Source organism: Symsagittifera roscoffensis, chromosome 1 (genome assembly GCF_963678635.1).
Source record: "Symsagittifera roscoffensis chromosome 1, txSymRosc1.1, whole genome shotgun sequence".
NCBI classification, from domain to species: domain Eukaryota; kingdom Metazoa; phylum Xenacoelomorpha; order Acoela; family Convolutidae; genus Symsagittifera; species Symsagittifera roscoffensis.
The window spans coordinates 97629594-97692223 of NC_087062.1; the positions used below are offsets into that span (position 1 = coordinate 97629594).

Here is a 62630-nt window from a genome sequence, read left to right on the forward strand (position 1 = left end):
TGGTTTCGGTTGTTTGAATAACTTCTATACCGATTATTGGAGTAGTTTCTATTTCTATTGTATGATGAATTTCGTGATTGATTGTTTGGATACTAATTATTTCTTGATTGGGAATTAGATCTAGAAACAAATCGTGTTGTATTTGAATTTGATCTGGAGTAGTTATTTCTACTATTTTGTCTATTGTAGTGATTTTGTGACGAATTTTGTGTATTTCTTCGTTCTGGCGATCTTCCTCTATAACTTGAGTTATGTGGTGATTGATTTCTCGTGTAGTTGATATTGCTCGGTAGTGGTTTTCCTGGACTGTTGTTGCTGTATACATTTTTGTTTGGTAGATTTTGATCTTTCTTCATGTATTGATAGAATGATTTATTTGGTTCTTTATATTTTTGAGGTTTATTTTGATTGTCTTGCTGTTTTTGTCTACATTCAGAAATACTATGTCCGTATCGTCGGCAATAATTACACCATTTTTTGAAAGATGGTTTGCCTTTAAAGTTTGGGTGTTTTTCGTAAATATTGAGTATTTCAGTGATTTTTTCAACGAGGTCTGTATCTGATTCCTGTATATTGTTGATACTTGTGGTATTTGTTTCGATTCGGTTAACGTATTGTAATTTCAGATTTTCTGTTTCTTCGAGTTTCATTGTGATTTCTGCTTGTTCTAGTTGGTCTACTAGTTTTCGAAAATCTAAATCGGGCTCTCGAATTGAGGAGGGATGGGATGCTCTCTTTTTTATTGCTATTTTCCTTAATTGAGGTGTTAAGGTCATCATTAAGATTTCTGTCATTTTTGTGTTTTTATAATCGTGTGTATTTAATGAATATGCTTTTTGAACTAGTGTTTCGATGCGTACTGCTAATTGTTTGATGGTTTCATTTGGTAATCTGCGAATTTCATTACATAAAACTCTTTGTTGTTGTTTGTTTCTTTCGGAGTCAAACATTTTTGAAAATTCTTGTGTAAATCTCTTCCAATTTGATTTTATTTCTAGAGGCAATACTGAAAACCATTTTTGGGCTGCGCCGTCTAAAGTTGTTTGTATCAACGCTGTGCGTCGATGTATCCAGTTTTGATGTAGTGGCGTATTAATTGGTTCAGGTCCTATATTTAAAATCAAATTTGCTGTTACTGCATTTAAATAGTCTTCTACAGAATATTCAGGGTCTGTTCCTGTGAATACCATTAAAGATTTATTTGATGTTATTGATGATCCACCCATAAGGTATGGATTCATTGTCATTTGTAATGATTCTGCTGCATTTGGCATTTGAGAAAAATTTGAAAGTTGATTTCTTGTTATTTCGTGTTGTTGAAGATAATATGGGAGTGGTATTTCATTTTGCATTTGCGTCGGTTGATACGAGTGTGTGATCATTGGGTTTTGTTGCTGAATTGGTTGAAAATATTGTGTATTAATTGGGTTTTGTTGCTGAATTGGTTGTTGATTTTGTGTATCTATCGGTTGTGGGGAAAAAATTCTATGACTTGTATGTGGTTTCTGTACTCCTTGTCCACGATATTCTTGATTATATGGTGCAAATATATCTGGTTGTAAAAAATCATCATCTGAGGATAAGTAATCCATTTGATAAGATGTTTTTTTTTTATTTTTATTTTGTTGAAAAAATGGATAGTTTTCACTATGATCCTGTGAAGGATGTAAATTTGTTTGAAAATTTACTGAATTAGTTTGTGCTATTGGGTTATCCCAGTTTCGAGATCTTGTGTAATTATTAAAATTTTTTCGTGGGGGATAATTTGTTTTTGATGGATGTGTGTAATTATAATTATGTTCTGCAAAATTGTTTCTAGTGAACGTTTTACGTGTTTTTGACGGTATTGTCATGGGTCTGTATGTCTGATAATCCATGTTTGAATATTTTGGGGCAACCGAAGGTTTAACGGTTGATTGTAAGGTTACCTGTGTTTGTGAAGGGTTTGTATTTCTTGGTGTTGTTAAATTTGGACGTATCGGTGAAATGCTTTGTTGTGTAGTTGTTGTGTGTACGATTTCTTCATTTATGAAGTGTGATGGTGTCTGGATATCTTGCTGGGTGAGATTTCTAGTTCCATTGAGGTTTTCATTGTGTATGATTGTGGAGTTTAAACTATTATTTTGCATATCAGGTAAAAATGTATTATAGTTTAATGGTGTTGCATCAATGGTTAATGGTATTACTCTTACATAATCTCTTACATAAGATATCGTACTTATTGCTTGACTTGAGATTGATTGTGGGAAGTTTATGAATGCGGGATGAGACCATTCGGGGTCCCAAACATAGTCTGACTGTTCTGTGATGGCAGTATCATCGTTTGAGTTTTGAGGTCTAAAATTTTTTCTTGCTTGTGAAATTAAATCTAGATTATGTGTGAAATAATCTATTATAAACCATGCCAAGATTTTTTGTAAGTCATGTTTTGTATGTTGTGAAACATCATCTTTAGTGAAATTTTCTTTAATTATATTTAGAAAACTAGAGAGTAGTGTGATTTCATGTCGTACTCTTATATGTTTAGATGTTTCTGTCGGTGAGACATTTGAGATTGGGATTTCGTTTTCTAATATCGAGATATAACTATATATTATTGCAAAAACTTCATTGGTGAATATGGAGTTTGCTCTTTGTGAGTTATGATATTGTATGCTTTTTATATATTCTGAGAATACTTTTGAGAATTCTAAATCAAGGTCGTCTGTTTGAATTATATATTTGCTGTGATTCTGGTTTGGTGAGCTGAATTGTATGGAGTAGATTCCGTATTGTTGTGTTAAGTTGCATATATCTTTCAAATAGTGATCGATAATTTGTCTTTTGATTTTTACATCTGGGAACTCTGTTTTACTTGTACTGATTCCGGGTTCAAACAAATTTAAGAGTAAATTTTTGCAAAATATGTGCTGTCCTCTATCTGTGGTTGCATCTACGATAAAGGGGAAGATATCATCATCATCTGCACTTTCTTCACCTGGGGTGTGTGTTGAGCTCATTTTTTCGTTTGATGACTGTTAATATGTAACTATCGATGTGTCTAATTGGTTGATTCCAATTGTATAAATGTACTGGTTTGTGTTTATATTGTTTTTTATTCTTCTTTTTCCTCTTTTTGATGAATTTGAAGTTGTTTCTGAGTCGGAAAAATATAATTGATCGTGAATGGGGCAATTTTTATCTATAGATTCTTTTAATTTATAAAGTTCGTCTAAACTGCTGGTTTCTGATTCTGAAAATGCGTTTCGGTTTTTGGAAAATCTTTTTCGTGTTATTTGTCTTTGTTTGGTTATTATTTTTCTTTTTAATGTTTGTCGTTTTGTTCTGATATATCCAACTGTTTGTGTATGAGGTGTGATTACAAGATCGTATTTTTTGTTATCTATTTCACAATTGTGTAAAACGATTGTTTGTTTATTTCCTAGGTTTTTAAATGACATAAGGTTTAGGATGACGGATGCAAAAGGTTGTTAAATGATTTCTATTTTCTTAGACTGTTAGTCCTTACGATTTTTTGGTTAGCCTAACCTGGGTCTATTTGTTCAGGGTTGGGGAGAAAAGTATCTCGATTCCGAAGAATGATTTTTTACTTTCTCGTGGCTAGTATAAGCTAAGGTGTTAACTTACTTAATCTTACTTAAGGGTAGTGATTGTGTTCAGGGTTGGAGAATAGTAAATCGATCCACAAGGTTCAGGTATAATTAGAACGCGAGTAGTTCGTTAGATACTATTTTAAACTTACTAAGTCTAAGATTTATCCTGGGTCTGGTAAGAGGGGGGATCAAGTGAAGGATGAATAACCGAAGTTCTTCACTGTTTATCCTAATTTGAATGATTAGTTTTATTCAAAAATTTCTGTTAGTCCTGGGTTTTTAGAAAGGGTTGGATAGTGAATCGACGTTTGAGGTCGTTAGACTCTAGCTAAGTGGGTGGGGGAGAACAAAATTGTTCTTTTTGATCCAAGGATAGGCCTTGATGATCAAGTCTTAAATGTAATTATAATTAAATAGAAAATAATTTAAGATCCAAGGATGAGCCTTGATGATCTGGTTTTAAATTTAAGTGAATTTAAGTTTAAAATAATTTAAATTTGTGTAGAGAAAAGATTTAGTGTTTTTATGATATTAGTGAGCTTATGAATGCTGTTATGTTTAGGTGATGAAGCTGGAACAACAGGATGATTTATGATTACTTAACCATTTATTGTCATGCTACTAATTTTTATTTTGATTTTTCAATAAATATTTTTCAAACATGTTTTGTATATTACTGCAGAATTTAGGAAAACGATCTGAGATCTTTTTATCAATCATTATTGTATATTAATAATTTTGTTTAGCGCCTGAAATGATTTTGAAGATTGACTTCAATATTTTATGTTTGCAAATGAAAATCTAAATTCATTGCTAGTAGTTTTCTAAATACAAAAGTTTGTGTTGGCTTTTGCCGAACTATCATATAACTATATGGTAAGTTTCTACTTTGTCGTATGTCGTCTCTGATTCGAGGTCTTCTTGCAATTCCGGGTAGTTCTCTTATCGTTCTGAATATTGGCTTTGATCTATTGAGTCGTAGAGACATTTCGATTAAATTATCGTCGTGTAACATTTTAAAAATGTTTTGTCTAAATTCTAATCTATTTTTGGTTAATTCTAAGCTATTAAGGTCTTGTTCGAGACTTATGGTCGCACCAGATGAGTTAGGACCGAAGTGTATAACTCATAGAGTAATTTCGGATAGGGTACACCGTCTGCTCGTCACGCTATCTTATTTTCGGCCGGATAGATTCGTGCAACTTCTTAGTCTAATACCGATCCTAATCTTACTCTTATACTATCTAGTCTCAGGTTGTTTAACTAGTCTCTGCTAGGCTCAATAGATCTAGGGTATACTGGTTTATTGCGGCTGCTGAAGTCTTCTTGGAGAGTCAACTAATTTCTAAGTTAAATTCAAATCTCTCTGGTGCTGAAATTACAAATAAGTGGGTTGTTAGTTAGATGGATCATGATTGGTTAATATTAAATACTTTACAGTGGTAAAATATCTAATTTATCCAATCATAAAATGTAGTTTAGATCAGGTTCCAAATAATCAAAAAATAAATACCCACTCAAACAATACGTTTATACAACCATTTACACACATGTATCTTGTACATTTGTTCTTAGTTTGTTTAGTATTGGTATTGAAATAACCTTGCGTATTTTACACAGATCAGTATCGAAAGTTATATCGAGTTTGCTAAAAAAAGACTTCTAAACAAGAGCCAATTTCTCGAGCTGGCTCATTGGTCACGTAATTGGAAAGATACATATCCAAAAAAAACATTAGGAAGTACAAAAGTATATTCCTACATTTACACAAAATATCTCGGACAATAAATATATACATACATAAATACTTTAACATGCTTAACATACATGAAAAAATAAGGATAAACATGAACAAAATCTAGTAGTTATAAAAGAACTGTTTAATTTTTTAAATAAAAATCAACGACGAAAATTAGTATGAGTTTGCGTTTTTGGTTACTGTACTGATTTTGATGATAAGTCTAAAATTGGTTCAGTTAGCGCAATCATTCAAATAGAATTCAAAACAAAATTTACATGAAAACCAATTAAACACAAATATTGTTCAAATCCAAAACGAAATCACCCATAAATCTTTAATAAATCATAAACGGGCACACTTACACAAATATAGATTGTAGAGTTTAAATGTCCTCTGAAGTATTCTTAATCATTAAACCAGTTATTTTGCTACTGTAAGTAAATTCGCAACACTTCTGAAACGATGTCAAGATGTTTACTTAGACATAAACGAAAAAAAGATCAAAACATACATACAAAGATTGAAAACCTACGTAAAAGAGACATATGCAATTAAACAAAACTCAATTTATTTACATACGCATGCAAATTTTCAAATGCAACCGCACCATGCATACATCAAAGGTAGACACAAAATTATTCAATTACATGTACAGACATTATTTCATTTTATCCGTGTACATAAAACTGTACATGCATGCATACATCTAACGTTGTGCAGACACCATCCATAAATCGAACAAAACATAGAGACACACTATTAAAAAGAAGCAAGCATATGTACATGCATTCAAACAAATTGCAAAAACACAAACAAAACTAAACACTTGTTACTTGCACTTAGACATAGATACACTAAAACATATAGATATACATAAGGACATACATAGACTCAGACATCATATATGCATCAGTTCATACTTTCATTTTCCATGTTTTAACGTGAATGCAAACAAACGTACACACATTGCAAACATGCACCCACGAACATACATCCTTAAAAGCAGACATAAATTTATAATTTAATCACAACGGATTCCTGCAAAAATTGTTTCTAGGTTTCATTTTCAAGGCCTACGCTCAAAAAATATAAAACAAAGCTATAAGCAATCAACATGACACATTAACTGACTAGGTAATTTCTTCAGTATCAAGTGAGAACACTTTTCCAAGCACATATTGTAGTAATAAGAAACTCTTAAGCTAATTCTAATACCGGTTCGTTTTTGTCCCTTCCCATTGTGTCCGGGTTAGACCTTCGGAAAATGCTTATGCAATGGTTAAGATGAGGACACTCGAGCTATTTAAGGGAGGACAACAAGTTTTTCCATGCAACTGGATCAAGGCAGGCTTTGGGTTTGAGGCGTAAGGCATCCACCGTTTTTTAGATCTTGCTGCTGATTTTTTACTGGGACTGAATTACAATCTGCTGATATTAGCATATGGTGATTTTCTTCTCCTCATTACTGCATCGTTTTAACTCTGTCTTTATAAGGAACTCCTGTAACCCTCTGCAAATCTTACATATCAGCACTATCAAAAGAACTGGATAAAATTTTCAGAGCAGTACATCAGAGCAGGCTGGAGACAAGCTCCGTAGATATGAAACCTTGTAATTAATCATTTTCTTCATTCAGTAGCAAAATCACAATTTGTGTTGTTTCCTCCAGTAGGCTGCAATTCTGACCAATGATGCACGTATTGCGTCAATTTCAACGGAAATGAGATATCACCCAGGTAGCAGAGTTAATTGACAGTATCGTGGGTTTCAAAATGATTGATCCAAAGAGTAGCATTCTGGTTTGAGCAACATGTTATAAAAATTTTTCATCTTGGACGAACATAATTAGTATTATGTTAAGTTATTTTCCGCAGACAACTGCATTTTTTAAGCCATTTTGTTACAAGAACTGCAGCGTATTGACTGGCCGCCGACTTGCTTTAAAGAACAAGGGCATGGATATTTTTTTTCATAATTTTGTGGTGATTACACATTTGGCTTGAACTCAAATACTTTGACTTATCCGAGTTATTATTGAACCAAAAGTTTGCAAAGTTTTGTTCCAAATTTTAAACTACTCAATTCTAACTCAAGGATTCCGCTCCAACGGATATCACAAGATCATCTGCATATAGATCCTTGATGGACACTCACTCAATTTCTAATGGAATCACTGGGTCTATTGGTACAGCGAACTTTGGTTTTTCGACTCGATGTAAAGGCACTTTTGTAGTTTTGTTAGATTTTTGGTAGCTCTATTTTGCCTCAGAGCCTGGCGATAGTTGATCTACCATCCATAAAGCCAACAATCTAACGGATCGAATAAATTATTTGAGTTGTTTGGAACAATGGCCCTTACAGTACGTTTTAAGACCAAACACCTTATGACTTGGATGCTTTTCCGGGTGTTCACCCTCCTCCTCTTCCCGGGCTTGAGACAGGTTTGAATGGGCTTGAATAGGGATCTTTAATTTTTGAAAGGCTGTGAAACTATTCTTTCTTCTGTGAAATTGTTGTTGCAAAATTGTTGTTGCAAAGAGGTACGACATGAGTTTTTGATTTAGATTTGTGATTCTGCTGATGCAAATCGCCTCAAAATTTTTCGTTTTTCTATCTTCTTGGGAGCTCTTAAACTGAAATTTAGAGTTCACTTAGTCAATTTTACAGTCGGTATCTCTATAATAAATTCGGTAGACATGAACCCCTAAAAGATTAAGAAAAAATTCATTTTTTTTTCATAATTTTTGTTGTGATTTATGCTTTTTTTTCGAGAAATCTGGCCACTTGTAAGCATTCAACTCTCTGTCATTTGTATGCAATCGACCATAATCGTAATAACAAGAAATGATGGCCACATTTGTGAAAGTTCAATCTGTTGAGATATTTCATTAATAGAGCGTTCAAAAATCAAGACAAAAATTTGCGACTAGCAACAACTAAGCTACGCTGCCGAAATTGCCCACGCTATTTTTTAAATCTAATTACTAAACTGCACTGTCACAAATAATGTATAAGAACTCTATAATTCGGTTGCACGAAAATAAGAGTTTAGTTGAGTAACGAGTTGAAAGTACATTTGTACCACTACTTCATTCAATACATTAACTTGGTATGTAAACCTCATTAGCATTACAAAATCCTTAGCTATACATAGAGACGTTAGATTTATTTAGAGATCAATAATTGTATACAGAGAGATCATCAAAAATTAGTCATAAAAATTGATCTCATTTTCGGCGGACAGTAGAAAAAAAATTAGTGAAAAAAAGAAAAGAAAAAAAACTGTGAAAAAAAGTGTATGAAGTTCCTGGTCGTTTGTTCACAGTGGCAATAGGAACATTTACAAGCCATTTCTGATCGTTTTTTAACGGATTCGATGCCTAAAATAGTTTTGATCTCAGAATCAGAATCAGAGCAAATTTTGATTGCTAGTTGGGCGAAAAACGGTATTTTAAATTTTTGGCTCTCAAAACTTTTGAGACCCCCTTAAAGATTCCTCATTTTTACTTTTGCTTCTATTTAGGGAATTTGTTTTGTTTAGTTGAGATATAGTTTCGGTTAAGAACTTCGATTAAGAGCTTCCATTAAGAACTTCGATTAAGAATGGTTCCAACCTAGAAAACTTTTCATTAAATTAGCTCATCAAGATGATCTACATTTGAAGTTTTTCTTAGGATTGAAAGGATAGAAGTTAATAATAGTGCTTGCCGTGAAAACGATCAATTTGCAAGCTGATAAAAAAGGAAGCCACGTTTCCGCCACTCAAATAAACACAAAGAGCACTAGGCGGTAATCACATAGTTCCAAAAAAATTTCATTTTCATCTTGGCCCCGCATATCGGTTATGCTGCAATTATTGATCCAGTATGTCCAAATTGTGTTTAGAAAACAACACAAACAATCACATATGTAGTAAACTAGGAAAACAGGTTGCTGTGCAAGTAGTACAGAATGTCCCGACCATACTTTACAGACTTCAGACTCACTTTTCACCAATTTAGTGTCGTTTTTCGTGAGTGCGTGGAATTGGAGTACTTTACGTGCAATCACATAGAAAAAAAAGCTAATTAGACGTGGCCGACAACGAATATATCAAAAAAAATTGATAAACAAAATTGTGTCACATAAAACTTATCTTTGAAAGAGTTTTTTTTGCCAAATAAGCGCTAATTTAAACATCCAAATTTATTCGTCTTAATTTTAAAAGTTCTATAAAATATTTAAATTTCGATATAACGAGCGCTTCTCAATCGCATTAATCGCTCGAAATTTCAGCCAGTTTTTCTCTACGCCGGGATATTTTTTGCAGCAGTTTTTAATGTCGTTCGAAGCGGGACCCATCCCGATGATTGCTTGTCATTCCTGATTTTGCTTACAAAACATAAAAAAAAGAAAAAATTATACCCGAATACAAACTTCTGACCCTTTTCCAATGGTCGGAACAAATAAAAGAGTTATAAAAGAACTTCAATGTTTTCATCGTAATTTAAAAAACGCTCTGGCAATGATGATTTTTGGTATCTAATGAATATAAGTTCCGACTGCCCTTTGATTTTTGACGTTGCTTCTACTGACTTTTGAAAATTTCAGAGAAAAATGAATAAGAAATAAGTAATGATTTAGAACTTTTTGTTTCATTTTTCTTCGTTTTAGCCCTTTGCATGTTTTTATAATTTAGATGATGAAACTTAAATGGGAAAAATGGCAGAAAAGGTTCTTCTAGTTCAAGGAGTTGTTGAAACAAAACTCGTGTTACAAAAACTTCAGTTCTATATTTGCGGATTTATTTGAACGGTGTCCAAATTACTAGAAAATAGATCTTCCAAATATCGGTCTCTCGAATGACCGTTGTTATACAGCATTCGAAATTTCAAATTGCAGTTTTAAATGAACTAGTTCGCAGATTGTGCTGAAAACTATCGAATCAATTTATCCTAATGAAACATTGTCGTCAAAATGCTGTTTATCCTAGATTGTTTGGCCACAAACAGCAACCAATGGTATGTTTGTTGACAAAGGTTTTGTTCTAAAGGCTACCGTTTCAAACTGAAGACAGTTCTTCAATCTGTAATCGTCACTATGCAACCTCCTCAAATTATTAGCTTAGGTACGTTTTTGATAATCAATAGCATGCTGAGATGATTGAGACAAGTAGGCAATTGTCATTGTCTACACCCCCCCCCCTCCCCCACTCCTTCAAATCTGTTGGCAATTTTTTTTGGCTTTGGTACTGTTTTAGGACAGAAATTTCGGACTAACTAGCCCAAAAATTCAGGGCGGTTTCAAGACACTAGGTAATTAATAAACAGGGCTCATTTTTTCGAGATGACTGTAGGCATAAAAGTTTGAAAAACCATTCCTATTCTGATTAAAAGTTTTAAGTTTTTTTTTCAAATATCGGGATCTGGCTCTTTTTGCTCGCCTGCTTGTTTTTACATCTGAAACTTCTCTTTTTTGATCGACTATTATGAAAATTGGCGCGCCGAGTAATTAAACCATTACAAATTTTAGTTCCTAATACTTTTTTTTTGTAAAACCACATGCTACATTATAAAACCATTACTGATCAATTAACACAAAAACGCAACCATTTCACACATTTTCTCAAAAAAAAACAATTTCACGGTATGCTTCGGATGTCTTTGTTAGTGGGGAATCGGCAGTGGTAGAAACCTAGGGGAGTTTTGAGGGCACTGTTGAAAAATCAGCGCTTCCTTCGCGCCACCGTAACTTGTCTCAACAAAAAACCTGCGCCGCGAATTGGGTCTGAATCCCATTGCTTAGAACATGCTATTGATCTAACACATTGATTTTTTTCCTGAGCCGAAAATATCGTTTTTGATTTTAAGTGGCCGCTGCTGCCAGTGTGTCCTTTTATTTTATGACTGGCTATGTGATTGGATCATCACCGTTTGTTCAATCGGATATTTATTTCATTGGCTTCATCCTGCCAGACAGATTTGAAATTCTGGGACAACAGTGTAATCGGTTCAGGTGAGCTTCTATACCAAATTTGAACGGTAAAATTTTCTCTTTAAATCTTATCACTCATATCATTATCATTTTTTTAAAAAACCAATTGTCAAATTATACTTATAACAAATAACCGTAATTTTTTCGTCGATTACTTTGGTACCAAATACTTTCGTTTCGAGGCCAAATTTTTGGAGCTTGCTCGCTATTGGCCGGAGAAGTTTATTAATACCACCTCAAAAAAGCTATAGCAGCTAACAGATATATATCAAAAAACTCCCTTTAGTGCTGATTACCCATGTTACTATAGAGCTTTTTCTTCACCACAGTCCCTTTTTAAACCATCTCCCACAAAAAATTTTGACTTGTCTTTCAGTCGCTACTTCTGTTTGATTGGTTACATTGAGGATGATGTCCACAGCAACAGACAGATTCAGTCGTGGGATGCGGATGAGTTTAGGAACATGATAGCATACACCTACAACCAATTCAATTTTTTCTCCTTCAAAACCGACGATGCACCATGTTAGCATCAACAGCCATATTTCTGCGTACCATCTTTCTGACGTATCCCGTGATTTTAAGCGAGTTCTTTTCAAACTAAACGTTTTTAAACCCATCTCAAAGTTTTTCAAATCTCATTAGTGTGGCCGGTTGTTAGACATGTGACAAAAATTCCGACCACCATAAAAGAAAATTATGTTTTTCAGACTCATTTGCCTCAAAAACCACTGGAAGAGCAAAAAAAACTAGTCTCAAGTGTGTTTTGAAAAAAAAATTCCACCATTTCAAATAGTTTGTTTAAATATACTTTGACTCCACTGGCTAGAAAGTTTAGTTTCTACTCGTTCAGCAATTATCATTTTCTTTAAATTTTCCTTTGAAATTGCCTGTTTGACCGTGATGATTTTTCCTGCGGGTACTAGAAAATCTAGAACACTCAAAAATTTTAGCAAAACAAAGAAATCTTACTGACAAATAGTTCGTTTATTGAATTTATATTTGTGGTATTGGAGAGGTGTACAAAATTGATTCAGCTTTAAGAAAAACATCTTTTTGATATACTTGTTCAACACTTGACTAAAAATAGTTGTTGCACAAAATTTTTTCAGACCAGCCATTTTCACAACAATTTTTTTATAGATTTAGTGATTTCTCTTCTGGTTCTACGTCTCATAGCAAAACCCGTAACTTTCTGCGCTTTCGTCAATACCGATACAAATTGGCGTTAGACAAAACTTTTTTTTTGTGCTCAGATAACCCTGAAAACAACCAAAAGTTTTCTGGATTCTCTCAAGCTATCGTGAGAAGGTTGTGCATGCCGTTTTATATTAACCATTAGTTGTATATTAGCCTGGAAACAATTTAATATCTACAGATTTAATTTGATGTAATTTATTAACAAGAAATGAGTTATAGCAGCACAGCAAACTTATGCTTACAATTCATGCAGATAAAAAGATTTTTTTGTTCTCAACTTTGTATCAACCATTAGTTGTATATTAGCCTGAAAACAATTTAATATCTACAGATGTAATTTGATGTAATTTATTTATTTTTGATGTTGTTATGATGTCAGTATCTTGTCAAGTATGTTGGACTTCAAGATAGCAAAACCCGTAACTTTTTGCGTTTTTGTCAATACCGATGAAAACTGGCGCTAGGGAAAACATTTTTTTTTCGCTCAGATAACTCTGAAAACAACCAAAAGTTTTCTGGATTCACTCAAGCTATTGTGAGAAGGTTGTGCATGCCGTTTAATATCGACCATTGGTTGTATATTAGCCTGAAAGCAATTGTTTTGTAAAAAGCAGCGGTCGTTAGTTTCTGCTAGTTTCTTTTTTGTTTGGATAATCTACTTAGCTTTTAACATTTTTTTTACATTTAGGGAGTTTTTACTGGGCAATTTTTTTGCAAAATTTTATCAAAATTTTGAAAACTTCATAAAAATTAACTTTAATTTCTATTTTCCCCTGTTAAACTTATTGAGTTTTTTTCCTTAAAACATTTGTTCTCTTCAATCTCTTCATTTGATTATCCAGTTGTTTAATGACACATTTATATGAAGTAACATCGAAGCTGTGTGTGATTGACTGTGTCAAAAAGAGGTTAAGATCGGGCCATGAACTTTGCGTTGATATCTATTCACTATCCGTCGCAAGTCATTTCGTCTTGAACATTAACAATACTACATTGATTGAACTTCAACATTTTTGAAGCCAAGCTCGTTCACATTTTCCGAAAAAGTTACTATGTTCCATTTTACATAAGTTTTTCAAAGCTTTTACCCAATTCGAGAAGTATTGAATTTGACAGTTGTGTTACTGCTTTCGTTTAGATTCCTCAATCTGATTTAAAGTTATCTGTTCATAGGTAAGCTGAAAAAGACTATTCATATATCCAGAATAAGACTGCTCGTATCAGGGCGAAGCCCTGAATATTCCGACTGCCTCTTAAGTTCTATGGAGCAGCAATAATCTAAATCTGAAATACATCTCAAGAGAAAGTAGCATAGTTTGAATATTGCAAGAGATATTCCAAGAAAAAACAATGGTCTTATACTGCATAATAATAATTTTTTGAGTTCAGGGAATTATAATGGTCATCTGTTATGGGATTTTTCCTATACCGGATTTCGATTTCGCAAATTTTGAAAAATAATATTTTTGCTGACTTTGGAAACAGTCCATAATAGTTTTAATGGCCTGGATTTGTCGTTTTTGTTGAGATTTTTCCTTTCATTTGAGTTTTTTGTATGGTAACTTCTGATTGGCTGAAATTACCTGAGGAACGCCAGTAACTTGGTTTTATTATTAAAATATACGGCGCATGTTCAACAATCCGTCGTATCTTGTAGCCCAACATACTTACATCTGTAGAGATTAAATTGTGTTCAGGCTAATATACAACTAATTGTTGATACAAAAATTGAAAAAAAAAATCTTTTTATCTGAATGAAATGTAAGCATAAGTTTGCTGTGCTGCTATAACTCATTTTTTATTAGTAGTGAATTTAGTTTTGTAAGAAAATTCATTAAGCGAGTAGGAATGTCTGTCTTCATCATTAAAATACTCCATCCAGTTTGCTAGTTATACCCAAGCAGGGTCCAAAAATGAGAGATGAACTTGAGAAACCTGGTCACCTATAAAAAAAAACATATCTTTAATTTTTTGCTGCTATACATGAAACAGTAATACTTGTTTTTCAAATCAGTGATTTAACTTCGAACTGAGTTCAGCTTACTTCTAAAGTATTTCCGACCAAACCTGCTAAGGGCACTCCGATCAAACTGTAGATTCTTTTGGTGACATAATCGTTGTGGACATTATTATCATATCGACTTTGACTGCAAGGTTTGGACCCTCCGGAAATGGACCTCCCGACCGCCCAAAGCTCCCCGTTTTATTGTTCCGACTTTCGATACAAAAGTAACGGAATATTTGTGCTCGGGGTGGGTTTTTTTTTCTTCAGACAAATTTCGACTTTTTAACTAGCCATTTTTGACGGAATTTTTTTATATCATTCAAAAAGTATTGTTGTCCTGAGCTTAAATTTGAAAAGATATTTCACCTGTGATCGTTTTTCGTAAAGTTATGAGGGTTTAAAGATTGCCATTTTGGCCATTTTGACCAATTTGGGATAATTAACGCGCAATATAATTCGCGCTATTAACGCGTAAGCGGAGATTTAATCCGTCTTTTAAATCGTTCCAAATTGGTTGAACGAAGCTTATATGCCATAATTGATGTGTTTCAAGGAGCGAAAACTATCTTTTTGTACTTTATATGGCGTGTGGGGGGATGATTTTCATAAAAAGTTTCAAATTTTAGAAAAAAAAATTTCATTTTATTTTATTTCATTTATTTTTTTTTATGTATTACTGCTGCTCAATAAACCTTAAAAGGCAGTCGGAACATTCAGGGCTTCGCCCTGATACGAGCAGTCTTGTTATTATTTTAGGACTATTTTAAAGGGAGAGTTCGTTCCTGGTGAAAATTTCTTTTCTGTCAAATAATTTCTCGGAAAACTTGCCAGATATGGTATGAATGGTCTAGTGCTTAAAAAATCGACTGCGGCGCAGAAATTTGTGACAATTCGCTTCTTCCAAAGAGCTCGGAGAATCAATTTGGCCCGCAATTAAGATGTCGATAATGTGTTCAAAAGTGTTTTTCTTTGTAAATCATTCCCCTCAGAAAAGTACACGTGGTTGTGGATAAAGGGTTCGTATCAAAATACATCTAAAAAAAATAGCATAGTTGTAATGTTGCATGTTGCATGTTGCATGATGCAAGAAATATTCAAAGAATAAAACATACTTATACTGTATAATAAATTTTTTGAGTTCAGGGATTTATATTGGCCATTTCGATTTGATCAATCTCTACAGACAAACTGTAGTGCTCTTAATAGTAAGAAGTAGTCACACTGAAAAACTGAATTTTTGTGCACCAAAATTAACTTTTGAAGAAAAAAAAATATTTTGATTACTTTTTAGACAGTTTTGTTTTCAAAAAAGTTCTCCTTCCATCTCAAACTTTCCGATCAAACTTTTTTGAAAACAGCTCACGCTATAGATGCAGTAAAATCACATTTGCATAAAGATAATGTCAAAGATGCTTACTATTCCGCTAAGAGATCTGACACGTTTTTGTTGGATTGAACAGTTTATGCCATTGCTGTTGATGAAAGTTATAAGCCGACTCTCCCGCTCCTAAACGCAACATCATCCATAATATTACGCAAAACTAATATACGGTCACGGGACTTAGAAGTTGCAACTTTTTGATTTCAACGAGTGAGTGAGTGAATTTTCTCTTCGAGGTTTGCTCTATTTCTCTGTAACTATTTAAGATACAGGGTTCAAAATTTGACAAAAGGTCGACTCAATTATTTGAAAGGGTTTAAGTGGCCCAAAGTTTGAGAATTATTGTGAGTCCTAATTTTATCCTGCGTATCAATACTAGTTTTAGAGGTGTTCTTGCTCTGGAAAAAACCTCACAAACAACATAAAAAATCTGGATTTATAAGCTCAAATTAACTCTTTGGGAAGCTGATGAGCTTAACTTACTAATTATGCTATCTAAACATGGCAAAAAAAAACAGAATTAACAGAGTTACTTGGTCCAGAGGGGCTTTCTATGAGGTTTTTCAGTTTTCGGAGATCGTTGAGTTTCAAAATACGCTGAATTCTTTTTCATGTCGCTATCACAAAATTGTTCAAAAGTCGATCTCTCGAAGGACTGATAGTTACTCATAAAGCATTCGAACTTTCAAGTTGCAATTTCAATCGGTTCCGAAATTCTTCAGGAAAACTAGGAATTAATTCAATCTCTTTCAAACATTCAACATAAAATCATAACTATAATAAAATATGTCTCTGTCGTTTGTCCTTGAATGTTTTGGTCAAATCTGCAAACAATTGTGTGTTTGCCCTCTAAGATTTTAAACTAATAGAGGGTCATTACTTGTAAAAGGTTATTGTTTCAAGTTTATTACAGTGCTTAACCTATCATTTTCACGATGACATTTCTTCAATTTATTCTCTTAGGTGCGTATATGATAATCAGCATGCCGAAAGGAGTGGAGGGGTGGGGGTTTGCGGACTTATATCTGCCGAACCTTAATTCTGTTGGCTAAAATGTTATTTTTGGTGATATTTATTGACCGCAATTTATGCCCGACTAGCCCAATAAACTTAGTAAGGACAACTTGGCCGCATTTATACGATAGTTTTCACTCGAGAGCGTGCACCGAAAAAAAAGCATTTATTTTGGTCTAAATAATCCAAAAAGTCCACCGGAGCTGTAGTTTATCCTCAAGCATTTGCGCCAAAGATGACGGCTTTGGGATTTCAGCGAAGCTCGAATAGTTCGAAATGGCCGAAGCAAAAATAGTGAACAAAAATAACGAAAAACAATCTTATCCTCCCATCAGAAATTTTAACGCGCGATCTTGATGATACCAAGCTGGGCTTACTTCATGTATCGGAATTTTCTTTTTCTAACTGTATATCGTTTCTCGCGAGGAAATATTATACCAGTTTTCTCATAATGTTGGAGGGAATTTAACTACGGGGGAATCATGGAAATATCAGTCCTCCCTTGATGTTCCTTCGCCCTATCGTAATCTCTGGCATCAAAAAATGCTATCTCTGGAATAGGTCTGAACACGGCGGATAAAAATTGTCCTTTGAACTATTGCATTTTCGATGCTCTGATTAGTTCGTTTTTTTTTAACATGAAGTGTTTGCTGTTGCGAGAGTGTCAATTTCTTCTTTGACTGGCAATATGACCGGGTCATCATCCTTCGTCCCATCGGACACTTATTTTATCACCTTCGTGGTTCCTGACAGATATGAATTTGTGGGAGAACAGTGCTATCGTTTCAGGTGAGCTTCAAAAACTTGGCACCAAACTATTGTAAAAAAAGTCGCCATTCATCGCAATCGATCCCTTTTTCTAGAAAAGCAAGTGTCAATTTAAGGTCACTTTAATTGAATTTTCTTCACTGATATCAGAACCAGTTTCAATTTTTCGACAATTATTTTGATACCAACAATGCTCCTCTTTTGGCTCTCCTTCTTTTATCAATAGCCAGATAAATTCTCAGAATTAAAAATTTCTTGATAGAACTAAATAACCAACAACTTGGTTCGATTTCTAGCAGGTCAAAAATCTACAACTATCTCACCCCTTCCCCGAACTCAGCTTGTTGATTTAGTCGCTATTTCTGCTTGGTTGGATTCGTGACGGACAGTGTGCACAGCAACAGGCAGATTCAGATGGGGGATGTGGCTGAGTTTAGAGGCTTGATAGCTTACAACTACCACCAATTCAACTATTTCTCCTTCAGAAGCGAAGACTTGCCATGTCGGTATCAGTCTAACACCTCTCTCCTTCGTTTCATTATTCAAACATTAATTTTTCCACACAGTAGAAGACTTCAAATTGCCTCAAATTTCTAATACGAGGCCTAAAAATTTTCCAAATTGTAGATGAATTCCACCCAGAAATATCTAATGACAAAAGATTTTGAGCGTGTTCCCGCAGCAATCTCATGCGGCTAATTATTCTAGACTCTAAATGTATATGCGGGTTATGCAAACTGTGAGCGGATTCCACAAAAAAAAACGGATTTTGCACTTTCTAATTTGAAATGAATTGATGTTAGTGGGTTCTGCAAAATTTATGCAGGTTCCGCAAAAGTGAGCAGATTCCACAAAACTGTAGTGTACGATGTAATGTATATGTATTTGCTTTATCGTTCCGCAAACTGTTGTGTATTCCGCAACTTTTGTTCCAGAATCCTGAAAACTGGCTGCTTCAGGAGCGATTTCGAGCATGACATTGGTGTACCTACTTGTGCTTACAATCCAAAACATAAAAATAATAATAGATATAGCCGTGTTGCGCATTTGGCTGCAAATCTGTTCTCCATATAAAGAGGAGTTCGCATTATAAAGAGTTTGTACTTGTGTTTTGTCCCCTTTAGGTTTCATTTTTGAAAACAAATAAACGCTACGTACTCTAATTGTCTAGGGTAAAACAAGGCAAAAACTTCCTACAATTGTGAAGAAGTTTTTTTTCTGATTAGTTTATTTCAGGATATCGAGGTTATAAATTTCTGACCAGGTGAGTGGTGGGAAAACGAAGTTAAGTTACTGGTTGCATCCAAAATTAATGTTTCATCACAAAAAAATGAATGCTTGTAGTTTTCAATAAACTTCAAATAACTAAATTTTATCATTGCATTGGCTACATCAAGCAATTGTTTCTCTTGCGGGTGTGTAAAAACGACAACAACAGAAGTGCGCAAAATCGTACCGCAGTTGCCATCACCAACCGCACAAATTTCCAAATTCAATGTCGAGAATCATTTTTTGAGGTCGAGAAACAAGGTTTTTCATTGTCGAGAAACATTGATACCGAAAAAAACGAAAAAAAAAATTTCGACGAATGATTTTTTTTTTGGTTTTTCTAAGAAGATTCGTGCGATTCTCCCTCACGTTATTTTTGAATTTACCTATTCGAGACAAAAAATGTTTATTTTAGAGGACTTTCATTCAGCAGGAAAAAAATGATTTAGAACATGCTCCAAAAAATGATAATTCTGGCTCCGTTCATTCTTTTTTAAATAAAATTATGTTTAATTGTACTTTCAATGTGAATAAAATGAACAAAAAAGATCTAGTTTCTAGCTAATTTTTATGGTTAATCATAAACGCTAATTGAATGTGTTCAAACGTTTTCTTTAGTGAAATTTTTTTTCAGGCCTCTTTTTTGGGCAATGTCATACCCACTTGGTTTCATTTTTTGAAATTGAATTCGCTTGAATTTTCCAATTTTTGATTTTTTTGTCAGAAAACAAATTTATTATAATAACCAGGTCTGGGCACTGTTATAAGTTGTTCTGCTCAGGGTTATCAACCCACGCTTACTCCTTCTATCAGGTTCAGCCAATGGTGGCTGTTCGGGGGTTTTGAATTAATGGAACGTCGTTTTTTTTATCTCTCTCTCCGTTCCACAGCTCTCTCTTAAGGGAAAGACGTGAAAAAAGGACAAAAAACTGGTGTTTGTTTAATACATCCAGTAAGAAAAACTATTTTCACCTATCTCCTAGATACCATAGGGGCACTGTTAAGTAGATCCAAAAAAATAACACCATTCATCCCCTCCCAAGCACCCGGCCACAATTAGGTAAATGCAAGGGAGGGGAACACATAGGGTAAGGTGGGGGATTTTAAACATGGGGCAACCACTCTATCATCGAAAAGCGTGAACTGAAAACTTTTTCAGAAGTTTGCAAGAAAGGTGAAAAGGAAAAAAAGCATTTTATATTTGGCTCATAAAAATGACTGTATTCCAAATTAAATGAAATGAAAACTTTTTTCTGTAGTCTGCATCAGAAAGACAGCAAAACTGCAACTAATTTGAAATTCGGTTTCATTAAACTCCAGTTCACATTGATTTTTTGACAACTTTTTAGTGACTTTGCACTGGTTTTTAGAGGAAAAAGAGTTCTCAGTTTTCCTGTTATATGTTAACATTTTACTGCAAAACTGAGAGGCTTCCAGAATCAAATAACTGGAATCAATTCGGTGTGCAGAAAGTTTTGCGCCAGATTAAATTCAAGCATACGCTTTCAATGAGCGATTTATTCTGTGCGGTAATAATCCCAAATTGGCAAAATGGAATCGCAAACATTTAAACTTTTACAGAAAATAATCGAACTTAAAATATCTTTTTCTCAACCTAGGTCTGAGCTCAGGGTTTCGGTATTTTTGAGATGATATAAATAATTTTGTATATGATGGCTAGAATGAAAGATGGAATTTGTCTGAGGGAAATTTAATCTTCTTAGCTATTATTTTTTTAATCGTCTGAAAAAATCGCCTGAATTTTGAACGGTGTTTTTTTCTGGTTTTTCAGTTGTTTTCTTTGATCTTGTAATTGATTGATTTTGGAACGCAGGAATTAAACTTTGGAGCGGTAAAATTGTCCAGTAACAATAGCAGGGAGAATTGGAAACACGAGAAGTGGAACCTGATCTAAGCTATATTTTATGATTGGATAAATTGGATATTTTACCACTGTAAAGTATTTAATATTAACCAATCATAATCCATCTAACTAACAACCCACTTATTTGTAAGTGCTGAAATTACTTGTAATTTCAGCACCAGAGAGATTTGAATTTACCTTAGAAATTAATTGTCTCTCCAAGATAACTTCAGCAGCCGCAATAAACCAGTATACCCTAGATCTATTGAGCCTAGCAGAGACTAGTTAAACACCCTGAGACTAGAAAGTATAAGAGTAAGATTAGGATCGGTATTAGACTAAGAAGTTGCACGAATCTATCCGGCCGAAAATAAGATAGCGTGACGAGCAGACGGTGTAGCCTATCTGAAATTACTCTATGAAATAACCACATCGGTTATAACTCATCTGGTGCGACCATAAGTCTCGAATAAGACCTTAATAGCTTAGAACTAACCAAAAATAGATTAGAATTTAGACAAAACATTTTCAAAATAATATACGATAATAATTTAATCGAAATGTCTCTACGACTCAATAGTTCAGAGCCGATATTCCGAACAATAATAGAGCTACCCGGAATTGGAAGAAGACCTCGAACAAGAGACGACATACGACAAAGTAGAAACTTACCATTTAGTTTTATGATTGTACGGCAAAAGCCAACACAAACTTTTGTATTTAGAATCTTATTAGCAATGAATTTAGATTTTCATCTGCAAACATAAAATTTTGAAGTCAATCTTCATGATCATTTCAGGCGCTAAACAAAATTATTAATGTACAATAACGATTGATAAAAAGATTTAAGATCGTTTTCTTAATTTCTGCAGTCTTATATAAAACATATTTGAAAAATATTTATTGAAAATGAAAATAAAAATTAGTAGCAAGACAATAAATTGTTAGAAATCATAAATCATCTGTTGTCCCAGCTTCATCACCTAAACATAACAGCAATCATAAGCTCACTAATATCATTAAATTACTAATTCTTTTTCTTAAATAAATTTAAACCATTTTAAACTTAAATTCACTTAATTTTCAAAACCTGATCATCAAGGCCTATCCTTGGATCAAAAAGAACAATTTTGTTCTCCCCCACCCACTTATCAAGTGTCTAACGACCTCAAACGTCGATTCACTATCCAACCCTTCCAAAAGACCAAAGAGTAATAGAAATTTTTTAATAAAACTAACTATTCAAATTAAGATAAACAGTGAAGAACTTCGGTTATTCATCCTTCACTTGAACCCTCCTCTTACCAGACCCAGGATAGATCTTAGTAAGTTTAAAATAGTATCTAACGAACTACTTGCGTTCTAATTATACTTGAACCTTGTGGATCGATTTACTATTCTCCAACCCTTGAACACAATCACTACCCCTAAGTAAGATTAAGTAAGTTAACACCTTAGCTTAGACTAGCCACGAGAAAGTAAAAAATAATTCTTCGGAATCGATATACTTTTCTCTCCAACCCTAAATAAAAAGACCCAGGTTAAGCTAACCAAAAATCGTAAGGACTAACAGTCTAAGAAAATAGAAATACCTAACAACTTTTTGCATCCCTCATCCTAAACCTTATGTCATTCAAAAATCTAGGAAATAAGCAAACAATCGTTTTACACAACTGTAAAATAGATAACAAAAAATTTGATCTTGTAATCACACCTCATACACAAACAGTTGGATACATTAGAACAAAACGACAAACAATAAAAAGAAAAATTATAAACAAACAAAAACAAATCACACGAAAAAGATTTTCAAAAAATAGAAACGCATTTTCTGAATCAGAAGCCAGCAGTTTAGATGAACTCTACAAATTAAAAGAATCAATTGATAAAAATTGTCCCATTCACGACCAATTATATTTTTCCGATTGAGAAACAACTTCAAATTCATCAAAAAGAGGAAAAAGAGGAATAAAAAAGCAATACAAACACAAACCAGTACACCTGTATAACTGGAATCAACCAATTAGACACATGGATAGCTAGATATTAACAGTCATCAAGCAAAAAAATGAGCCACACTCAAAGTGACGATAGTCCAGATGACGAAGAGGTTTACCCCTTCCTCATAGATGCACCCGATGATAGAGGGCAACATGATTTTTGCAAGAAGTTACTCGTAAATTTGTTTGAACCCGGAATCAGTCCATGCAAAGCAGAATTCCCAGATGTAAAAATCAAAAGATAAATTATTGAACATTATTTGAAAGACATATGTAACTTAACACAACAATATGGAATCTACACCATAGAATTCAGCACACCAAATACGAATCATCGTAAATATGTAATTCAAACAGATGATCTTGAATTAGAATTTTCAAAAGTATTCCTAGAATATATCAAAAGCATACAATATCATAATTCACAAAGAGCAAACTCTATTTTCACTAATGAAGTTTTTGCAATAACATATACCTATATCTGTATATTAGAAAAAACAGAATTTCAAAGTATCTCACCAACTGAAACATCCAAACGTACAAAAGTACGAAATGAAATTGCTTTATTTTCAATTTTTTTACATTTAATCAAAGAAAATTCCACTAAAGATGATGTTTCACAACACACTAAACATGACTTACAAAAAATTTTGTCATGGTTTATAATAGATTATTTCACACATAATTTAGACTTAATTTCACAAGCAAGAAAAAATTTCAGACCTCAAAATTCAAATGATGACACTGCCATTACAGAACAGTCAGACTACGTTTGGGACCCTGAATGGTCTCATCCTGCATTTGTAAATATCCCACTATCCCATATCCAAGCAATAAGTACAATATCTTACCAAAGAGATTATGTAAAAGTAGTACCACTAACCATTGATGCAACACCATTAAACTACAATACATTTTTACCTGATACGCGAAATAACAGTTTAAATTCGACCGTCATACACAATGAAAACCTTAATGGAACTAGAAATCTTACACAACAAGCTATTCAAACACCATCACACTTCATAAATGAAGAAATCGTCCAAACAACAACAACTACGCAACAAAGTTTTTCACCAATACACCCAAATTTAACAACACCAAGAAATACAAATACTTCACTGGCACAAGTGACCTTACAATCAACCGTTAAACCTTCGGTTGCTCCAAAATATTCACATATGGATTATCAAATATATAGACCAACGACAATACCGTCAAAAACACAAAAATCATTCACAAGAAACACCTTTGCAGAACATAATTATAATTATGCTCACAAACAAAGAACAAATCAACCTCCCCAAAAACATACACAAAATTTAAATCACGTATTTTCTCATTATTGGAATCTCCCGAAAACATCGACAAATTCAGTAAATTTTCCGGATAATCCACAACCTACACAGGATTATACTGAAAATTACCCGTTCTTCCAACAAAATAAAAATAACCAACATACACCATTTAATACAAACTATTTATCATCCGATGAAGATGATTATCACCAACCAGATACTTTTGCACCATATACTAATGAATATCGCACACAAAGACCACGACAACCTCAACCATCTCGAAATATGAAAATTTACCCACAAAACCCAACAGATGTACAACATCCAGAACAAATACATATACAAAATCCATTTATCACACAATCTTTTCAACCAATACAACCACAAAATCCAATGTCAATGCATTCTTATCAATCAACTCAAATGCAAAATGAAATACCGCTTCCATATTACCTTCAGCAACACGAATTAACAAAAAATCAACTTTCAAATTTTTCGCAAATGCCAAATGCCGCAGAATCACTACAGATGACAATGAATCCATACCTCATGGGTGGATCATCAATAACATCCAATAAACCATTGATGGTATTTACAGGAACAGACCCTGAATATTCTGTAGAAGATTATTTAAATGCAGTAACAGCAAATTTCATTTTAAAGATAGGACCTGAACCAATTAATACGCCACTACATCAAAATTGGATACATAGACGCACAGCATTGATACAAACAACCTTAGATGGCGCAGCTCAAAAATGGTTTTCAGTATTACCTAAAGAAAAAAAATCAGACTGGAAAAGATTTGAACAAGAATTTTCAAAAATGTTTGACTCCGAAAGAAATAAACAACACCAAAGAGTTTTATGTAATGAAATTCGCAGATTACCAAATGAAACCATCAAACAATTAGCATTACGCATCGAAACACTACTTCGAAAAGCATATTCACTTAATACACATGACTATAAAAACACAAAAATGACAGAAACTTTAATGATGACCTTAACACCTCAATTAAGGAAAATAGCAATAAAAAAGAGAGCATCTCATCCTTCCTCAATTCGAGAGTCAGATTTAGATTTTCGAAAACTAGTAGATAAACTAGAGCAAGCGGAAATGACAATGAAACTTGAAGAAACAGAAAATCTAAAACTACAATATGTTAATCGAATTGAAACAAACACTACACATATAAATAACATACAGGAATCAGATACAGACCTAATTGAAAAAATCACTGAAATACTAAATATCTATGAAAAACATCCAAATTTTAAAGTCAAGCCGTCCTTCAAAAAATGGTGTAATTATTGCCGACGATACAGACACAGTATTTCCGAATGTAGACAAAAACAACAAGATAATCAGAATAAACCTCAAAAGCATAAAGAACCAAATAAATCGTTCTATCAATATATGCAAAAAGATCAAAATCTACCAAACAAAAATATATATAGTAATAACAGTTCAGGAAAACCACTTCCGAACAACACCAATTACACAAGGAATCAATCACCATTTAACTCAAGTTATAGAGGAAGATCACCAGAACGAAGAAATACACAAAATTCTTCACAAAATATTTATAATCGATCAAATAGTCAAAATAACTATTCGAGATCAAATTCCAACGCAACACAATTTGTTTCTAGATCCAGTTCCCAATCAAACCCAAGAAAAAAACACTATTCCAATAATCAATCACGAAACTCATCATACAACATATATAGAAATAGAAGTTATTCGAACAATCGAAATCAGAATTACCCGAACAATCGATCAAGAAACAACTCGTATAATAGATCAAACTATCACAGATCAAATGATAATTATCAAAACAGATCACGGAACAATTCACAAAATCGAAATTCAAGTTATAATAATCAATATAGAAATTATTCCCAGTCACCACATAGGAATAATAACCATTATAATAATTCTAAACATCGATACAGAAGTAGTACACCAAAACATCAAAGACATATTAATCAAGTACAGTCAAATGAAGAAACAACATCAGACCCCCCAGGTATCGATGACACAGGAAGTAACGAACTACAACTACATCAAATAAACTGTGGATCATCAGATACAGAAAGTGATACAGAAAATACCATCTCTGTAAATATGATAACAGTCGAAAACGACTATGAACCTATCATATATGAACAACCTTTTACATCACATATATATGAAAATCAATTGGAACTCCTTCACAATTATTATATTGGACCCATCGATACTACACAAACTGCACAAGAAGTAAACGAAATTAACACGGTAATTAAATCCGATGAAAAAGACAAAACAAAATGTTCAAACACAAATCATATTTATCAAAATACACAAAAAAAACAACCCAGAAAAAAAATTTGGACAAAACCATTTCTCTTAGAAAGTCCAAGAAACAAAGAATTTCAACCACCAGATCTTGAAATTGACTTTTTAATTGATTCAGGAGCAGAATCAAACATAATTAATATTCCCACATGGAATGAAATCAAAACATTACATCCAAAATTAACGCTTCTTGCAACCTCTAGTAAACTAGCAACAGCACAAGGATCAATATTAGTAAATTATGGGAAAATCCTTTATTCCTTCTCCCCACAAGAACAATGGAGCAAAATAAAATTCTAAACAAACCATTTAAACAAATATTTCATATTACTGATATTAAGCACAATATCAATGGCATATCATTTATATCAAATTATATACCAACAATCAACATCTTAAATAGTAAAATACTAATCAAAGATAAATACACAAAAACAAAAAATAGAGCTCTAACATTTTTTCAAAGATTAAACAAACAACCACCATTCTTCTCAAAATTTTATCCAATTTATAACCAACAACGGAAACACCTGAAACCATTATCAGGAAATATATAAAGTTTTTCAATAAAACAAGTTCACCAGTATGATAAAAGTCAAAATAAACAACAACTTTTTATGTCAGACTTTGAATTTGAACCTATTCACAAGTTTTTCAAAATCACGATCTCATCTATAAAACATTTGAAAAACACGAATTCCGACATCATTTCGTTACATGTGTATAACAATACACCGTATCAAGTAACATTACCCTTAGGACTTTTAGGATATTGCAAAACAAACGCTACAATCTCACCCATACATGAAGTAGCGTATCGCGTAAATAATATACTCCAATTATTAGATATTTGCCAATCCACAATTCTTGACGAAGAATTATCCATAAATAACATAATATGCAATGAAAAGAGAAACACAGATTACTTCACAAAAACACCATATTTTAAACCAGCGTTCAATATAACAAATTACACAAAAGAACAACAAAATTTTTTAACGATGTTTAATTTTGAACACTCACAAATATACAAATCGAATTTGACAAATTAGCAAAACAACTGTTAAAGTATTCAACAGTCTACGCAACATCAAAATTTGACGTTGGAAAAATCAGATCATCACTACATCTCCCGTTAAAACCTGACGCAGTTTTCAAAAAACAAAGAGCTAGTAAAGTACCAATTCATTTACACGACAAAGTAAATTGATTACTTGATATTTTAGAACAATACAAAATTATCTCACCAGTAAATAAAAAGAACAACCAAAAGGTAACACTTTTATTAACCTTGTTATCATTCTAGCAAAAGGAGAATCATTAAAAATAGTTTTGAACGTTAGATACCTCAATTCACTAATTGACGAATCGAAATGCAATTGGCCTATTGAACCAATACAAGTTATCTTAACAAAAATAAACGGAAAATACTTTACAACCGCAGATATGAATAGTGCATACAATCAAATGCCACTAGATGAACAATCACGACGTTTAACACAATTTGTTGTTGAATTTCCATAGGACCAGCAGCATTTTCAGCTTTTATGAGTAAAATTTTTAGACCACTAATACTCACGAAAAACGCAATCACCTATTTGGATGATGTTTTTATGCAATCACAAACAAAAGAAGAAATGTTTACGGTTTTAGAGCACTATCATAAAATACTTCAGAACGAAAATCTGAATGCCGCTCCCGATAAATTACACTTCTTTTTGACACGAGTTAAATTTTTAGGACATAATATAGAAAGAAACACAATCACTCCATTAAAATCACGCATTGATGCTATTCAAAAACTTCAACCACCAACAAACAAAAAGAAAATCCAAGAACTCCTTGGAATGTTAAATTTCTTAAGCAAGTACGTTTATAAAATGCAATTTTATTTCAGACCGTTCTATAATATCCTCAGACAACAAAATAATTTTGAATGGACCACTGAACATCAAACACGATTTGAAGAAGTTAAAAAACTTTTAACTGATCAAATTTCAAACACAATTCCAGATCCAAATCAACCATTCTATGCAATGTGCGATGCTTCAAATTTTGGCATCGGCGCAGCATTACTACAATCACATAGTGGTACAAATAAAATGAACCTTATATCAGCAAATTCCCGAATATTCACTCAAGCAGAGCTACGACTCTCAACTCTAATGAGAGAATGTACAGCTATAATTTATACACTTACAGAATTTGAATTTCTGATACTTGGATCAAAACATCCAACAGTTCTATTCACAGATAATAAACCGATCATTTTTCTCTTTACACAAAAGTCAAATCCAAATCACCGAGTTTATAGATTTCAATTAATTCTAACGAAATTTCCAAACTTACACATAGTTTGGACAGCAGGAAAGAATCTTGCATTACCAGATACATTAAGTCGAATTACACCACCTGGATTACTTACACGAAAAACTACAGTTGAAATACCAAAAAATATAAATTTTTACCTTGCAAAAGACAAAACATCACCCCGACTAGAATGCAAATATGCAGTAAAAACTGACATTGACCAATCACAAATAAATATCCTACAACACTTCCCACTTTACTTAGATTGCCAAAATAATCACTACGAAGTTGATCTAGTAGGAACATCAACTTTCAAACCAATTCCATACTCACAATGGATAAAAAATAACACCCAACAAAAACGAATGAAACACCACTCGTATAAAAAAGACAAAAGACTTTTTTCCATTAATCGAAAAAGAAAATTTAAGTGATAAAATAAATTTATCAGGACCACAAACAAATGATCCAAAATACACAATAAATCAAGTTTTTGACCTCCATGACCCACTTGACACAATTCCCCTATCAAAATTAGAAATTGACAATATTTTTCTCCCTCCAACAGATAAAATTACACTTGAACTCTTAAAACAATATCAAAATCTTGACCCAGTAATTAGACAACTAAAATCATGGCACAAATACAAAACTAAGCCCGTAAAAGCAAATACCACAATTTTAGGAAATAAAACACTCCTCCGATATTTCCGAAAATTTAAAAATTCAACAATTAATGAAAACACAGACCTTCTAGAATATCAATTAAATGATTCTACAGTTCCCTGTCTCCCTTTAAATATGATACTAATAGCTTTTAACATTTCACATACACAAAATAATAAAGGACACTCTGGATCAGAGAAAACATATTCAAATTTTACACAAAATTTTTATTTCCCAAATGCACCAATTTGGACAAAAGTATTAAGCAATGATTGTATAGTATGTCAGCTAAATAAACCTTATCCAAATCAAAAACAAATAGCACAAAACAAGATTTTAAAGGACAAAGTTTATATTTTAACCATCGTATTTCATTCGATACAAAAGGACCAATTTCACCATCCTCTGAAGGAAACTCCTACATTATGGTAATTGTTGATGCATTTACACATTATGTAGCACTCAACCCAGTGCCACATTGTAATGCTTATTATGCTTACACAACACTTTATGAACACTGGATAGTTAAATTCGGATTACCCGAAACCTTAGTTACAGATAACGGTACAGAATTCATAAATAATGAAATCATCACACTATGTCACTTATATAACATCAAACATAAACCACGTACATCTCATGCACCTTGGACAAACGATTTAGTCGAAGGTATGAACCGTTCACTACAAGAATATCTTAGATGTATCATAAATGGAAATGATACAAGTTACACAGAATGGTCAGCAGATGTAAAATTATTTCCCTTAGCATATAATTCACAAATTACGACAACTCTAGGAATGTCACCATACGAAAAGGTTTTTAATCAGAAGCCACGTAAACCAATTATGTTTACAGCAAACTCTCATAAAAATGCACAAGGTTATTGCCAACCAAATAAAGACTCAGTTTGTTATAACCTACCTTTACACACGCATGATAAAAATCATTTTCGTCACCCACAAATCCTTAAATTAGCCTCCGGTACACACACTGAATGGATTTTAAATAGAGATAAAAAACACAATGAAATTTACCAAAGAGTAACAAAAAAATTGTTACAAAGGCAAAACATTAACGAACAAATTAATTCACGCTTTACACCAGCCTCAGATTTAAAAATTGGAACATTTGTCTTAAAACCTAATTTTATTACACAAAAAGGAATTTCTAAAAAAAAATTACAACCCCTTCGCAAAGGACCATACCAAATAATTGCCAAACCCACTGACGTATAATATAAAATCACCGATTCAAACCAAAAAGAAATTGTCCAACATCGGAACAATCTATTGCCTTACTAACCAAAAGAGTACGCACCACGCGAATTAACTCAATTATATTCTTTCACAGGTTTAAAAATTATTCAAAATCATCCACATACGGAAAAAGAAATAGATGAACAAAACGACATTCATCATGGAAAACAAAATACAAAACCAACTACAACCCAAAACAATACAAAAAAGCTGGATCAAAAAAAACCTCAAAAAGAAAGGAAAAATAGGAAAATGATAGAAAAAATTTTACCACAAGAACAAGTCGAGAAATCAGAACATAGAGAGTCATCACGACTTAGAAATCAACCACGTAAAAATTACAAAACATTCATCCCACAATCTAAAATATTAAAGAAAGTTGAATTTCAAAAACAACTTTAATTTTAAAATCCTCGCACCTCTCGATCATATTGAATCTTCATTTTTCAAAATAACATGCTGACAAAAAACGCAACAATTCTAGTTCAAATTTAGCCAATAGGATTCATTCAATCCGTCACCTTCTATAACTATAACACCAACCTATTAGACGAAAGATATTAAACTCCAGGCATATCTATAACTATAACTTTACAACCTCCAGGTCAAAAATAAGCAAACCAATCAGACTTGACAACTAAAATAAATACCACCATAATATCATAACCCTCCCTTATCTAATAACGCAAAAATCAACAATATTATCCCAACTTAGACCTCAAAAACCCTCCAACCAAAAATGGTAAATTAGCCTAAAGTAAAAATACGATCGTATTCATTTGGCCTAAAGTACAAAAATCTCAAAAAGACCCCAGATCACCTGAAAAATAAAAATAAAGCAAAGAGGACCTCCCAAACACCATAAAATTAGCCCCCAACAACTTTTCACAAAACTCAACGCACTTGTCAAAAAATCAATAAATAACTCGACCACACTTGAAAATCGCCTCAAACAACAAAAAAAATTTGACCAACAGATCATTTCTTAAATGCTCTTCTCTCGATCAGTCAATATCTTTAAAAATACAATTTTCAACATTTTCATAAACTTTTTCACAATACTTAAACTTTCATTCATATTTCTCTTTGATACCTTAGAAGCTTTTATAATAATTTTAATCATTTTTTGCAACATTTTTTAAATTTTCTACTCCCTATTTGAAATATATCTCCAACTTTCCCAAATCATTGACCATATTCACAGGTACGATAACCCAAAGTTTATTTAAATGATACGAACAATTTTTAGTAGAACAGATATTTTTTTAAAATTTGTAATTTTTATAATATTTTTATCATCCCTAATATTGACAATGTGCAAATTTATAATAAAGGCAATAATCACATTCGCCTTAGCAACAATCCTTTTAATTCTTTTCCTTGAAGAAAACTACAATAAACATAAAATTTTTCACTAGGAAAATTCAATCAGAATACTTTCAAAAATTGCTAACCAACAATCACACAATCAGTTTTCACCGATATCATCCCAAGAAAATCCGACAATACCTAAAACTACCCAAAACCCCCAAACATCCACACGAATTTCTTTCCAAGATAACCCATACACTTTTGAAGAACGACACGCTCGCTCATCCGAAACATTAGAACCAGTTCAGCGACAAGCACCCCTAAGTGAACCAACATATAATTTATACCCAATATTACCACAAGAATTAAGAAGAATAAGACACATTAGTCAAAATCAAAATACAATTGAAATAAATAGACAAATTATACATCCACGACGAAATAGAAGTTTTCAAACCCAACGAGTTCATTTTGATATACCCCAATCCCCATCACCAATTACTCCAGAAAACCCAAATAGCACATTACCAGAAACCCCTACACTTCTTTCACAACGTAGCACCTCAAGTATACCCTCCGATTACTTAGGTTCAACACCAACATCTGAACAAATACGTGACAATCCCTTTAACCCCCCCCCCCCCCCCCCCCCCCAACCAAACATCACGGCTACCATATTGGACAACACACTCATTCACACAAGGTGAACCAAATTTAATAAATGACTCAATAGATATTTCTACGGATACAACAACATCATCATCGCTACCAGAAACATTATCACTACCATCAACACCATCAATAAGCCAGATTTCACCGACGCCTTTCCCCCTAAATTTTCCAAATAATCTCGACGCTAGATATCGAGAACAATCATCAACAAATATCCCTTTAAGATTAGATTGGAACACGTTCACAGCACCCCCACCATTATTTGGACAACATCCAGAAAGTAACCGACTCCACAATTGGGCACTCAATAGACTACAATATAGACAAGACATCCACGAAGACATTCGTGACCATAACATCCAAATACTCCAACAAAATAGTCTACAATTAAAATTCGAAATCACGGTTAAACTTAACAACATTGTTCAACATCCTTACCCATTAAACCCACCCAATATAACAGCTCAATCGCTACCACCACCATTTATAACAACTGAAGTAATATATAAGTACGACAGATATACCAAAAAGACAATTGGTTACATCACATTTTATAACCCATACTCAGGATTATCATACACATGTATATTCTAAAAATATTGATATTTCAACAAATCTTTTTGTATAATATTTTCCTATCAGAACACAAATCCTTCTCCTCGCACAGGACCCCAGGACTTATTAGTAACACACTACGATTGTGAAGAAAATGAACAAAAAACACTACACAAATATGCAATAAATCAAGTATCACAATGCGAAACAGAACCACAAGCTATAGAAACTACAAATGTAATAGCGACACTGTATTCAAAAGCCCGAGCAACAACAGTCGCATGATATAAATTTACAGCAACTTTTTCCGAAAAGAAAGTACATTGTTCACAAGTTTCAAACGGAAATAAAAACCGACATGACCACGAATCATTCTACCAAAGTAACATAGAACGACTTCTACATCTAAATCCCGATGATTGTAAAAACGAGCTACTCAGACTAAATATCACAAGAAATAAAAGCACCGACAGAAAACTAGTATATTTTCAAGTCTTTGCCGATTCTGTACATCAAGCAGAACTTGAAAGATATCAAGGACATATAAAACTAGATGAAAAATACCCATACAATGGCGCACACGGAAGATTAACTTATGACATACACGATAAGCACTGGATACCACACATTGGAATAAATAATCCATCAAACTGCAAAGCAGACACAAAAAATAAAGGATATCAAGAAATAATGTTTTTTGATTGGAAAATACAACTCGAAAAAATACAACTCACACGAGATTTATCCGACAACACAATGATTTATCAAGGAATTAGATTACCTTGGAAAAACGATCAAGGTTATTGTGATCCTACAACACGGACACAAGCAACAATTGTTTGGTTTCCCGAAGATACATGCACAACATTTCAAGTAGCAAAAATACACGCTCGAATGATAAAATTTCACGAAAAATATTTTATAGAATCAATTCCATATGAACAAGTCCATCCATCGCGAAAACAAAGTACTGTATTCCTAAATATCCATAATATAGAAAATAAGTTAACAAGTTTCCAAATATATCAAGAAACAGAAATCGCATGCAAATACAGGAACCCACTTTACAAAACACAATATTCTGAAATACTAAATGAATACGAAAAAGGTTTCGACATGACCACTGGAAAAATAAAATTTGACCCATATGCCACAGGTCACCCTCTAAACGAAGGAACATCATATATACCAGTTAACTTTCAAAAAAGCAATGGTCAACCTGGGGGAAAACTAAAGCCACATGACACTAGACGTACACGTTTACAGGAACTATCACTAATGAATAACACTTATTTTGATAACATCCACTATGATATCCACTTAGATATGAAGTTAGACTACACGATTAGTCAAATTTTTTAAGAAATATCACTCTCCGAATTAAAAACACTTCACCAACTATGCGAATTAGAAAGGACACAAATCCTACAATCACTCGCACTAGCAGTATTAAAAATACCCTACGCAGGATATTTATTGTCAGGAAATAGATCAAATTTTCTAGACTACGAAAGAAACATTTTATGGTTTTATACTTGTACCAAAAAAGTATCACCACTATATGTTTTTGAAGATAAACGCTGCTATAAAAGAATCCCTATATTATAAAAATAAGGTACATTTTGTTGACACACTTTCAAGACGAACATAATTTTGGGATACCGCAGTCCCATGTGGATCAGAAAATAGCCACAATGTAGTACAATTGAACCCTGATGAAGATAAATATTATCTTCCTACTCGATACCCTACGTTAATTCAATCACTCAAAAAAATATCACCCGAAAGCATCAGAGCTATTGCTCGTAATCCAAATATTGATTCACAATCAATTGGAATATATTCAAAATCAGATATCCAACACCACATTAGAACACAACAATTCCAAGAATTATTAACACAAATGGACACTATACAAAGACAATCAATTGATCAAAATTTACGAAAACTTGCCGAAACCGCAGGATTTGCAGATATTTATACACAAGATTATAGCGGATATTTTAAAGACATTAAAGACTATATATATCTAAACGGTGAAAAATACAGACCACAAGATATTTCACCTATAAATATTTTTAGCTTTGTTACCCTAAAAATGAAATTCTCGATTTTCTAGGATGGCCCTATTACATCTTAGAAAAATTAACTATCCTATACGCAATGTTTAATTTTATAGGATTTCTTTTTTCACTTTTAAAATGAATCTATAACACATGCGCTATACACACACAAGTAAATAGACAAGCAAGTGTAGCACGCATACTATTTGCAGGATTTTTTGGAATTTTTTCTTCATCAAGAAACAAAATTCTTCTAGACGCACAAATAAAAGAACATAATACAAAAATAGCGACAAGACAGAACACGTACGACGAAGAACATAATAACATAGAAGTAACACCTACCGCACCACAGTTGCCACCCCTACCACATAACCATCCATTATCCTTAGTCCCACGTAATTTCCGAAACCTAGCAATAACACATAACCCAAATTTTAGACCAAATATATCGCAAAGTCCCGTACAACATATAATGAAACATCATTCACAAGATGATAATACATATGAACAAATTATAGAACAACCCCATACCACCGCTTTTCAGTCTCAAAATAATCATTTTTTTAGCCCACGATGAGCCGACAACTTGGATCCCTACACCGCTCAAATTCCCACCCAACCAACCTCCACACTCCAATCCCAATAATCCCACTTTTTGCTTTCCCACCACCCGATTTCCCAACTATTAATATATCATCAAGCACGAATTCGGATACTAACTCAGATATTTCAGTTTTATACTCCATCTTACAACTTAACAACCCTAATATAGAAACCCCTGACGAATTTGCAGACTCCGAACCATCTCCATCCAATAATTTTCAAACCAACTCCTCAGTTTTTTCAAAACTCCCTTTTCAACCAATCCCACCAAATAATTCACTCCCATCCGTTTCCACTCCTTCTTACGCTTCGCAAGTAACCCCAACCTACTCTCCACTTCATTCCGACCGATCATCTAATAATTCTCCAGATACCCCCCAAATTTCCCAGGAACTCGATAATTTTATCACCCTACAACAACAGTTAATACAACTTAACACCCTCACCATACATCAAACTTCATCCACAATAGAATCCTCAAACCCACCTACTCCTACACCCTCCTCAGCTTACACTGCATCATTAGCACAATCATCCACATCCACCGAAACATCTAACAACACTAACCGAGCTTATCGCACTTTTAAAAGGAAATTCCCGAACCAACCATTCCCGATTAAACCAGGAACAGCCTGCGAATATATTAATCCTCCACAACACACCAACACAAAAGATTTTCTAGCAATCACCTTACCCTCATTCCCACAATATACATTAAACACACCTAACGACACTAACGACACACGTAGTTTTGTAGATGAACATGTTTTAATGCCCACACTTCACTGGACAGCATATTACCATTTTACTAATCCCCTTTGCCTGCCACTATCTAGTACTCATGACGATATAGAAAAGAATAAAAATATGCTATATAGACTCACCGCAACACTAACACCTAGACAATTTACTTATGTAGGATATAAAAAATTACTAAAAACATTCACTGGACCTCGTGCTAACGAATTTACAATAGAATATTACGACCATAATATCATCCGAACTAATCAAGACCAATTTCTAGATGACGACCGCTTCGCTAACCCACAACTAACAGAAAAATTTTTCATCAAAACGTCATATGTATTCACACTTAATTTTTTTCATAGAAAATATGATCATATCATTTCTGAAGCACTAAATGATATTCAAGCTTACGAAAGTTTTAAAGACAAATTTCAGTTATTTTCACTAACCTTTCACTTCCTTGCACCACAAGAACGCAATTTGCACTGTTCACACGACATTATGTTACGCACTAAACAGACTCATACATATACATACTATCGCTTCATACAAAATCATTTTGATTTACATACTCCATCAAGACAACAACCACACCATCGTTTTCAGTTTCTTAACTCGCAGTACACTTCACCATTTTTTCTTAATTTCACTTATTGCATCAAGGATACTAATCTCCACGGCATCCTCCGCAATTATGACCCAGTAACACAAATGTATATATTTTGTCCCATCACGAATACCTTTAACGCCGAAGAATCCAGACCCTTCCTTATCCCACATGAATTTATCCAGCCTCTAGAAATCCCAATATTAGAATTCATTCACAATACCAAATATAATCACAAAATATATAACTTCAATCAAAACACACCTTATGAGTTTGCAGTAGGCACCGAAGAACTAAAAACCATTAAAGCACTTCAATTGCTTTGGCCACTGCTCTAAACTAAAAACATCATTCGCACTCTAGCAAAATTACTAACAACATCGGACATGATACACAACATCTTCCCCACGGCTTTTTCCCAGACGATTAACAGGTAAGTATAATTTAAAAATATTTTTAACTAATAAATTTAAATTAGTACTAACCATTCCTTATTCATGTTTCTTTTACATTTCTAGTCTTCATATCACGATCATCTGCAAAAAATAGAAAAGAAAAATAAAAAATAAACTTGTTAAAATTCTTCTAAACTTCATTAATATTTTGCACAAAATAATATAATAAAATTCATACCAAATGTAGTAAATAAATTTATAAATTGTTTCCCCATGAAGCAGTAAATTTAATTACGATGAAAATTTATAACATTAAATTTTCCCAAAAAAACAGTAAATTTGAAATTCTATGTAATAAATTGATAAAATGAAAATGCAGTACTAACCTTGTGATATTTTCATTCACTCGCACAAGAATTCTATCCAAACTCGCACAGCTCGCCCACGAAGAATTGTTTAAATAATGATTTTGAGTTTCAAGTTTTAACACTCAACAACTCTAACACGCGATAACAAGTTTCAAACTTTCCTTTAACCCGGTTGGAAAGGAAGTATATACTAAACCAAACTAACCAACGCAGCCTACTAAACACCACAAATCATAAAATAACAGCATGACTAAGAAAAGAAAACCAACGGTACCCAAACCGAAATAACCCAGTTTAAAACTGGATAATTTATTCTTTTAAAGACTATTATAAAGTCTAAGAAAGAAATAATAAAACACAAAAAAGTCGCAAGACAAACAAATACCAAAAACAATTTGATTTTTGAAAAAAGGACACAATGAAAGAAACATAAGAAAGACCAACATAAACCCAACATAAAACGTTATCACATAACAGGACCTCTCAAAGAAACAGCACGAAATATAACAGCTCAATCGCTACCACCACCATTTATAACAACTGAAGTAATATATAAGTACGACAGATATACCAAAAAGACAATTGGTTACATCACATTTTATAACCCATACTCAGGATTATCATACACATGTATATTCTAAAAATATTGATATTTCAACAAATCTTTTTGTATAATATTTTCCTATCAGAACACAAATCCTTCTACTCGCACAGGACCCCAGGACTTATTAGTAACACACTACGATTGTGAAGAAAATGAACAAAAAACACTACACAAATATGCAATAAATCAAGTATCACAATGCGAAACAGAACCACAAGCTATAGAAACTACAAATGTAATAGCGACACTGTATTCAAAAGCCCGAGCAACAACAGTCGCATGATATAAATTTACAGCAACTTTTTCCGAAAAGAAAGTACATTGTTCACAAGTTTCAAACGGAAATAAAAACCGACATGACCACGAATCATTCTACCAAAGTAACATAGAACGACTTCTACATCTAAATCCCGATGATTGTAAAAACGAGCTACTCAGACTAAATATCACAAGAAATAAAAGCACCGACAGAAAACTAGTATATTTTCAAGTCTTTGCCGATTCTGTACATCAAGCAGAACTTGAAAGATATCAAGGACATATAAAACTAGATGAAAAATACCCATACAATGGCGCACACGGAAGATTAACTTATGACATACACGATAAGCACTGGATACCACACATTGGAATAAATAATCCATCAAACTGCAAAGCAGACACAAAAAATAAAGGATATCAAGAAATAATGTTTTTTGATTGGAAAATACAACTCGAAAAAATACAACTCACACGAGATTTATCCGACAACACAATGATTTATCAAGGAATTAGATTACCTTGGAAAAACGATCAAGGTTATTGTGATCCTACAACACGGACACAAGCAACAATTGTTTGGTTTCCCGAAGATACATGCACAACATTTCAAGTAGCAAAAATACACGCTCGAATGATAAAATTTCACGAAAAATATTTTATAGAATCAATTCCATGTGAACAAGTCCATCCATCGCGAAAACAAAGTACTGTATTCCTAAATATCCATAATATAGAAAATAAGTTAACAAGTTTCCAAATATATCAAGAAACAGAAATCGCATGCAAATACAGGAACCCACTTTACAAAACACAATATTCTGAAATACTAAATGAATACGAAAAAGGTTTCGACATGACCACTGGAAAAATAAAATTTGACCCATATGCCACAGGTCACCCTCTAAACGAAGGAACATCATATATACCAGTTAACTTTCAAAAAAGCAATGGTCAACCTGGGGGAAAACTAAAGCCACATGACACTAGACGTACACGTTTACAGGAACTATCACTAATGAATAACACTTATTTTGATAACATCCACTATGATATCCACTTAGATATGAAGTTAGACTACACGATTAGTCAAATTTTTTAAGAAATATCACTCTCCGAATTAAAAACACTTCACCAACTATGCGAATTAGAAAGGACACAAATCCTACAATCACTCGCACTAGCAGTATTAAAAATACCCTACGCAGGATATTTATTGTCAGGAAATAGATCAAATTTTCTAGACTACGAAAGAAACATTTTATGGTTTTATACTTGTACCAAAAAAGTATCACCACTATATGTTTTTGAAGATAAACGCTGCTATAAAAGAATCCCTATATTATAAAAATAAGGTACATTTTGTTGACACACTTTCAAGACGAACATAATTTTGGGATACCGCAGTCCCATGTGGATCAGAAAATAGCCACAATGTAGTACAATTGAACCCTGATGAAGATAAATATTATCTTCCTACTCGATACCCTACGTTAATTCAATCACTCAAAAAAATATCACCCGAAAGCATCAGAGCTATTGCTCGTAATCCAAATATTGATTCACAATCAATTGGAATATATTCAAAATCAGATATCCAACACCACATTAGAACACAACAATTCCAAGAATTATTAACACAAATGGACACTATACAAAGACAATCAATTGATCAAAATTTACGAAAACTTGCCGAAACCGCAGGATTTGCAGATATTTATACACAAGATTATAGCGGATATTTTAAAGACATTAAAGACTATATATATCTAAACGGTGAAAAATACAGACCACAAGATATTTCACCTATAAATATTTTTAGCTTTGTTACCCTAAAAATGAAATTCTCGATTTTCTAGGATGGCCCTATTACATCTTAGAAAAATTAACTATCCTATACGCAATGTTTAATTTTATAGGATTTCTTTTTTCACTTTTAAAATGAATCTATAACACATGCGCTATACACACACAAGTAAATAGACAAGCAAGTGTAGCACGCATACTATTTGCAGGATTTTTTGGAATTTTTTCTTCATCAAGAAACAAAATTCTTCTAGACGCACAAATAAAAGAACATAATACAAAAATAGCGACAAGACAGAACACGTACGACGAAGAACATAATAACATAGAAGTAACACCTACCGCACCACAGTTGCCACCCCTACCACATAACCATCCATTATCCTTAGTCCCACGTAATTTCCGAAACCTAGCAATAACACATAACCCAAATTTTAGACCAAATATATCGCAAAGTCCCGTACAACATATAATGAAACATCATTCACAAGATGATAATACATATGAACAAATTATAGAACAACCCCATACCACCGCTTTTCAGTCTCAAAATAATCATTTTTTTAGCCCACGATGAGCCGACAACTTGGATCCCTACACCGCTCAAATTCCCACCCAACCAACCTCCACACTCCAATCCCAATAATCCCACTTTTTGCTTTCCCACCACCCGATTTCCCAACTATTAATATATCATCAAGCACGAATTCGGATACTAACTCAGATATTTCAGTTTTATACTCCATCTTACAACTTAACAACCCTAATATAGAAACCCCTGACGAATTTGCAGACTCCGAACCATCTCCATCCAATAATTTTCAAACCAACTCCTCAGTTTTTTCAAAACTCCCTTTTCAACCAATCCCACCAAATAATTCACTCCCATCCGTTTCCACTCCTTCTTACGCTTCGCAAGTAACCCCAACCTACTCTCCACTTCATTCCGACCGATCATCTAATAATTCTCCAGATACCCCCCAAATTTCCCAGGAACTCGATAATTTTATCACCCTACAACAACAGTTAATACAACTTAACACCCTCACCATACATCAAACTTCATCCACAATAGAATCCTCAAACCCACCTACTCCTACACCCTCCTCAGCTTACACTGCATCATTAGCACAATCATCCACATCCACCGAAACATCTAACAACACTAACCGAGCTTATCGCACTTTTAAAAGCAAATTCCCGAACCATCCATTCCCGATTAAACCAGGAACAGCCTGCGAATATATTAATCCTCCACAACACACCAACACAAAAGATTTTCTAGCAATCACCTTACCCTCATTCCCACAATATACATTAAACACACCTAACGACACTAACGACACACGTAGTTTTGTAGATGAACATGTTTTAATGCCCACACTTCACTGGACAGCATATTACCATTTTACTAATCCCCTTTGCCTGCCACTATCTAGTACTCATGACGATATAGAAAAGAATAAAAATATGCTATATAGACTCACCGCAACACTAACACCTAGACAATTTACTTATGTAGGATATAAAAAATTACTAAAAACATTCACTGGACCTCGTGCTAACGAATTTACAATAGAATATTACGACCATAATATCATCCGAACTAATCAAGACCAATTTCTAGATGACGACCGCTTCGCTAACCCACAACTAACAGAAAAATTTTTCATCAAAACGTCATATGTATTCACACTTAATTTTTTTCATAGAAAATATGATCATATCATTTCTGAAGCACTAAATGATATTCAAGCTTACGAAAGTTTTAAAGACAAATTTCAGTTATTTTCACTAACCTTTCACTTCCTTGCACCACAAGAACGCAATTTGCACTGTTCACACGACATTATGTTACGCACTAAACAGACTCATACATATACATACTATCGCTTCATACAAAATCATTTTGATTTACATACTCCATCAAGACAACAACCACACCATCGTTTTCAGTTTCTTAACTCGCAGTACACTTCACCATTTTTTCTTAATTTCACTTATTGCATCAAGGATACTAACCTCCACGGCATCCTCCGCAATTATGACCCAGTAACACAAATGTATATATTTTGTCCCATCACGAATACCTTTAACGCCGAAGAATCCAGACCCTTCCTTATCCCACATGAATTTATCCAGCCTCTAGAAATCCCAATATTAGAATTCATTCACAATACCAAATATAATCACAAAATATATAACTTCAATCAAAACACACCTTATGAGTTTGCAGTAGGCACCGAAGAACTAAAAACCATTAAAGCACTTCAATTGCTTTGGCCACTGCTCTAAACTAAAAACATCATTCGCACTCTAGCAAAATTACTAACAACATCGGACATGATACACAACATCTTCCCCCACGGCTTTTTCCCAGACGATTAACAGGTAAGTATAATTTAAAAATATTTTTAACTAATAAATTTAAATTAGTACTAACCATTCCTTATTCATGTTTCTTTTACATTTCTAGTCTTCATATCACGATCATCTGCAAAAAATAGAAAAGAAAAATAAAAAATAAACTTGTTAAAATTCTTCTAAACTTCATTAATATTTTGCACAAAATAATATAATAAAATTCATACCAAATGTAGTAAATAAATTTATAAATTGTTTCCCCATGAAGCAGTAAATTTAATTACGATGAAAATTTATAACTTTAAATTTTCCCAAAAAAAACAGTAAATTTGAAATTCTATGTAATAAATTGATAAAATGAAAATGCAGTACTAACCTTGTGATATTTTCATTCACTCGCACAAGAATTCTATCCAAACTCGCACAGCTCGCCCACGAAGAATTGTTTAAATAATGATTTTGAGTTTCAAGTTTTAACACTCAACAACTCTAACACGCGATAACAAGTTTCAAACTTTCCTTTAACCCGGTTGGAAAGGAAGTATATACTAAACCAAACTAACCAACGCAGCCTACTAAACTCCACAAATCATAAAATAACAGCATGACTAAGAAAAGAAAACCAACGGTACCCAAACCGAAATAACCCAGTTTAAAACTGGATAATTTATTCTTTTAAAGACTATTATAAAGTCTAAGAAAGAAATAATAAAACACAAAAAAGTCGCAAGACAAACAAATACCAAAAACAATTTGATTTTTGAAAAAAGGACACAACGAAAGAAACATAAGAAAGACCAACATAAACCCAACATAAAACGTTATCACATAACAGGACCTCTCAAAGAAACAGCACGAAATCATACTCCCACTCCTGGCCTAACCCACCAGAGAGGACGTCCTGAGCATGCTCTATAGCCGGCCTAACCCACCGCGCTACATCCACGCTTTGTGGACGCACTTCTATTTTTAATAAGAGGTACTCAAGGGTGAGTAACTCTTCAAAATAACCGAACTAAAACAAAATGCTTTTGTGAAAACAACTAACTAAATTCATGATTAAAAAACCGAACTAATAAAATTTTATAAAATGTAAATCATACCTCGCAGTATATAGATCAACACACAACAACAAAGACGAACATCCAAAGACAAAATGATTCCATCACACTCGAACAAGAATGGCTAACCACAACCGATATGCCGTCCACAATCACAACTCAAAGGATTTAGAGTACGACTTGACTTCGCAGAAAAGGACTTCATTAAACTAGACCAATGACCACCTCGATGTTCAAGTATACGTGCAGATCCGAGTTACGAGGCATCCCTTTCACACACGATCTCCACGCCATTCCCAGACGAGGTTGAACACAAAACAAGTTCTCTACATAATACAGAAAAACCCGTCATAGCAAACCATTTTGAAATCAGATTGATTTCATTGGGAACACAGTCGTTGTCACAAGACAACACAACGATTGATGTCCCTAACCGAACCGGACAAGAATTTGATGTTCGCCAAATACCAACGTTCATCATCCATCCTTTGAATTGCAGAAAGATAATTCTAAAAACTCTGTAAAACCCGGATGGGTGGAACCTGATCTAAACTATATTTTATGATTGGATAAATTGGATATTTTACCACTGTAAAGTATTTAAAATTAACCAATCATAATCCATCTAACTAACAACCCACTTATTTGTAAGTGCTGAAATTACTTGTAATTTCAGCACCAGAGAGATTTGAATTTACCTTAGAAATTAATTGTCTCTCCAAGATAACTTCAGCAGCCGCAATAAACCAGTATACCCTAGATCTATTGAGCCTAGCAGAGACTAGTTAAACACCCTGAGACTAGAAAGTATAAGAGTAAGATTAGGATCGGTATTAGACTAAGAAGTTACACGAATCTATCCGGCCGAAAATAAGATAGCGTGACGAGCAGACGGTGTACCCTATCCGAAATTACTCTATGAGTTAAGCACATCGGTAATAACTCAGAAGGACAACCTAGATGCTGAGCATGAAACCAGATGCTCAGTTTCTAGAAAATTTTGGTTCTGGGAGGTTTTAGTTGATGGGAAAATTGTGCTGAGGAATTTAGTGCGCCAGTAAAAGAGTTTTCATATGATATCACACTTGAACCTCACAGGAGTTTTTTTGAGGTAACTAGAATTGCGCTGAATATAAACACACTTCACGCCATATTTGCTACTGATCTACAAGACTGGTCGTAGAATTGAGAACCTATTTTTTGTTCACTTAGCTTGAAAAAAAAATCATTTTTGCATAAATTTGAGATTGAATCAATTTTATAAAAAATAATTAAACACTTGTTCGGTCATTCTAATTTTTTTCTAAACATATTTAAAAACACAATCAAATTTTCGTGTTCATGATCAACAATTAGAAAAAACAGAAAAAATCGATTATTTATAGAAGAAGTTAGAAGCGGGAAAAATGTCTATAAGATAACGCATCATTAGCATTATCATGAAATCTGATTTGTTCAGACGGATGTTGCAACTACCAATCTAACACTTTCCAGGCAAACGGTCAGAGTTTTGGCTACTCGCCCAGGGAGTACTTCAACATCTTGTCTACTTTGGGGAACCCTCTAGAGAAAAGAGACCTGGTGTTTATCACAGTAAGAGAAAACTAATTCAAATTTAAGTAATACATTTTGCTTCGCTTTGACAAATAATCGTGAGTTATTGCTCGACAACCATTACGAGGGCCATGCTGTTTATACGAAATGCACTTTTTTGGCGTATGTCTCTCTGGAATCCGCGTATAAACTTCGAAGATGTTAATTTGGGCAGGTGGAATCCACCGAGAAAACTATCAGAAAATCCGCAAAAAAATTGTTGTGTCGCACAAATCACAGAGAACGAATAAATAAGTCAACAAAATTTGTGTATGAAATCACAATTTAATTGTAAAAATCCCAGATGTACTCAACCAGTGATACACTTACTCAGTAGAAAACAGCTACAGCGAATGTGAAAACTAAAATATTATATCTGTGATGAAACCAAGCTTGTTTTTATGAAATAAGTACCCCGTGTCCAACAAATGTTCTGATTCAGGTCTGAAATATTTGTTTCAGAATTATATTTCAGATCTGAAATAGGTTGTGAAATGTTAAAAACACGTTTGGTTACTTTGGGAATTGGTTATTTCAGATCTAATTTCAGATCTGAATTTTTTTCCTCATGGTGACTTCAAATCTGGAAAATCTATTTCAGATATATTTTGTTTTTCTAAAAATTTCTAACATAAGTCTAAAAATTTGTTTTTGTTGATTACTGCAGGCCTGAAATTTCAAACTTTTTTCCACCCATTTATTTTCTATTTTTCTATTTTTATAGCATCCCAATGTACGGGATAAACATCCTAAACCCATCAGAGCCAATGAAAATCAAAAGTTTGATAGGTCTTCCAATAAATTTTTTAAAACAGGGATATTCTGAAACAGTTGGAGAAGAAACTAAGTTTGAAAACAAAACAGTTTGTGTGATTATTAAAAAGCCCATTTATTTGCTCGAAATGCATATTTTATACGTTAACAAAGGGTTTTTCAGATTTAAATTCAGATGTGAAGTTTCGTTTTTCAAGATTATTTCAGATATGAAACATTCAAATTCTCACCAAGATCTGAAATAACAAATGTCAGATCTGAGAATTAAATATTTTAAAATAAAAAAATTCAGCTCTTGTGTAGAAAATCCGCTGGGTACGGAATTTAACTATTGTTTGTGAAACTTAACACAAGTTTTTTACATTGATGAAATCTAATCATGGAACGCGTCTCTTTAACCACCAAATTAATTTTTCGTTTGTTTACTTAAATTGCTGAAGATCCTATAATTTTCGAGTTTTTACCGTAACTGCTGTTGGTGGTTTGTATCATGAGATGACTTAGTTACAAAAACTTTTTTGTTAAATAACTGATCACAGAAAATGAAAAACCCCCTAAACTTAGCTCTAATTTCAATATCTATATCTTAAGAATGTATAAAACATTGTGTCAAACATGGTTTGTCAAAACGAAACAGAAATGATTGCTCTTTTTGTCTGATGTTAAACTGATTACTTTTGCGAGTTTTCGGTGGAAAGAGTTTAGAAAAATTAATTTTTTTTGAGATTTTTCAATATCAAAGCTGTGATTTTTGTATTGGAATTTATAGAATAATTGGCTGGCCTCAGTTCCTGGGGACCTTTCTGAGTGCTGACTAAAAAATTATTTTAGCATCATAGATAAACCATTAAAAAAAATAGTAGTCTAAAACAGCGCCAAGAACTAGAACAACTTAAACTACAAAAAAAACAGGGTGTTTCAATTGATATGTGATTTTATAAAAGCTTCTCAATCTATAACCGTTAATGCCTCAAACTTCAAACTTAGAGATAATTTGCAAAACAAGCGAAGAGATGATTATTTATCTTAACTGCCTTAGTTGATTAGCTCAACTTGGTAATTTTTGCCCGCATTTTTTCCGATTAATTCACATATTCAACGGGTTTGTTCATACGTGAATGCGATCAGCAAGTTGGTTTTTATCGTAGAAGAAAAACGAATTATCTGTTTATTTGCTATTTATGGAAGCTTAACTGAAGTCCGTTGGAGGCTCATTGGTGGATTTGCAATTGCGCCACGAGTTACATCTATAATTCAAACGAACCAGCTTGTCAGAGTTTAGAAACGTTTCCGAGGACAAAGTGGGCTCTCAAAATTTCATGGACGTAATGAAAAGGAATGAGTTTATCAGGAAACAACGACGCCAATGCTAGTATTACACGCCCTTTTGGTATCCATCTTAAGTTTCGATAACCGAAGCAGCAGCCAATCTGCAATCGAGTCGCACCACAAGCTGGAGAGTTAGGAGACATGCAAAAATGAAGCCCTAAAAGGTGCTCAAAACATGCCAAACTAAAAAAAATACGAGCTTCCATTTTAGACCTACTTTCAATGTCTGGTTTTTGAGCATGCTCCAAGCAGCAGCAGACTGGTTCGAGAGGAGTGCCCTTACGAGGCGAACCAGATTTCGACGAAACCTCCTCATCAGTGGAAGAAGTTCCGGACAGGTCGGAGACCTGGCAGAACCTCTCAGTTTGTGCCGTGTTTTTGTCTAACAGAGGTATGGTCCCAGCGCATGACCTCTGTTTGCTGCTAAGAGCTGGGGACATCGAGTCCAACCCAGGCCCCACCCGGTGCTCAGTCTGCGAAGTGACCTTGAGTAGCGGCCAACCCTTTCTTGCCTGCGAGGAGCAAGGATGCTCAGAGAAGTGCCACAAAAAACAAGACTGCAGCGGCCTGTCGAGATACGGGAGCACAGCATGGAGATGTAACTCGCACGGAGGCTCCAACCATCCCCAGATCTTCAACGTAAGACCCACCAGCGCGACGGGCGTCTGCCACGCCTGCATCGGCCCGATCCGCAATCACCAGCGCAGCCTCTTCTGTAGTGAAGCCGTTTGCATGGCCCGCAGCCGCTACGCTTCAGAAGACTGGAGCTGCCCCATCCACAACGTCGTCTCTCTTCCCCAACCGTCTCCCAGTCTCTACCGTCTCCCAGTCACAGGAGAGTCAACCCAGCGACAAGCGAACGTGCAAGGTGTGCAAGAAGACCATTGCCAGGAACGTTACGGGAGTCGATTGCCCCCACTGCGACAGCACCTTCCACAAGATTTGTGTGGTTAGACAAGGTTTCACTCGTGACCAAGTGGAACTCTTAGCGGCGGGCGAAGACTGGAGCTGCAGCAAGTGCTCTGTCCCCCAGCAGCACACGAATCCGAACACCGAGTACACGGTGGAACCCTCTGAAAGGAAGACTGCCACCAGCAAAGACTCACTGCAGATCCTGCAATGGAAAGCCGACAGCATCAAACTGAAAGTTGGCGAACTGTCCGAGAGAATGAAGGAACTCAACGTTGATATTGCCCTCATTCAGGAGTGCAAATTACGAGGGAAGGACAAGACCCCTAGCATCAAGGGGTACAGTTCTGTGAGAGCGGACCGACCAGTCGAACGACAAGGAGGTGGGCTGATAGCCTACAATAAGGACGACATCGCCTTCGAGATCCGCCGCTGCTGGAACAAACAGACTGGGAACGTGGAGTCATCTACTGAGCAAGAAGATTAGGCTGAGCAAGAAGAAGTGGATCACGCTCACCAATCTCTACATCCCGCCGAACAGAGAGACAGGAACTGAAGAAATTCTGAACCTCGACAACCTTCCAAGCAGTTGGGACTGCTTTGTGGCCGGAGACATCAACGCTCACTCCTCCCTGTGGGACCCGCTGCAACCGCAAGACAGCAGAGGCGATCGCATTGAGGAGTGGCTGGCGGAAAACAATCTGTTGTGCGTCAACGACGGCTCGACCACTCGCGTCAACCGAGGCACGGCAGGAGAGAGCACCCGGACGCTTTCTTCGTCCCCGCTGAGTGGCGAGAGAGAACGGAGTGGAGCGTAGGAGTATGCCTCGGGTCAGACCACCTGCCTATGCTCATTAGCATTCGCTGCACTGTGAGCACCTTCCAGCAGATGCCGCAGCAAGCACGCTGGAAAACGATGGAAGTGAACTGGGCCGACTTCACCGCAGCCGTAGAGGAAGACATAAAGAACTGGACCAAGGAGCAATCCGTCCACACGAGAGCAAGACGCTTCACGGAGTCCCTCATCATGGCCGGTACATGGCAAGCACAAGAAATACGGGATGTCAGCCGACATCCGAGGACTAGTTAAGAAGAGAAACAAACTTCGCGAACAGGTCCACACCCACCGCGAAGAATGGGTACAAGCCTGTGGCGAAGTGGCTAGAGCCGTGGAAAAAGAAAAGGAAGAGGAATTAGTGGATTTCTTGGAGTCGCTCGAGTCTCCTAGCGACTAGAAGAAAGCATGGAGAGTGATTAGCTTGTTCTCCCGACTCCTGTTCTCCCAACGAGGCGATCAGGAGAGGTGACACTATCATCGTCTCCAATCACGCTGAAGCTGACGCCTTCGCCGCCCACTACGCAAAGATCAGCAAACTGGACTCACCAAACTCAGAGAAGCAAAGAGATGGATGCAAGCCCCTAGCGCAGACGAATGCGCGGCAGCCGACTTCAACATGGATGACCTGAACCGCGCCATCAAAAAGATGAGAAGCAGAGGTGCCGCAGATCCTGATGAGGTCCCGCCGACGTTCCTCAAGGCCCTCGGTCCGGCCGCGAAAGAGGAATTGCTGTCCATCTTCAACCAGTGCTTCAACGATGCTGAAGTGCCACAACCCTGGAGGAACGCCACCATCATCCCTTTGCTCAAGATGGGGAAACCTGCTAGCAATATCGAGTCCTTCCGCCCTGTCAGTCTGACCTCTTGTACGGTCAAGACCCTGGAACAAATGATAGTGCATAGACTCTACCACTTCGCTGAAGCCCGTGGCCTCTTCTCTCATACCCAAGCAGGCTTTAGGAAGAACAGAAGCTGTGAAGACCAACTTCTTAGAATGACCCAAGACATAAGTGCCGAAGAGGACGGTCATGGCGCTCCTCGATCTGTGTAGAGCGTACGACCGCGTGTGGAAGGAAGACCAGCTCCTGTCCCTGGTAGACGGCGGAGCTCCATTGAAGATTGTGCGCTGGTTCCACGCTTTTCTGAGGAACAGGCAGTTCAACGGGAGCCTCAGCAGAACGAGATGGCTCATCCACGGCGTGCCTCAAGGAGCAGTTTCATCCCTCCTCCTTTTCCTGTTTTATATCAACACCATTGCCGACAACCTCCCCGACGAAGTCAGAAACTCCATTTTTGCAGACGACCTCACCATCTGGGCTGGCAACAATCAGAAGGTAGAAACGTGAGACAGCATCCAAAGAGCGGTCAGAACTATTGAAGAGTGGTGCAGAAAGAAGATGATGACCCTGAGCGATAAGAGCGTTGTCACGTTCTTCTCGAATGGCTCTGGCGACGCGAAGTGGATACCAAGAATCACCTCATGAACGGTCTCCCTCTCAAGTTTGACCCAGCCCCGAAACTCCTCGGGATCAACATGAGCAGAACCTTTTCATTCCAGTCTCAGGTCGACAAAGTGGTAGCGAAGGTTCAAAAGAGAAACAGCATCCTCGCATGCCTTAGCACGTCACATCGGGGCTGGAAGAAGAAACCGCTTCGCAAGATCTTTCTGCGGACGCAGCGTAGCGCGCTAGACTACGCGGATCCTGCCTGGCAGCCGTGGCTGGCCAACACCCAGCTCGAGAGACTTGACCGAGCCCAAAACCAAAACTTACACCGCATTACTATACAGACAGCTTCCTGCCCCCTAGAAGCCCTTCACCTCGAATCCGGTGTCCAGAGCTACACGACCACCTCGAAACGACTGGTCGCGGCTTCGAGAGAGAAAGCGTACAGGCTTCCCCGACATCACCCCGGCGCATCGCTCTCGACGGCAACACCTCCCACAGACTGTGCAGAGACAGCTGGAGGGAGAAGAGCAAAATACTTGAAGAGCAACTCCCCGACGACGTGCAAAAGAGGCTCCCACTTCCACAGATCAAGGAACCACCTTGGAATGGCCAGGACAGACTTTGGAGTGTCTCCACCACCCTAGCAAAAAAGAACAGAAGTGACGACGCCAAAAACAAAGCGATCAGCATCATCAGCAACTCTGATGCTGATTTGGTCATCTATACGGACGGATCGGCAGCCGAAGGTACTAGGAACGGAAGTGCAGGGTTTGTAGTCACGAGAGGGAGCCAAGCGGACCCCGAAGTCTTGCATAGCGTCAGCATCAAAGGCAGGGCTATCACTTCGTCCTTTGAGGAAGAAAGTAAAGCTTTTGGTGCAGCTCTGAAATGGATAGAAAACTCCAACTGCGACCCCGACACCGCCATCATGATTTTCACAGATAGCCAGTCCCTTGCCACTGCTCTCGAAGGCGACGGACCTGAGACGTCTGATCTCAGGCTCACTTTGGACTTCCTCAGGTGCCCGATCAAGATCCAATGGATTTCAGGCCACATGGGTATTCCAGCATGCAATCTCACAGACGAATCCAAACCAATCACTCTGAAAAGTGCGATTTCTACAATTAAAAGATCCTTCAAAGACCCTCCTCCAAGATGCTCGGACGGCTGCAACCTATGCAAACCTGTCTACATCACGAGACGAAGAAACTATTCTTAGCCGCAAAGACGTTACGATGATTGCGCGCTTGAGATCTGGCGACAGCTTGAAATTGGCAGCATATCGGCACCTCATGAACCCCGCCGAAGACCCCACCTGCCCATCCTATCTCAAGATCCACACGGAATTACGATGCTGGCGAAGAGATGCTTTTATGAGCTCCCTTCGGCATAACCACAAATAACCACAACAACAACAGCAGCAGACTTCGCATCACGGTTGATTTTCTCGGACATCCTCAATTCTGAAATCGAAAGGAGATGGATTTTGATTAAACCAAAAGCGCACATAGATTGCAAGCATCAGGGTGAAAATAAAGGGTACGCAAAAAATTAACAACAAATTTATAGGTCGGCGAAGCCCTATACACTGGCCATCCCAGAATCCGAATGTTAACAACCGTACTTTTTCGCTCGAGGATCATTTGGGTGAAAATTGTGCATCGCGGAATTCTACGAACTTTTGAAGTACTCGTGCAAAGAGTACAACAGGCCTAGAATACAATAACGGCCGATAATAATGAGCAATCATTGAAAAGTTTGAACAAAGATTACAATTATCTGTTGAGCAAAATGCCGGAAACTTCCAACATCTCAACAAAACAACTTTATCAGACATTCAAATCTCCGTCTCTTGTCTCTCTTCTGCAAAAAAAAATTAAATTTATTTCTTCTCAGAAAAATCATAGCGTTTATATAACTACAGTTTGAGCAAGTTTAAACAGTTTGAGCAAGTTTAGAGCAAGTTTAAACGCTTAGAACATGTAGTTTAGAGCAAGTTATTTGCCTAGAACTAAGCAAAAACCGACTGTCTATATAGTAATTTTGTGCATTTGAACTTCATTATATCATGATTGCTGGATGCCCATTCTTATACTTATTGCCGAAAAATTGCTTTCATTTATCTTAATTTGCCGACAGTGGCTTTTACCTTAGCACGAATAGCGCAATAAACAAAATAAAAACAAGAAAAATTATTGTAAGTAGTTATTTTGCTAGCAAATTAAACATGAATCTTCACACTAACAGATTAACAGATTCCTCGCAAAATGCGTGCTCCTTTAGAAAAGCTCTTTCCAGTAAAAAAAACTAATGAATTCTATTTAAATAATGCGGATTCTGCGACAGTTCACATAATTTGAATGATGTATTTATTGTTTGCGCAAACTTTTCGACTCCACAAAATTTTTTATGAAATCTGCAAATTTTACTGCTTGAGAAAAAGTTGTTAGCACAAATGAGTTTGATTTTTTTGTCTCTGGATGTTACCACAAAAATAACATCAAAAAATTGCCTTGGCATCCAACCTCGTTGCGAAATCCTTTTCCAATCTCAAAAGAAGCAGTTTGACCTCAAAATTAAAATTTACAAATATTTAATTTTTTGAAAGCATGCGCTGATTTAATTTTTTGCAGCAGAATTAGACTGAACAGAAAAAATGTCTGATGAACTTTGTCAAATGTTAGATTTAAAAAAAATCAGTTTTTCAACCGTTTCAGTCGAGATGGGACGAGCAAGTATGCATGAACATAATTGGCCAGATAGACTTCGGCCAAGGGTATTTCATCCTGGACGGAGCTTATGAAGGTACTAGATTTCCATTTGCATTTCCACCTCTTGGAGATTCCACCGAAGTTCTGGTAATCTCGGGTCAACGAGTTCAACCAGATCTGACCTTCAACAGGTTCTTACAGAACGTGGTTTGCAAAGAGAAGCCGAATTTTTGCGAAACAAGCACGTCAACAACTACACCTGAACAAGAAGATGTGAGAAAAAGATTGTTCCACGATATTTGAAAAAAGATAAAGCAGATTTAAACGCAGTTTCAAATTTCATGTTTCGAGTACTGAAACGCGGAAGTAAATTCGATATGGCGTGGTTTTTTTTTTCTTTTTTACGAAGTAATTTGACACTTGAGCCAGATTTGGTGCAGTGACTTTATCGATTAAAATTATGTAAATGGTAATTCGAGCAGCAGTTACATTTTTCTAATATGACTAAAATTATACATAAAACTGCTCAAAATTTTACAAAAGTACGGAAAATTACGTTTTGAGTTTTGCGCTGTGATTGAAACAAACTTAATTGCAGAACAACAAATGTTTGCCTGAAAGTTTATTTTAATCCAAAATTTTACATTGCAAAGCAATAAACTTTTGAAGTAATTTGTTTGAAAATTGAGAGTAATTTTCAATCGTTTTTTACAATGTTTCCTGCACTGCTTGCGTTAAGTTATTCAAAAATGAGCCCAAAAAACCGTGATCCATAAATCCCTCAAAACTGAAGCTAATCATTGTTATCAGCGACCTAAAATTACGTTGGAGATTTTTTTGTAAAGAAAGTGCAATAGCATACCTGCTTTGTTTTCAGACAAAAAATTGTCGTTTTGTGGGAATCAAGCTTCGAGATAAAGTTCAGGTTTTTCAGTAGTCTTGTAATTGAGGATATAAATTTTAAAATATAACATGATTTTTCGTATCAGGACACGGCTCTGAATGTACCGACTCTCCTTTCGGGTGATTGAAGTTAATTTAGATTGGTTTTTTTAATCTCAAATTTTGAAGTATATGAATTTTTGAATTTGAATTCATTTTATTTATCGTTTTTAATAAAATTTTAGTCAAACACAATTTAGAAAAAACATCTGAGCTGGTGTATTTTGCAGTATTTGCTACGCGTTAATGGTAGTTTGAAACTTTCGGTAAAATCGGTGAAATTTTTCTACTTCAAAGTTTCTGTGCGTTTAAAAAATCATCTTTTTTTGTTTTCTCAATTTTGAGCTCAGGCGTTAATCTTCTTCAGACTTAAAATCGAATTTGATCGGAAAATGCTAATTTAAAATTCGAAATCGGTCTGCACTGCAAAAAACATACTCAACCTGAGTACAAATGTTCCAGCCATTTTTATATCTGAAGAATGATTAACAAGATCGGTTTGGAGAGCTCTGAAAAGTAATTTGGTTAACCTTAAAAGGCAGCAGACAATTTTTTTTGAACATCGGAACCCTTCTACAATCGAAAAAACCGAATTACACATGTGTGGTAAGCTGTTCTTTTTTGGTATAATAACAAAGGTATATACACAGTAAAATTGTACCAGATTTTGTACAAGTTACAAGTTGAAGTTATGACTTTTAACGAACAGCTTCACTAAAATATGACAACCTTCAAAGATCGTGTTTTTCTAATCACAGCATTTAGTTATCCGTTATTTGCGCAAACTGGGCTCATTAATATCCTATAACACAAAAAACAACCACTTGAAAGAAGTTAAAATTTTGAAGATCTTCTGTGCTAATTGCTTATTAAAGGGGGTGCCACTTGCGAGGAACAAGGAAAATATATTGCGATGAAGATATGCGTTTTGAGGAATTGATTTAGCCAATAAAACTCAAAAATAGTGGTAATTCAAGGTAAAGAACGGTAAATGTTCCGAAATTCATGTACTACGATTCAAAACTGAAAAATTTACGTCGAAAGTTGTTTGGAAGTTTTTTGTGTAATTGAAACTGTCTAACATTAAAAAAAAACTTTTATACGGTTACTGGACATATAAGTTGCAAATTTTCGGTTTCAACGAGCAACTGAATGAATTTTGACATATGCATATTTAAACTTTTTAGAAGAAAGTAGCCACGCTATAATTTAACTTAGCGGAAATCTTATTTCGGAGGCGTAAGCTTGTTAGTATATCAAAACTAGTTTTAGTGGTGTTCTTGCCGTGGAAACATCCTCGCAAATAACAAAGAGAATTATTAGGCTCAAAGGAGTTCATTGGGAAATTGACGAGCTTGAATTACACCGTATGCCGCCATAAAACGACAAAAAAGAATTGATTGAGTTTCTTGGTCCGGCGTCAAAAAACGGTCGAATTTGTTTTGACGACACTTACATTAAATTTCTTTTCAGCTTATACTAAAAAAATCAAAAAAAAAATAAAATTTACACATACCATACCTGCTACTGAGAATCCTACCAATAAGTGAGGCAGTATTGTTTCCAAAAAAATAGCTGGAAAAATTTTTTGTTGATCTATTTTTATCCTCAGCGCAAAATTAGTCAAAAATGTAAGCCGTTTTTTGACGCCGCGTCGAGTAATTTTTTCGATTCTGCTATTTGTCATTATCTGGAGGCATAGAGTGTAAGTGAAGCTCATCTGCCTCCCAGAAAAACAATTTGAGCTCATTAATTCACTTTTCTCATTTTGTTTGCGAGGATGTTTCCAAAACAAGAGTACCTCTAAAACTAATTTTGAGGTAATGGTTAGTTAATGTCTTCGAATCAAGAACTCTAAAATTTGGCCCGCTAAGTCCATCTAATAAATTTAATCCTAGGTCAAAGTTCGGACTCAATGTCTTAGACAAATGCAGACAAAACAACAAAAACGCGAAGAAAAAGATCATTCAGTTGCCGCTAAATCAAAAAGTTGCAACATCTATGCCCCGTGGCTGTACAATGCTGGCTTAAAGTATTCGATCAAAACGAATGAACCTTGGAGTTGTTTTTCTCAAGTAGGGTTGACAATTGACAACAGATGATGAAGACAACTTGCTTGAAGGCCAAATCATATGCTGAAACCTAATTTAAAAGATTCGGGAACGAAATTTTATCTGAAAACCGAAAACCATTGGCTGTTTAGTCAATCAAATTTAACGCCGAAGCTACCGGGCACATAATTGAAACAAAAATATGTCACAGTTAGCTGCCTAAGTGAACAAAAAAGTTTTAGGAAGAATAGATTCTCTAACATATAAAATAAAACGTTTTTTTATTGTTTTCATATCAAAACTAGAATGTTTTAAAATAAAAGTGTTACTTTTTGGCTATCAAACAAAAATGAAAGATTATGGTCCGATAAGAAATTGTTTGGCTACTTAAGATACTTATTTTGTCTTACGTTTGTTATTAAATGTTGCTGTAGATTTGGTGTTATTAAAAAAGCGACCAATGATTGATTTTAAATTAAAAGTAATACTGCTAAAACTAAAAACTGTTTTAGCCGTAAACAACTTCCATAGTGATTAATTTTATTTCCAAATGAAACAAAACTGCTCGTATCAGAAGCCCTGAATGTTCCGATTGCCTTTTAAGGTTTTATGGAACAGTAATAACATTTAAAAAAATTATTGAAATGAAATAAAATGAAACTTTTTTTTTCTAAAATTAGATTTTTTTTTGAAAATCATCCACCCACACGCCATATAAAGTACAAAAGGCTAGATTTTGCTCCTTGTAACAAATCAATTATGGCAATTAAGCTTCTTTCAACCAATTTGGAACAATTTTAAGACGGATTAACTCTCCGCTTGCGCGTTAATAGCGCGAAAAATATCGCGCGTTAATTGTCCTAAATTGGCCAAAATTGCAATCTTTAAACCCCCATAACTTTACGAAAAAGATCACAGGGGAAATATCTTTTCAAATCTGAGCTCAAGACAACAATAGCTTTCAAACAATATAAAAAATACCGTCAAAAATGGTAAGTTAAAAAGTCGAAATTTGTCTGAAGAAAGAAAAAACCCACCCCGAGCACAAATATTCCGTTACTTTCGTATCGAAAGTCGGAACAATTATTGTTTTTTTAACAATTTCAGTCACACGGAAAGTTTTCAACCAAATCAAAATAAATTTCTTTGTGGATTGAATTGTTGAGCCTGTACACGCGAGTTAAAGGAAGCGTCCACTTTAGAGATATTTAAAATTTTCGGATGAAACAAAGAAAAGTTATCAGGAGATATTTAATCCTTTTGTATACAAAATGTAAATATTAAATTAAAAACAAGACTGCTCGTATCAGGGCGAAGCCCTGAATGTTCCGACTGCCTTTTAAGATTTATGGAGCAGCAGTAATAACATAAAAAAATTGAATGAAATAAAAAAAAATGAAATTTTTTTTTCTAAAATTTGAAATTTTTTATGAAAATCATCCCCCCACACGCCATATAAAAAACAAAAAGAGAGATTTCGTTTCTTGTAACAAATCAATTATGGCAAATAAGCTTCGTTCAACCAATTTGGAACGATTTATAAGACGGATTAAATCTCCGCTTACGCGTTAATAGCGCGAATTTTATCGCGCGTTAATTGTCCCAAATTGGTCAAAATGGCCATCTTTAAACCCTCTTAACTTTACAAAAAATGATCACAGGTGAAATATCTTTTCAAATTTAAGCTCAGGACAACAATACCTTTTGAGTGATATAAAAAAAATTCCGTCAAAAATGACTAGTTAAAAAGTCTAAATTTGTCTGAAGAAAAAAAAAACCCACCCCGAGCACAAATATTCCGTTACTTTCGTATCGAAAGTCGGAACAAAAAATTCGATTCAAACATCAAATGTGGTATATAAACAATTAATAGCCGCCTAGGTTAGATTTTGAGTTTTGCAAAAAATAACGCTTCATTGCTTCAATGGATTTATAGAAGTTCTTGCAAACTGTTTAATGAAGGCTGTTAAAATTTAAAAAAAAGGACGCAAAATTTGAAGCTCTTTTCCTGATACAAAGAACAAGTTTTTGTTTGATTGTAAAGTCTGCTTTTGAGACGACCACAATGATAAGTATATTGTTTGAGATAACTGTAGGAAAGTAAAATATTGGCTGCGAACACTGCAAGCAGTTTGTTGAACCTTCTACGCTGATCTTCTCTCCCTTTGAACAGCTTTTTTTGAGCTTATTCTGACTCTCATACTCTTAAATTTTTCGTTAGTGCCATTCTTTGACTTATGTAACCACGAAAATGACGTATATCACCGCCGCTTAAAATAACTTATAACAACATGACCAAATCTTGTAGCCAGAACGCAAGATTACTACCGCTCTGTCGCTAGTGTCCAGAAATGTCAAGAAACTATCATTGAGTATTTTTTCCCATTGTTTTCAATCAAAGCGCTTGATTTTTGCAGTGTGCGAACTAACCAGTTCCTGCACAGATCACCAAAGTTCCTGTTTCTCTGCGCATATTTACTGATAATGAGTGTACAGTTGATGTCAAACTCTTTTGAATCTAAAATTAGGAACCTATCGGGACAAAGCCTGCTGTAAGCTAGTGAGAGCAAACTACATAAAAGTTGCTGTTGCTAAATTTCTGTAGTGATTACTAGCCAGCAAAACAACACAACCAGGAGGATAGTTTGCATATTTTCATAATCTCGTCTGTCAATAGAGTACTTGCTAATGGCAAATCGTTCCATCTCGATTTAAAATGTTCTAATTCAAGTTTTTCCTAGGGATCGTTTGATGTAAAATGCTGTTAAAAATTGCCTCAGTGGTTCACGCGCGAAAGTATTGTTTTCTCCCAGCTAAACTGATTAGCTTTTGAAAGAATTCTTTTGTAATCTCTTCTTGGTAGGGGTAGATTTCAATAGTTATGAGTGAAGTTATTCATGGTCGATACCATTTGATTGGTAAATGTCTTTTTTGAATTTTTTGAACTTAAAATGTTTAGCGGTATCTTGAGATGTGATAGGAAAGTCCTCATTGGAGCGCCTGTAGTAAAGTCTTAACATCGCACCACGAAGCAAATTCTCATCACACGTTAAAAAAGTCAACCAACGGATGACCATTAAGCCAAACTTCGAGAGTCTCTTTGAGAGTTTCTTAAAGAATTTTTGTCTTCTTTGAAATTTTGCCGAGGATTTTAAGCCATGAGTACTTTGCTCGTTTGAGAGAAACATTTTTGAGAAAAAATACTACACACGTTTTAGATTTTGATTTTATTTGAAGAAATTATACAATCCGAGAAAACAGAACAAAACAAATCAGGAGAAAATGTGAGTCAGTCGCAAGGGTTCAGTATTGTCGCATCTCAGCTCAAATCAAAATGCCTGTGTTTTTTCATAGTATTCCATGTACATTATTTGCAAAACAAAAAATTTTTACAGTGAATTCAAATTCAAGCTTTGGTTTCTTATATGATTAGATCAATTCAATTTATTGGTCAGTATCAATTTCAAAAAAAAAATCAAATAATTTTTTTTCCAAACAAGATTCAAAAGCTACGGAAGCTTCATGGGGTACCAAGATATCAACCACTTCAAGTCAGCTCAAGTTTTGCTGCTCTTTTTTGTCTTCGAAAAACCTTTTTTTTAAATACTTTTGAGCCCCTAGTGACTTTCTTATTCCTAATTCAATCTTTGGTGCCTTTCTTTGGTATCTACCACACCCAATCAATTTATGTTCTTTAGGGTTTTGGTCCCATTGTCTTCAATGCTTGCTTAGTAGACTTTTTTTCATAGCAGGACAAACCTTTTTCGCAGCCAATAGAATAAATCTTCATGTGATTGGTATAGCAACAAAAACATAATCCGCCGTCACAACGCCAAAAAAAACGCTGCGCTGTCGGTAGTGTCCAGTAAATGAAGAAATGCAAGTGGGGAGTGCCCCAGCAAACGAATAATTGCAACTTGCTCTGCGTAAAATTGTTCCAGTTTTTTTGAGTCAAAAGCGATGCAATTTTTGATTCAAACCAACTTTATCATTTCCTGCGCAGGGGCAGCAGACCAATTTTTTGTTTGCTCAACTTTCAATGTTTTTTAAAAGCTAACTAATGAAATTTTCGATGAATTTGTGCAATGATGCATGCACTGCCGTTTTTGATTCGACCTTTTGAATCAATCACCCCTTACATAGGGTTTTTTTATAGGAGCTTTTGCTTCAACAGGTTGGCATTAGATAAGGTCAATGTAGACGAAACATTGATTTGTCCCACTGGATTAATCATGTTGGAATTTATAATGATAATGGATAAGTTCGCTTCCCTCATAAGATCCATCGAAGGTGGGTATTTGTTCATAACCAACGCGATATTCTCTGTACTGATCCAGTTTTACGTTGTAGACTCTGGCAGACGAGGTTTCTGGGGAACCGCGTAAGAGACACCAACATTTGCCTTCAACAATTTGCTTATGTTTTTGTGGCTCTTTGAGGCTTTGTTTCAAAACAATTTTTAACCTTGAATTCATTTTTCTCTTATTTATCATTTTTTATATATGAGTGTTTTCTCCAGCTGTGATTAACACTCTTATGTAACAAAAACGCGGAATTTTTACACCGATTACCAGCATTTCCTTTACAGCCTATTAGTTCGGATATTTTGAATTGCGTTAATCAGTAACATTGTTTGATTTTGTGAGAAAACAAATTTCCAATCTTTGTCTTAATTTCGAACTGGCGACGACAACACAGGAAGCTGAGGGCCAGGCTGGGTTGCTTATAGGCGAGTGACAACCTGTCTGACAAAACAATTTGACACCAAACTATGACAAGATTAGATTTTGATTTTATTTGCAGAAATTATACAATTCGAGAAAACAGAACAAAACAAATCACGGGTTGGACAAAACAAATCACGGGTTCAAGAAATCACTTATACATCTTTAAAAAATTGAGTCAACTGTTGACAGTACTGATCTAAGAGGCCATCCATTTGTCTTTTGCTTCATTTTAGATGGTTTTGTCATTTTAAATTTCAAAAATAGTGCCGACTGTTCATCCAATTAGTGAAGAAAAAAATTACAATTGCTAGAGCAAAATTCGACAAAATCAAGGGTTTTCAATAGTTTCAGGATATAATTCTATCAAAACTAAGACGTTTTTTTTATTCCAATTGTTAATTATCACAGAGGAAAAGAGCATTAATCAACATGTTTTTCTAAAAAACAGTTTGGTTTAAGTGAATTGTGATGTGAGTTAAAAACAAACGTTTTTTTATGTGAATATTTACTTTGCAGTTTTCTCTTTCAGACTTTTTTCACAATCATCATCAAAAAGATACAGTTGCAAAATTAATCAAGTTTTCGCTGATTGTGCGGGTCCTGAAACTGACATCAATAGACAACCTTTCGTTGAAATGATTTTCAATAAAATCACAATATAGAATTTGCTAATACGTAACCATTTTTTTGAACAATATCAAAAAACACATAGCAGTCTCGTTACAATTTAAGTTAAAAACTGATGAACTTCAAATAAACAACAATGTATTAAAACGAAGTAAAACTGAAGTTTGAAAAGTACAACTTCTGCAAATGGAGAAAAAACAGAGTTGAAAAAATTCCAATTCTAATTTTTATTAGCAAAAGCAATCGATGTCCTACTGTATACGAAGTCACAACCATCCACCTCCATTTTAATGTAAGTGGTGATTACAGTTTCCAAGTGTACCAGGTTTTTGTTTCTATCAAAATTGACAAGTATAACTGGATGCCAATCAACTCTTTTCTCTGTCTGGCCGTTCAACATATGACCTACTTTTTTGGTGTGTATCTTCTCAATACATTGTACTCTGGACATTTTACAGGAGGAAAGAGTCGAGAATAGTGAAAAAAATTCATAAGTTATCGTGTTTGATAAAAATCAAAGAAACTCTCTCAAGCTTTTGCAAAAAGGTTTTCCTTATTAAACTAAAACACTTATCAGAGT

General features: G+C 34.8%; 1 protein-coding gene across 1 annotated transcript; it reads left to right on the forward strand.

Moving 5' to 3' along the window:
* The first annotated feature begins 16784 nt into the window (after positions 1-16784).
* LOC134857302 (uncharacterized) lies at positions 16785-54176 on the forward strand. Its single transcript, XM_063873695.1, has 5 exons — positions 16785-16856; positions 17552-17696; positions 18029-18177; positions 45561-45694; positions 53710-54176. Exons 1-5 carry the CDS (start codon positions 16829-16831, stop codon positions 54004-54006), a joined length of 753 nt encoding a protein of 250 aa, XP_063729765.1. The 5' UTR covers positions 16785-16828; the 3' UTR covers positions 54007-54176.
* Positions 54177-62630: the final 8454 nt, after the last annotated feature.

What these genes read in the sequence shown, in the direction of transcription:
- LOC134857302 (XM_063873695.1), top strand. Translation starts at nt 16,829, where the DNA reads ATGACATTTCTTCAATTTATTCTCTTAG. An exon ending in GAACAGTGCTATCGTTTCAG is followed by an intron (nt 17,697 to 18,028) that starts GTGAGCTTCAAA and finishes TTGTTGATTTAG; the next exon opens with TCGCTATTTCTGCTTGGTTG. An exon ending in CAGAAGCGAAGACTTGCCAT is followed by an intron (nt 18,178 to 45,560) that starts GTCGGTATCAGT and finishes TGATTTGTTCAG; the next exon opens with ACGGATGTTGCAACTACCAA.